At 36.9% G+C, this 72,089-nt stretch overlaps 1 protein-coding gene across 1 annotated transcript; it reads right to left on the reverse strand.

Annotated features, from left to right (window-relative positions):
* Positions 1–42,069: 42,069 nt before the first annotated feature.
* On the reverse strand, positions 42,070–42,705 carry LOC149199990 (uncharacterized). Its single transcript, XM_089400798.1, has one exon. It carries the CDS (start codon positions 42,703–42,705, stop codon positions 42,070–42,072), a length of 636 nt encoding a protein of 211 aa, XP_089256924.1.
* Between the last annotated feature and the right edge of the window lie 29,384 nt (positions 42,706–72,089).

Here is a 72,089-nt window from a genome sequence, read left to right on the forward strand (position 1 = left end):
TGCAGGAAAACAACAAAAGGGACAAATGCTGTTTCTTGTGAAGAAACAACGAACATCGACAAGCTAAAGAAGGAACGCGGCAGTTGCAAATACATCCAAAAGCAAATCAGCAAGATCAGCACAAGAAAAGAAATAATGTCTAAAGATGGAAAACTATTACGAATCGCTCAGGATCGAGAGATCCTGAGGGATTGCATTTATCACTTATCTTTGTACCCTTTCTGATTATAAAAGAGATGTTTTCATAAGAAGAAAGGGGGAAGAATTTCTGTATTATTGTAATTGTAATTGTATTCATAGACTCTCATTGTTGAAAAGAACATGAATATATTGTAATGCTCATTCTGTTTGATGATTAATATATAAATAAAGTTGTTGTTCCCTTCTGTTTCCTATAGTAACTTAGCAGTGTTTCGCTGCCGGCTAAGGGCCTGGCCACTAGTGGATTCAACTGCTCTTCTTGTGTCATACATTTCCAATTCTCGCAACTGTGATGGTTTGATAGTATTCTCGCTTTCTATGATTTTATGCTGCATTGTTTACTATTTTCCAGTATTGACAGAATCTGTTTATTTTATATAGATTGTAGAATTGTCATTGATTTAGATTGCTTTCATTTCAAATCAAGTTTCTTAGATCAATATTCTGCTTGAAATAATCAACTGTAAAGAGTATTAACTATTGTTGTTGAATATCTCAGATTGATATTCATTCATTGTTTAGATTAATTATTAAATATTGGGTTTGCTTTAGATTAAATCAGTTAAAGAGGGATGAGTTATTATTACTGTACTCTCAACTGATGTTGTTGTTACTTTGATGAATGTAAGATTTGCTTTAGTTAAAGGATTGAGTTTTCTTTAATTACATCCATTTACTCTTGTATTTAAGAAGATCTCTACTACAATTTAGAAACATTACTCTTTGAGTTAAATAGTAGCCACACACTATGTACACTCTTGAAATAAGAAGACTTTCTCGGATTGATAATTAATGTGAGGATAATTAGGAGTTCAAAAGGCACCTTTTATCAACCAACATTTTGGCGCCTTCGCTGGAGAGAGTGTAGTTATTTCTAAAGAGTAATGTAGATCTGATGATTGTTGTTGAAGAAGAACTGGGTATTGAAAACGCAAGGTAAGAACCCACGTAACGGCCAAGTAAAGTGCTTGCTCTTCCACCCACTTTTCAGTGCAATTACAGAAATCTAAAGTAGGGATTTGTTGCTTATCTGTTGAGAGAGAATTGGGTATTAAAAACAAAAGGTAAGAGCCTACGTATGGAGCATGTAAAATGCCTGCTACCCCACCCATTTTTCAGTAGAATTGTTATGAACTTAGGGTAGAGATAAACATTTGAATTGATTGCATGAATGATTAAGAAGAAAAAACCCGAAAACAATCCAAGTCCACTACCCAAACTCGACAGATCTAAGGGACCGATGACCCTTGGACGATCAATGTTCATAGATGACATCTTAAAGAAAGCAAAATCTCAGCCATCAGTAGGTCCCAGAAACATTGCTTCTAGACAACCTACTGTCTCCCTTCGGGCCACGGGCTCACCATCTATAGCCTACACTGAGGTCCACAGCAAAATGGGGGAACTGAGTAGAGTTTTCAAGAAATTGAAAACTCACATCCAATTTCCTCACAAGAAGGGAATTCTTGTAATATTCGGAAGGAGGAGGAGAAATAAGGGAAACAGAGGAACCAAGATCCCCTCAGGTAGCAATTCAACAAGGAACGCCCAGTATCCCAGATCGAGGGAGTGTTGTTAAGATCATTCCCACCCCTTCTAATCATCCTAGGAATAACTCTCTAGAGATCCCAGAAGGCTACTAGCATATATTTGATCAAATGGCCAACAACCCACAAGTACCTCAGAAACTACATTGCAATATCCCATCATTGACACAGCAATCAACGCACCCATGAAAGTTATCCCTCTCCAAAATATTCCGACCTTTCATGGATTAACGTTAGATGATCCAGATGCATTTCTGTTTGAATTTGATGTATTATGTTAGGGTTATGATTATACCACCGACCCCCAAAAACTAAAACTGTTTCCTTCCACACTGAAAGAATTAGCCTTGCTTTGGTTTATGGGATTAGGTGGTGGTATAATAAATGATTGGGATCAAATGAAAACTTCTTTCCTAAAAAAATAGCAAGACTATTGCAGATCTGGGGAATTGAAAGACAAAATATTCCAAATGGTAGCAAGACCCAGTGAAACATTAGAAGAATATGTGGAACGATTTCAATATAAACTCCAATGGTCTCCCTATATAACTCTGCCTTTACCTGATAATGTGCTAAAAACCACACTGATCAAAGGGATGAAAGAACAATGGATAGAAACATTGAATATTATGGGTAAAGGTGATATATATCAAAGAATGTGTTGACATTATTAAATTGTGTATCAGATCCTCAAGAGGTAGTACAAGATTGAAACTAGTAGAGCACGACATGACCTCCAGGGACAGAAAAATCTTTGGTGGAGGTATAACTCGTGCAAAAATTGGCAACTTGCTAAAGGATTTCAAAACAAATATTTTGGGAACTCTGACAACGCAATTGGACATTATGCAAGCCAAGCAAAAGCAGGATGAAGTAGAACAAAACTTGGTGATATTATGTCCTAGATGCAGGAAGAAGCATAGTCACAAAGAATGCCCACTGGATATGGTGCAAACCTGTGCCATATGTACTAAAGATCATATCACAAAAAGCTGCCCATCACTCCCAGGGTTAAAAGCAATCTATAAGGAGGTAGAGGAGGAAACAAAACTAGTCTACCTGCTAAATCAGCATTGCCAATGGCAACCACGACAAACAAGTACGCCTACTAATCCATCTTCTTTCTTTCAACCCTTGCAATATAATTCGCAACAATACCCAAGAGCTATGTGGCAGAACCAACCAACTTTTGCCAATTGGTCATAACAACCATTCTCTATGCCACCTTGGCCCAACCAAACAAATCAAAATAACAATTGGCCAAATTCCTCTTACTTCCCAATGTTCTGGCAGAATAATGCCTATCAATCTCAATGGTCACCCTCCACCTCACAGAACCAGAACTGGTAGTCAAACTGGCAAAGACCTATGAATCAGCCAGCAGGAACAACCCCCCTACCTCAATATACAAACTGAGTTGAGGGAGTGCAATGAGCTTCAATTAAGGTCTGTGCTGATAATAGAATCAGAGGGGGATAAAAATAAAAAAATTGAATCTCCATTACCTGTAGAACAAGCACCACAAGTGGAGAACATGGTTAAACAGAAAACTTACGATCAAATGATCACCTCTTCTCCACCATTCCCAGAAAGAATAATCATACCCCTCCCAATAAAATATCATGATTTTGATCTTCTGCGAGAATTGAAAAAATTGTGTGTAAAGATACCTCTTCTCCAGGCTATTCAGGACATTCCAATTTATGCAAAAACTATTAAGGAATTGTGTACAAAAAAGCCAAAGAGGAAAATAAAAACAACCCCAACTATCCATGTAGTCGGGAGCTTATCTGATTTACTATTAGGCAGAGAAACACTTGTAAAATATGAGGACCCAGGAAATCCTATAGTCACTATGCAAATAAATGGATGCTCCTTCCCCAATGCATTAGTCGATTTAGGAGCAGCAATCAATATTCTTACAAGAACAACTTGTCAAAAGCTTGGCATTACATCTTTGGACCCAACCATGACCTTGTTGGAATTGGCTGACTGATCGATAGTCAAACCAGAAGGCACATTATAGGATGTAATGGTGTCTGTAGACTCATGGGAATACTCTGCAGACTTTCTGATGATTAATCCTAGAAACTGACTCAATGGACATCCCCTAATTCTAGGCAGACCTTGGCTAGAAACCGCGGATTCTTACATAAGCTATCAAACAAGCAGCATGATGATAGCAAGAGGAATCAATGTAAAGAATTTATCCTTATATCCTCCAACTCAGCCAAGTTTAACAATAATCAAAACCAGAAAACAACCTGTATCATATCTAACTGAAAACATTAGATCACTGCTAATTCTAAAAGATGCTCTCGAATTCAATGATCAAACAGAAGATGACATCATTAACACTTACATTAACCAACCATATGTCGTATCCCATCTAAAATCTCACATGATCGAAGTAGCCCTCGATAACGAGATAGAAGAAGATCCCTTAAAAGATATTAACGACCAATCAATACCAACAACTTCTATTTACAACAGCGAAACCATAGAGATTGAATCAGGAAAAACTTTAAATATCAACAAAAACTTGACTGCTGAATAGGAATAGAAGCTTGTTCAACTTTTGAGAAAATATAAAGAGGCCTTTGCTTGGGATTACTCAGACATGAAAGGGTTTGATCTCCAATTATGCATGCACCACATCTATACAGAGAAAGATGCCAGGCCCATTCCATAACCTCAATGGAGGTTAAACCCTCATCTTAAAGACATTGTTAAAGCTGAACTACACAAATTGGTAGATGTAAATTTCATCTACCCTATATTTGATAGAAAATGGGTCTCTCCTTTAGTAGTGGTTCATAAATAGAATGGAAAATGGCATATATGTGTTGACTATAAAGAGCTTAATAAAGCAACCCAAAAAGACCATTTTCCCCTTTCGTTGATCGACCAGGTCTTGGACACATTGGCAGGGAAAAAATTCTTTTCTTTTTTAGATGGCTTTAGCGGCTACAATCAAATACAAATTGCCCCTGAAGACTAGGACAAGACTACCTTTACCTGCCCTTGGGGGACATTTTCTTATAGTGTCTTACCTTTTGGGCTATGCAATGCACTTGCCACATTCCAGAGGGCTATATCAGCATTTTTTCAGATCTGATAAATGAAGGGCTCGAGGTGTACATCAATGACTTTACACCTTATAGAGATGACTTCGAGCCGGCATTACAAACATTAGAAAAAGTTCTGCAAAGATGCATTGCTACCAGGCTCTGTTTAAGCAATGAAAAATGTCACATGATGATGACCGAGGGCCTCATCTTGGGTCACTATATCTCAGCAGCTAGAATCCAGGTAGATCTAGCAAAAATTCAGATAATTCTTTTAATACCTACCCCTTCCACATAGACTGAGGTACGTAGTTTCTTGGGATTTTCTGGCTGTTATAGAAGATTTATAAAGAATTTTTCTCAAATTGTTGCACCATTATATGCATTAATAGGAAATATCGACTTCATCTAGACTAACAAATGTGACATCACTTTTGAAGATTTAAAATGGTTTGTATCAACAGTCCCAATATTATGGGGTCCAAATTTGGATTTGCCATTCCAGATTTCATTTGGCGCTTCAGACACAGCCATTGGAGTAGTTCTTACCCTGGAGGAAGATAAAAGGCCATATGTAATATACTATATTAGAAAAAATCCATCTCCTGCTGAATTAAATTATACTGTTACTAAAAAATATTTTTTGGCTATAATCTATGCTATCAATAAATTCATACATTATATAATAGGATACCTTATGGCTTTATATATTGATCACTCTGCTATTAAATATCTAGCTAATAAACCTGTTACAAATGGAAGAGTGACAAGATGGTTGATCCTTTTGCAGGAATTCGATATCACATTCAAAGATTGACCAGGAAAAGAAAATCCAGTAGTAGACTTCCTGTCATGAATGCCAAAGACAGACGACTCGACAACTGTAGAGTTATAATTCCCTGATGAACACTTATTCGCTGTCACCATTAAAACACCATGGTATGCGGATGTCTCAAACTACCTTGCAGTGGGAGTATTTCTGAAGCACCTGATGCCTAATGAAAGAAAACAAATAGTATAACGTAGCACTTGTTTCTCCTGGATCGGAGGATATTTATTTCATATAGGGGCCGATATGCACATTCGAAGATGTGTCAGGCAAGATGAAGTCTTCAACATCCTAAAATCTTGCCATGATGGGCCTTACAGTGGTCATTTTGCAGACCGCAGGACTAGTCATAAAGTCTTGCAGACGGGCTATTATTGGCCTACCACTTTTAGGGATGCCAAGAAGTTCGTCTAGGCATGCGACAATTGCCAAAGAATGGGACACGCTGGGTAGTCTGATGAGATGCCCCTACACCCGCAATTGGTCATTGAACCTTTTGAACGATGGGCATTAGACTTCGTTGGTCCAATAAACCCATCATCTAATCAAAAGACATACATATTAGTTGCAACATAATATGTGACTAAATGGGAAGAGGCAGAAGCAATACCAAGGGTAACGGAGGACTCGGTAATCCACTTTCTTTTCCAACTATTTGTGTGATATGTCTTGCTTAGACAGGTAATTACAGATGGAGGGCCACAATTCATAGGCCATAAGATTGCTGCAACATTGAAGAATCATCATATCATGCACAAAACCATGACTCCATACCACCCGCAGGAAAATGGCCAGGTAGAAAGTACCAATAAGGTAATCAAGAAAGTACTCACAAAGATAGTTGCATCACATAGATGTGACTGGGCTACCCGATTGCCAGAAGCCCTATGGGCATACCGCATGACATGGAGAAATACCACGGGATATTCCCCATGTCAACTAATGTTTGGAAAAGAACCTATCTTCCCAATTGAATTTGAAATTCAGACATTGAGGATAGCTCAGGAGGTAGGCTTGGACTTAAATGAAGCATAGATTAATAGGCTACATCAAATCAATGAATTGGATGGAATCCGACTATCAACTCTTCAGCACACTACACTAATCCAACAAGAAAGAGCGAAATGGCATGATGCCCTCATCAAAAAAAAGATCTTCCACGAAGGAGATTGGGCACTCCTATATCATTATAGGTTCCAGGATTTCCCGAGAAAACTCCAGAAAAGATGGTTAGGACCTTATGAGATACAAAAGGTGAATGATAATGGCACCCTCACATTAGCCACCATTGATGGGTTTGGTTACTCTTCTAAAGAGAATGGACATCAAGTATGACTCTATCACAAACTGCTTACCAGGGAGTCCTTTTGCAAAAAGTTATGGAAACATTCCACTATACAAATTCTTGCTGAGGAGGGCAACCCATCATCAGCATTGGCCCAGTGAATAATTCATTTGTTTTTGAAATTTGTACACAAAGTTTTCTTTTTATTTTGATTGAATTTGCTTCTATAAATTGTATATAAGTCCTCTTGTTTTTCTACTTTTCCTCTGTTGTTCCCTCTAAGGAACAGCTTTTGTTCCCTTTAAGGAACAACTACTGTTCCCTCCAAAGAACAGCTATCATTCCCTCTGAGGAACAACAATTTTGTGTACAGATTTTTGTGTTGTTCCCCTTAAGGAACAATTGTTGTTCACTCTAAGGAACAATTGTCGTTCCCTCTAAGGAACATAAGTTCCCTGTATATTTGTTTTCGTACTATGCCCTTTAAGGAATAACAGCCCCCTATATATTTTCCTTTTGCTATTCCCTTTAAGGAATAGTTGTTGTTCCCTCTAAGGAACAACTGTCGTTCCTTCTAAGGAACAACAATTTCGTGTGTATTTGATTTTTTCTATTCCCTTTAAGGAATAGTTGTTGTTCCCTCTAAGGAACAGTTGTCGTTCCCTCTAAGGAACATCAATTTCATGTGTATTTGCTTTTTGTTGTTACCTTTAAGGAACAGTTTCTGTTCCCTCTAAGGAACAGTTTCCGTTCCCTCTAAGGAACAACAGTTTCATGTGTATTTTATTTTTGTTGTTCCCTTTAAGGAGCAGTTGTTGTTCCCTCTAAGGAACAGTTGTCACTCCCTCTAAGGAACAACAATTTTGTGTGCATTTTCTTTTTGTTGTTCCCTCTAAGGAACAGTTGTTGTTCCCTTTAAGGAACAATTGATGTTCCCTCTAAGGAACAATAGTTTCGTTTGGATTTGATTTCTTATTGTTCCCTCTAAGGAACAACTTATGTTCCCTCTAAGGAATAACAATTTTGTATGGATTTGTTTTCCCATTGTTCCCTTTAAGGAACAATTGTTGTTCCCTCTAAGGAATCGTTGTTGTTCCATTTAAGGAACAACTGTTGTTCCCTTTAAGGAACAACTATTGTTCCCTTTAAGGAACAACTATTGTTCCCTCTAAGGAACAACAATCCCGTATGTATTTGTTTTCTCACTGTTCCATCTAAGGAATAGTTGTTGTTCCCTTTAAGGAACAACAATTTCGTGTGTAATTTTTTCTTGTTGTTCCCTCTAAGGAACAACTGTTGTTCCCTTTAAGGAACAACTGTTGTTCCCTCTAAGGAACAACAATTTCACATCCAATTTTTTCTTTCTTTTTGTTGTTCCTTATAAGGAACAACTGTTGTTCCCTCTAAGGAACAACCCGTTGTTCCCTCTAAGGAACATCAATTTTTTTTGGCATGTATTTCCTTTGTTATTCCCTCTAAGGAACAAAACTTTAATCTATATATCCTTTTGTTGTTCTCTATAGGGGACAGCACCATCTGCGTGTATTTTTCATTTGTTGTTCCTTACAGGGAACAGCTACTATTCCCTCTAAGAAACAACACCTTTTTGTGTCTCTTTTCTTGTTGTTCCCTATAGGGAACAACACTCTTTGTGTGAGGTTTCTTTAGGAAATAAGCAATTTGTGAATATTATTTCACTCCTTATGATCCTCTATAGGACAAGTATACAAATATATATGGAAGGATACAAAATTTGAAGTTTACTGGAACAAGAAAATTGAATATTATCATCTTTAACGAGATTGCTTTGCGTTGATCAAAGAAGGAATAACACAATCATCTATATCACTTCACTGTCCTTATTTTCACTATAAATCAAATTGATTGATTATTTCTACCATGCTGGTTCTTCCCTAATCCCCATAATTCTCTCTGTTCATTATCATTAATAAGGTTAAGGTCATACTTTTTTTTCTATTGATATGTTCAAACTTCTTCCACCATTCCTACTCTTAAGGAGTGTTGAGCCACCCTCTATATATAAATAGGAAGTGTTGTCTAAAAAATAAAATAAAATAAAAATAATATATATATATATATACTAACAATTCTATGATTTTTCAGATGGAGGATAGGGGGTCTCATCATGAGCCAGCCTACCATGATCATAAGGAAGCAGTGATGTGGCATTCCCACTATGGCCACCACACCAGGGATATGATCCAATGGATGCATCAGAAAAATAAAGTCCTTGGAACAAGAGGTCTTATCACAAGCCAGCCTGCCCACCTTTCGCTCCTTCCCAGTGAATGGCAATGTATTCATCTGGTTACCAAGCTAGTACATTGGTCTCCACTCTAACATCATAATGAACTTTCTTAATTATAGATAGAGGATCATGGTTCCAAAAGGTGAAAAAGAAAATTTTTCGAGGTTATAAACACCTGCGGCCAATAGAAGCACTGCTGATGGTATTGGAGTCTTATTTTTAACATCAACAGTTATTATAACTCCCTTTTCTTATTTTTTTACCTTTACTACAGAGAGATTATGTTCCCAATCTATTTTTGAACCTTTATGCATGAGATATCTTTTAAAAATAAGTCATAGTAGTTTAAGTGGAATGATGACGGAAAAGTATCTTTCCTGCACCCAATGTCCTTTTTCCTTTTCAAATCATCTCACAACATCTCCACATTTATTGATAATTTTTGTTATATGCATTGATTTCAGAACTCTGATTTATTTTGCGATCTTATCATTAGTATGTGTACCTTGCCACGTTTATCAACCCTGTACTTCGCCGCTAGCACGTCATTCCTTCACTCATTGGGTCGAAGGTGACCTATCATTTTAAAGGGGTGAGACGAGCAACCTCCAATGTATTTACGTATGTGTGTCAGTCCTTTATTCGATTGTGCAAGGCAATACACCATTCCATAATTACAGAGTAAGTGGTACAATAGCAAGTTCTAGTTAACGGTATTCATGCTTGTAAAGTATCATCCGAAAATAACCATTATAACAACTTGTTGTTCCATAGCTCGGCTCTTTCTATTGCTGTGATATCTCTGCTACACTAACTGTTTGTACAATCCATGAAATATGGGAGGAAGAACAGTGCACAGGGAATCACTAATACTGGTTGCTTCTGATGCAACCAGAGAAATTCTTGCCAGAGCGGGGTGGATAACATATTTCACACAGCTTCAGCAACCCAACGAAGGAATTGCTATTGAATTCCTACATAATTTACAGAACAAGAAATCTATGATAAGAGGAAGGCAAATCATAGTAACAGATGCGGTGATAGCTAAAGTGTCCAGATTACTAGCAGAAGGATTCGTATGGGCTAATAAAAGATTAAAATTCTAGGACGCTATTGTAGTTTTCAAGGACGAGGGACAAGACCTGATCATCAAAGGCAAAGGAGTTCGGTCGTCATCCCTTCGAGAACCGTGGGTAGAACTAGCCAGAGTTGTCCAGAACTACATCACATGTGACAAGCGAAAAGACGAGGTAAGGCCACGTCAACTTAAGCTCCTAGCTATTTTAAAACAAAAATGTTCTTTGAATTTGCCTATGTATTTGAATTTTCTGTTGCATGACACCACTCGAAGCATAAAAAATCACAACATGTAGAAACAGTCATGAGCCACCACTACTTGTTTAGGTGCATAATGAGTTACAACCTCACCTAACAGCAATCAAGTTGGGAGGAATTAGTATTTTCCATTGAAGGGGCCTAATTCTGCCTGTGCCTAACCCTGTTCCAAAAAGGAAAAGGACTACCCTTATAGCAACCACTCCCCCAGGGTGAGGACAAACCTAGAAGCAGTTGAAAACCCCCAGGGCAATATCAGCCAGCCCATAGAATTGTCTAGCCCGGGAAGTGAACAACAATTACAGATAGAAGGCCAGGAGAACCTTGAGTCGGACCATGAGAAAGAATCAAGGCATTCTGAAGAAGAAGAAAGATATGAATTAGAAATCCCCTCAACATTAAGCCCCCTAGGTGATTTACTGCATGATATCAAATTGGCCCAAATTTTGGCCAATATCAATGACTTCATAAAACCCAAAAGCCCACTCAATTTGAACATTGGAGCAACCTAGTTTGCAAGGAACTTTGGCCATGATATAGTTATATTAGAAAAAATAAGCGGTGAAGTAGAAACAAGGGCAGAGACCACTTAGGAAGAGGTAAACCAACTTGGTGATATGCCTCTAGAAGAACCCAGTCAGGAAGGCCTAGATGCAGAGAATATAGGCCAAACAGGAGATATAGAAAAGAACCAGGGAGTGGACACAGTTCTTGAAGAGAAAAAGCAAGATGAGAAACCGAGCTCGTTAGCAGCAAAGACCATTAGAAAAACAATCATTCCTCCTAGAAAGTAGAAAAATAAAATTAAAAAGCTTAGGAAGGAACAACAGAGGTTGCGGAAATTAGTAAAAATGCTCAGGCGAAAAATAAGAAAGTTAGCAGCGGGGAAGGTTCCAAACAAAACCCCAGAAACAATAAATGTAGCCATCCAAACTAAATTACATAAAATAGAAGCTACGGGTACTCAAACTGAGCCCATACTCAATGAAATTGTTAGGGAACATCATGCAATTTTGGCAGAAGTAGCTACCCAAGTAGAGGCTATACTTTCTCATGACTTAGCCATTCAGACAGAGATGGTAGGCTCCTACAGCATGGATACACAAACAGAGGCTTGGGCCTCCCACAACAAAGAAACACAAACAATAGGCATCCATTTTCATAGTAGGAGTACACATACAAATACTCAAGCTAAAGATATCATAACGAGCGGCGACCCCAGTATAGTGAATATTCGAGAAGATTTAGCCAAGGCTTGGCTTACCATAGAATGGCTTGAGCCCAAAACTGTCTCCTAGCAAAAATACTGGGAATTATAGAAGCAAATTTGAGACATGAGTACATCAGAAAATGAGACCTTTGATAAATACCGAAAGGCAGAGGAAAAAATTGAGAAAATGAAGCTCATATTAGAGAAGTTCATCAGTCAAATGGATACTATTTGCTCACTGTACGTTGATGTCTTGACATGTAGATCCCCTGCCAGCAATTATGCCTTATTTTTCCTAGAAAGATACTTGCAGCTGAAAATCAAAGCCGTCGAGGCTGGAAAATCTATAGAATTAAAAAAAATTGAGGATTTCATAGACTGTTGCAAACATCATGGGGTAAAAGTTTAGAGATTGTTGTGTGAATTTTATTTACATAATTTTGTATTAGAGGAAGAAACTGAAAATAACCCTAGTCCTTTTGTGGGGCATGTGCAATTTCAAGCTTTTATTTCATTTTATGTTAATGAACTGAAATGGTTCAAGGCTCATAACACATTCCAGAGGCAGGAAAATGGATTGGACCTTTGGGTTAGAGGTGAACCAAAACACCTGTTACAAATGCTGGCCAATCACAAAAGTTTGATGAAGAGGGAAGGAGTAATCAAAATTCTGGGGCCTATTCAGAAAGAAATTGTACAAAAGGGAGTAGATTACATCCTCTCCATTCAAGAAAGCTCCTTCGTTGCAGCCAAGATCAGATGGACAGTTTCCAATAACAATGTAGATAATAGAGAGCCATTTAATTATAAAATTTCTAAATTGGCTGTAGAATGCTTTGTCACTTATAGTAATCTGATGTTAAGGGAAGGTCCTTATTGGCTAGGCTGCCGATTCTGTAGCCTTATTATTTGGTATCCTGATGAGGGGTACAAGGCTATATATGAACTACCTGAAGGATAGACAAGGCACATCTTTGAGCTCTTGGCCAAGAATCATGGTTTCAGACTGCCTTATGACATTCCTTCTCCAACTTATTCCTTGACTTCTCTGCATACAAACTACATGGTTTTCATGAGGACATGAGAAAGGGTAAGCAGGGGTGTATGTTGGGTCATGGAAAAGATATGCATTTACTATTAACTTATTATCCTTTTCCTTTATTCTTATCCTTTATATATCTCAATGCACTAATCTATTAAGGAATTATGGCAAGAAATATATAAATTATCTACAGTTATGCTTTGGCTAACTATTACCTTCCTTTCTGTAGGAAAACAACAAAAGGGACAAACATTGTTCCCTGCGAAGAAACAACAAACATCAACAAGATAAGGAAGGAACATGGCAGTTGCGGATACGTCCAAAAGAAAATCAGCAGGATCAACGCAAGAAAGGAAATAATTTCTAAAGATGGAAAACTATTGCGAATCCCTTAGAATCGAGAGATCCTGAGGGATCACGTTTATCACTTATCTTTGTACCCTTTCCAATTATAAAAGAGATGTTTGTGCAAGAAGAAAGGGGGAGGAATTTCTGTATTATTGTAATTGTAATTGTATTCATAGACTCTTGTTGTCGAGAAGAACACAAATATATTGTAATGCTCATTTAGTTTGATGATTAATATAAAAGTAAAGTTGTTGTTCCCTCGCGTTTCCTAAAGTAACTTAGCAGTGTTTCGCTGACGGCTAAGGGCTCGGCCACTAGTGGATTCAACTGCTCTCCATGTGTCATACATTTCCAATTCTCGCAAGTGTGATAGTTTGATAGTATTCTCGCTTTCTATGATTTTATCGCTGCACTATTTATTATTTTCCAGTATTGACAGAATCTCTTTATTTTATATAGATTGTGGGATTGTCATTGATTTAGTTTTCTTTCATTTCAGATCAAGTTTCTTAGATCAATATTATAATTGAAATAATCAACTGTAAAGAGTATTAACTATTGTTGTTGAAGCTCTCAGGATGATATTCATTCGTTGTTTAGATTAATCATTAAAGGTTGGGTTTTCTTTAGATAAAATTAGTTAAAGAGGGATGAGTTATTATTACTGTATTCTCAACTGATGTTGCTACTACTTTGATGAATGTAAGATTTGATTTAGTTAAAGGATAGTGTTTTCTTTAATTACATCTATTTACTCTTATATTTAAGAAGATATATACTGCAATTTAGAAACATTACTCTCTAAGTTAAATAGCAGACACACACTGTGTACACTCTTGAAATAAGAAGACTTCCCTGGATTGATAATTAATGTGGGGATAATTAGGAGTTTAAAAGGCGCCTTTTATCGACCAACACAGGGCATAAAAATTGATCAAGATGAAGATGAAACAGCAGAAGTTGCATAAGTTAGTGATTTAAAAGATTCAATAGCTAATCAATTTTTTTTTCAATTGAAAGAATATTTTGCCAAAGGGGCTTGTCCCTATTGAAAGGATTTTTAACCCCAATGATCTGGTTATTAACTCAGGTAAAATTTCACAGGATGAACACATTCAAGATCATAATATTGGAACTCAGGAGGAACCCAGGCTAGTCAAATTATTTAGTGGAGTTTCACCTAATTATCATAAGAGATATATTAAACTTTTCAAGGACTATTTTGATGTCTTTGCATGGTCGTATGAGGATCTCAAAACATATGATGTAAAGATTATTCAGCACAAGATGCCCTTGAAGGAGGGAATTAAACCCTTTAAACAAAAGCATAGACATATAAATCCTCTTCTTCTACCATCAATTGAAAAAGAGGTCAAAAAATTGCTTGATGCCAAAATAATGGTTCCACTCAGATACTCTGATTGGGTGGCTAATTTACTGCCTGTATGAAAGAAAAATGGAGAGATAAGGTTACGTGTGGACTTCAGAAATCTCAACTCGGTTTCCTTGAAAGACAAATATTCGTTGCCTAAGATGGATCATGTGCTGCAGAAGGTAACATGATCTTTTAGAATGCCAATGCTCGATGGATTCTCTGGGTATAACCAGGTGGATGGGGATAGAGAAGATCAGAAGAAGATAGCATTCACAACTCCCTTGGGGACCTTTATGTATGCCAAAATTCCTTTTGGATTGATGAACGCAGGTGCTACATTTCATAGGGCTATGGACATTTCTTTTGTGGGAGAAAAGTTTGTAGTAATATATTTGGATGATATTACTATTTTCTCAAAGTCTGATGAAGAACATCTGGACCATCTGAAAATGACTTTTTAAAAATGTAGAAGATTTGGGCTTTCCTTAAATCCCAAGAAATCCATCTTTTTTCTGGAAGAGGGAAAACTATTAGGGCATATTGTTTCTAGAGATGGAGTGAATATAGATCCAGCAAGAGTACAAGATATGCAAAAAATACCACTACCTAGGATTAAAAAGGATATTCAAACGTTTCTGGGAAAAATAAACTTCTTAAGGAGATTTGTGTCCAATTATGCATAGATTGTGAAACATATTACTAATATGCTAAAGAAGGAGAATGAAGTGTATTGGACCAGGGAAGCTAGAGAATCATTTTCCAGGATTAAAGAAGCATTACAGGCAGATCCAGTCATAATTAGCCCCGGTTATCAAAAGCCTTTCCAAGTTTTTTCATTTGCATCACCGACTTCAATAGCTGTTGTCTTACTGTAGAAGAATCATGAAGAGAAGGAGTAGCCTGTTGCATTCTTCAGCAAGATGCTTAGGGATACTGAGCTGAAGTATAATATTCTTGAAAAGTAGGTGTATGCTTTAGTAAAATCCCTAAAAGCCTTTAGGACTTATGTGCTGCAGTCACAAATCATTGCTTATGTGCCAAATGTTGTAGTTGAAGATGTATTAGACAAGGAGATGTAGAAGGAAAAAGAGGAAAATTGATAGCCAAGATCCAAGAGTATGAATTGGATATAAAATCGACAAAGTTGGTGAAAGGGCAAGGATTGGCAAAAATGATGACAGAGTCGAACTTTCAGGCATTGGGAATCAACTTGATGGCACTTGTGGATGAAGGAACAACTGAAGAAAATGAAGAATAGCCAGATCTACGTATGAAGATTAGGTATAAATTTTTATGTTCAGAATGGTACAAGCATATAATCCATTATTTGTGTTATCTCTCCTGTCCCCAATCCTTGGATAGAACAAAGTATAGAGCATTAAAGATCAAAGCACAACCATATGTGATTATGGAAGGCAGATTATATTGGAAGGATCGTGTAGGAATGTTGTTGCTATGATTTACAAAAGATGATTTTACAGAGGAAATCAAAGATCATCATGAAGGGTTATTTGGAGGACATTACAGTTGGAAAGTTACTACACATAAAATCCTTCATACAAGATTTTAATGGCATGCTTTATTTGGTGACACATTTAAGTTTTTCAAAAGCTGTCAGAAGTGTTAGCTTTTTGCTGAGAAGAAGATGTTAGCTACGTTGCCTTTGATCCCGGTTTTCATAGAGGAACCATTCAGACAATGGGAATTAGACTTTGTGGGAGAGATTAACCAACCTTCAAGTGGACATCATAAGTGGGTTCTCACAGCTACTAAGTACTTCACAAAGTGGTAGAAGCTATACCTACTAAGAGGGCAAATGATCAGGTGGTGATGAAGTTCTTAGAGGAGAATATTTTCAACAAATTTGGATGCCCCATCAAAATCATAACAGACAATGCTCAAGTCATTAATTCAAAGAACCAAAAAGACTAGGATTCTAAGTTAAATTTTGCTCTATGGGGTGCTAGAGTGACTATGAAAAGATCTACAGGAAAATCACCTTTTGAATTAGTATATGGAACTCAGGCTTTGTTTCCAAGTCAACTTGTGAAGCCTGTGATTGCAATGATTTAGGAGGCGAAAGAAGAACCCAATCCTTTGATAAGAAGAATGAATAATGTAGTGGAGCTAAGTGAGAATAAGGACAAGGTAAGAGACAACTTGATTATGTATCAATCTAAGAGGAAAAGTATTTTTGACAAAAAAGCCAAGGAGATTGACTTTAAAGTTGTAGATCTAGTATTAAGATGTGATACCAGAAGAGAAGATAAAGGTAAGCATGGGAAGTTTGATCCTATCTGGTATGGCTCTTTTAGAATTGTTGAAGCAAGGTCCAATAACACTTTCCTTCTTGAGAATCTTGATGGTGAAACTCTACATCTGCCTGTCAATCGGCAGTACCTCAAGCATTATTTCTAGTTCTGAAGGCACTGGTCCACGGTTCTTAGTGCTTCTATGGCAAAAACATTGTACCCAAGTGGAGCCAGATGTTGTAGCTTCCATTGTTATTTTAGCCTTATTTTTAGTTTTATCACAAAATGAAACAAAAATCAAAAGAAATGAAAAATCAAACTATTGTCTAAAGGTTGTGCAGGATCAAGAGGCGTGATCAAGTAATAGCTTGATGAGTACGATGAGCTGTGTTGCGGGGAAACAATAAGCATGAAGGTTAATTAAATCTCAACCCCCGCAGTTGACCGTGACGTGAGCATGGTTGACCACAATGTGTGGCCTAAAATCACTGTGGGGTTTCAACCTCAATGAAGCTCCCTTATATTCTTTACCCCCGCAAAGTTTAAAGGAAACAAATTATTTTATTTGATTGAAGGGATGGCTTTTGAATGTAAACCCATGAGAAGATCTAGGTCGTTTGATCAACAAGCCACAGATCCAACAGTAATCGCATAAGCTAACTAGAATGGGTTTATTTCAAAGATCTGATGCGATGGTGTACCTGCAAGAAGATCTAGGCCGTTCGATCAACAGGCCGCAAATCCAATGACAATTGGGTGGGTAACTAATTGGATGCGATGATATATCAAATACAGTTTAAATTTTTTGAAGTTTGGGCCAATCTCTGCCATCCATCCAAAGAGATAGGATCTGGGCTAATCGGCATTTAGTGTTAAAGTCGAACCCGATAGATTATTAACTGGCAATTTATATTTCCCATCGGATCCGTATGGGAGTCAACAGAGCGTTGAATAGGTGGAATCGATAAGGTTTAATTCAAACAGGTTTAAAGTCTCGTGAGTTGTGAAGGATTGAATCGTTGATTGAATAATTGATCAGACAGTTCACATATAGCAAAGGCAGACCCGACAGGTTTATGAATCGGATTGTTAATCCTTTTCAGTTCTGTGGTAAACTAATGTTCTGTGTAAATTAGTCGATTCTGTTGTTTAAGAAAAATAATCAAAATTAGAGGGAGATGATCACAATTCCAAAGAAAGGTGATTGGTCAAGTTTCCTTGTGTTTGGCCAATCAAAATGCGCCCAATACATACGTGAACCCAGGTCCACGCACGGGGTTTGAGTCAAATACAATTTATTATGATTAAAATAGTTTAAGCATTATTAAAGCATCTACAGAGAAACTCAGCAGCTAAAAACATAGCCGAAAATCTAATAGTCATCATTATTTTCTAACTTCCGTTACTTTGTGTTATTCTATGTTCTTTAGAAAGAGATGTCTTTTACCCTCTGTGTAATGTTCTGTAATAATTTTTACTCTAGAAAGTTAGGAAAATAGTTAAGTAGTTTGATAGTTTGGTGATTACCAACTGTCTTATAATGTATAAAAAGGGGAAATTTTAGAAAGAAGGGGTTCAAATTTTGGAGAACCTGGAGACTAAGCCACTGAATTATTGATACAATTGTTGATTAATGAAGAAGAAGAAATTTTCCATACGTTGTTTGGTATGATTTTGTGTCTTTTCTGTTATGTGTCATCTTATGTTATCTTCCTTTGAGTATAGTAATGAAGCTACGGGTCTTTATTTTCTTGTGTAAATAAAGTTAAAATCCCTTAAAAGAGCACTCTTATACTTGAATTTCCCAACTCTGCAATTCTTCTAAGTTACAGATAGTAGTTTTTGTCTAAGACAACATGTTATCTATAACTTCTCCAAGTGTCACAGATAGCAAACACCATGTGAAACAACATATTGTCTATGACTTATTCAAGAATCAAATGGAATTTTGATATTTTCTTGTCACCTAAGTATTGAGGCTTAAGAACTAGATTTCCCAGGTCCTTCATTTGAGAACACAACATATAATTAAGTGACAGACAAGTGACAATCATTATAATCATTAATTTCTTAAGTACAATTTCTACACAGCCAAGAAATTGGTTTCTTAAGGTACAACACCATCCATTCTCATTTTTGTCTAAATCTCAATAAACACTACCTTCGAATATAACCCCTTGATTCAACAAGGTTTTTTAATAGATTTAATGGCTCCACGAGTTGCAATTATAGTAAAATATTGTAATGGCAGACCTTGTTAAAAGGGTAGGGTAGTGTCTATTTCAAATTTATGAGAAACTAGTGGTCCAATCGTGGTGGGGAATATGAATGAAAGGAAATATATGATTAATGTAAACAACATGGAATTAGAAAACAATTCTTTGTTGGAAAGGAAGAGTGTTGGAAATATTAATCCCAATCACTACCTTGAACACACTGACAAACACCATGCTTGCCCAGTAAACTACTGAATGATTATGATTTTGTTTGTAGGCAAAAGGACTGAAGTCAGAGCACAAGTATGGCGTTGACCATTCTGCAATAGAGTAGAGAGTTTAAGGCATCTAATAAATTTTGGTAAATAGATATGGGCAATCATTCACTCTGGGATTGTTTCCCACACTCCACAACACTTGCAAGTTTAGAAAACCAATTACTAAGTAAAATTTCCCATGTTGTGTATTAATTATTTTCTCTGTCATGTATTAATGTCAAATTTGTATGTTGAGATAAATATGGATGTAAAAGTCAATTGTAATAGTTGGGAAAGTTAGAGAGCGAGAGTCTGTGAGGTAGTGTGGAGAAAATCAGGGAGGAAATATTGGTGGGCACATGAAAACCAATTTTACGTAGTTTTACAGACATTTACTCCACAACTGAGTGATGCGTAAATTGCAGTAACTCTTCTGTATTTTCACTTGGAGTTGCAGCCTCCATTTATCACGCAAATGTATTTTCCTATGTTTTATATTATAACCGAGAGTAAGTTATGTTGCGATGTGGTCTTAATCATTCATGAGTAAATTTACAGTGACCTTTTTTGCCTTACCTTGTTTTTCCATGAATGAGTACTGTGTTTTATTAAGCCTCTGTGTAGTTGCGATTTCCATGCCGCAAAATAAGACTTACCTCGACATAACTAAATTCTCATAAGACTTACCTGGCCAAAACTAAATTTTGAGCTAGACTCCTCTCCTCAGCCCCATAAATTTCTTCTAACATGGTATCAGAGTAGGTTAAATTATGTTAGAATAAAAAAAAGTGCTTTTACTAGCAGTTAAAATTTTTTTGTGGGCGGATTTTTTTTAGCGTATTTACCAACAGGTAGAATTTTTTTTGTTTTGAACACTCAGAATTAGAAACATAAAGCAAAAGCTTGACTAATCCTCAGATACCTCAATTTACCGACAATAATTATGATTATTGGGTTATTACAATGAAGGACCTATTTTCGTCTCAAGACATTTGGGATTTGGTGGAGAATGGTTTTCCAAAACCAGCAGATGTTGCAACATACAATGTCTTGTCTCAAGTAGAAAGGGATTTGTTGAGGGACAACAGGAAGAAGGATGTAAAATACCTCTTCTATATTTTTCAAGCTGTTCATGAAAGTGATTTCCCAAGGGTTGCAGCAGTAACAAAGTCCAAGCAAGCATGGGACACTCTCCAGACAACCTACCAAGTCATGGAAAAAGTCAAAACAACAAAACTGCAAATGTTCAGAAGAGATTTTGAAACACTTTGTATGAAAGATTGTGAGAATGTAGACTCTTTTTTTACACATGTAATTGGGTTGGTTAGTCAAATCAGCTCTCATGCCGAGACACTTGAGGAAAGGAGAATAGTTGAGAATGCTTTGAGAATTTTTCTAGTAAGGTTTGATGCCATTGTTGTGGCCATATAAGATACAAAGGATCTCTCATAGTTCTCAGTGGATGAGCTTCATGCATCATTGATTTCTCTTGAACATAGATGGAATAGAGCAACAAGCTACTCATTAGAGCATGCCTTCAAAGAACAAGTTTCATTTGGTTGAGATCGAGGCAAAGGAAGACCATATGCTAGAGGAAGAGGAAGAAGCCCTTCAAGCTCAAGTGGAATGGGTATCAATCAAAATCCAAGTCAATTCCTGGGGCAAAATCAAGCAGAAATTCAGAGGTATGGTAAATCTCAATTTCAATCTCATTACTATAAGAAGTATGGTCATTATGCAAATGAATGTAAGAAGAAGCAATATGGCATTAGTAACAAACCATGTGTAAATTTTAGAAAAGAAAATCATAACCATGATAACATCTTTTTAGCTTGTAATGTAGCACAACAAAAAAAGTGATATATGGTATCTAGATTTAGGGTGTAGCAACCACATGTCAGGGAACATAGAAATGTTTTCCAATCTAGATGAAATTGTGAATTATGAAGTGACATTAGGGACTGCTAGGAAAGTCTCTATCATGGGCAAAGAAAGAGTTAATATCCTACCAAAGAAGGGGGAGAATAAGTACATATCAGATGTTTACTTTATCCCCAGTCTGAAGCATAACCTCATAAGCAATGGACAGCTCATGCAAAAGGGCTACAATGTCTTCTTTAAAAATGATGTGTGCACAATTTTGGATAGGCCTCCAAGCAGACAACTGATTGCAAAGGTTTAGATGGCAAAAAATAGAATGTTTCCCCTAAATATAAGATGATATTTGAAGGAAGAAGGTGCACAAGCACAACTATCAATGAACTCACAAGAGGATGGAATAAAAGGGGCAGTTGTCACAGAAGTGAACTAACAAGCAGATGTCAAAGATGAAAACTGGTTAAGGCATTTGAGATTTGGACATATCAACTTTGGATGTTTGAATTTGCTACATAAGAAAGGCATGGTGAAGGTTTTTCCACTCATAGAAAAACCAAAAAACCTATGTGAAGGATGCATCTTGGGCAAGCAACATAGAGAGACATTTCCAGCAGGAAAGTCAGCAAGGGAAAAGGCACCTTTGGAGATTGTCCACTTAGATTTATGTGGACCAATGCAGACACCATCAATTAGTGGTAGCCACTATTTGTTGACATTCATAGATGACTACACAAGGAAGACATGGGTCTATCTTCTAAAACAGAAAAGTGAAGTGTTTGAGAACTTTCGCCAGTACAAGGCTATTGTTGAGAAGCAAAGTGGACACAACATCAAATTCCTCTGGACCGACATAGGTTATGAATACATCCAAATGACTTCCTTTGATTTTGCAGGGAGCATGGAATTGACAAGCAATTTACAACAAGATATACACCTCAGCTAAATGGTGTGGTGGAAAGGAATAATAGGATCGTTATGGAAATGGAAAGGAGTATGCTGAAGGCGAAGAATTTTCCAAATGATTATTGGGCTGAAGTTGTTGCTTGTGCAACATATATCTTGACTAGATGTCCAACCAAAATCATCCAGAACGTAGTCCCTGAAGATGAATGGAGTGGAGGAAAGCATGGTGTCACTCACATGAGAGTCTTCGGTTGTGTGGCATATGCACATGTCCTGGATTAGTTGAGGAAGAGATTGGACAAAAAGGGGGATAAATGCATATTTGTTGGATACAGTGATGAATCCAAGGCATACAAGATCTACAATCCATCAACCAAGAAGGTCATAATCAGTAGAGATATGCAGTTCATAGAAGAGGAAGCATGGGATGGAAGTTTAGAGAAGACAGTCAATTTCAAAGCATGTATACCACATGAGGACAAAGAGGAATTAACAATAATAAGTAATTCCTCAATGGTGACTCCCTCTATACATATTCAAGTGAAATAAAGCAGGCAACAAGGAACACCATCAACAAATAATAGGACAATGTCACACAGTCAATCAAGTGTTTCTCCAAGCACGCCGCAAAGCACAACACCAAGTGACATATCATGCCCATCTTTAGAAGCCAAAAGAAGACCAAAATTCAGAAATATAATGAACTTTATGAGCAAGATGAGGTTGATAGTAGTGCTAGTCTGAATTCCTTATCTACATTATTTTGTCATGTCGATGACCCAGTCCATTTTGAAGATGCAATTCAAGAAGAAAAATGGGTTGCTGCAACAGGAGAATAAATCGAAGCAATAGACAAGAATGACACATAGGAGTTAGTGAACCTTCCACAAGGAAAGGAAGTCATTGGAGTGAAGTGGGTCTATAAGAGCAAGAGCAACGTTGACGGTAAGATTGAAAGGCGCAAAGCAAGGCTAGTTGTCAAGGGATACAAGCAGCAGCATGGACGAGATTATGTAGATATGTTCATGCTAGTCACGAGGATGGAGATAGTTTATACAGTTGTGGCGATTGATGCGCAACATAAATGGAAAATGTATAAAATGACGTAAAATCAACATTCTTGAATGGAGTGCTGAAAGAGGAAGTGTGTGTTGCGCGACCCCTGGTTATGAGGTAGAAGGCCAAGAAGACAAGTTGTATCGGTCGAGGAAAGCTCTTTATGGACTTAACCAAGCACCGCATGCATGGTATAGCAGGATAGATGCCTACTTTTTGGACAATGATTTCGACAAATGTGACGGTGAGCCTACTCTCTACATCAAAGAGAGCAATGGTAAGATTATTATTGTCGTCTTATAGGTAGATGATTTGATTTTTACAGGCAGTGATGATTTCCTCATTGCTGATTTCAAATAAGTCATGAAGAGTGAATTTGAAATGACTGACTTGGGGTTGTTAAGATATTTTTTGGGCATATAAGTGAAGCAAACATAAAATAATTTTTTTATCTCTTAAGAAAAGTATGTAGCTAACATTTTGGAGAGGTTTAAGGTGCAGAACAACAAGCCCACACCAACTCCAATTGCCATGGGGTTTAAGTTGAGCAAAGAATATTGCAGCAGCAATGTGAATTCGACATTGTACAAAAGTATGATAGGAAATTTGATGTATTTGATTGCCACTAAGTTGGACATAATGTATGCAGTGAGTCTGGTGTCGAGGTTTGTGGAGACACCCAAGGAAACACATTAGAAAGCAGTGAAAATGATTCTAAGGTATGTCAATCGGACAAAATAGTATGAATTTTTGTACACCACAACAGAAGAATTTTAGGCTGGTTGGTTACACTGACATTGATTGGGCAGGAAGTGTCGACGACAGAAAGAGCACGTCCGGATATGTTTTTCATTTGGGTTCTAGAGTCATTTCATTGGCCTCCAAGAAGCAACCAATAGTGTCACTGTCAGCAAAAGAAGCTGAATATGTTGTCACAAGAATAGCAACATGTCACGCAGTTTGGATGAGAAGGATGTTGAGGGATCTTCGCCATGTCCATGAAGGAAAGACAACTATTTTCTTCAACAACACATCCACAATTGCACTATCAAAGAATCCTATATTTTACAAGAGGACCAAACATATTGATGCTAAATATAATTTTATTAGAAATTTGATTAACAATGATGAAATTCTATTGCAGCACTGTATGTCACAAGAACAATTTGCTGATATTTTCACAAAGCCATTGGCATGTGATTTTTTTTTTATCTCAAAGATTGTTTGGAAATTGTCAATGGCAGCAATTGTGATTAAGGGGGAGTTTTGGAAATATTAATCCCAACCACCACCTTAAAAACATTGACAAACACCATGCTTGCCCAATTAACTATTACACGGTTGTGATTTAGTTTGTAGGCGAAAGCACTGAAGTCAGAGCAGAAGTACGACACTGATCATTCCGCAACATAGTAGAGAGTTTAAGGCATTTAATAAATTTTGGTAGATATGTATGGGCAATCATTCACTCCGCAACTCTTTCCCACACTCCACAACACCTCCAAGTTCAGAAAACCAATTACTAAGTAAAATCGACCATGTTGTGTATTAATTATTTTCTCTGTCATGTATTAATCTCAAATTTGTATGTTGAGATAAATATGGATGTAAACATCATTTGTAATAGTTGGGCAAGTTAGAGAGTGTGACTCTGTGAGGTAGTGAGGAAAAAATCATGGAAGAGATATTGGTGGTGGTGAGCTCCAGTATTGTAGCAATAATGCTACAACTCCTGGGGCTTCTTGTCTCTTAATTTTATCAACCCGGTAGTTCGTACAAACTTGGAAGCGACGGTGTTGTATGCACAAGTACTAGCTCTTGTCGCAGCTGTCACTTAGTCAGCTGGCACAAGTCCGCTAGGGCTCAAGCCAACTTCTATAGGCTCTCAGAAGAAGCTTGTTAAATGATGGACGAAAGCTAGCTCAAAGAAGACTAATCTACTTGGCAAAAATGAACTGAAAGCAAATCAAAACATAGAAACCCTAGGAAACCCTAATTTAACTAGTCTAACCTCTATGATGCAAAGAATGTGAAGGAAACTTCTACCAATGATGCCATTACTTCTAATAAGTGAGAATGCATGAATCTAATCTACTTGCATCTTACAAGACATGTTTTTGTATTTTTTCTTTAAGTGGATGGAGTGATTGTGATTTTGTGCTTATTAGGGTTTGGTTGTGCAGATGTGATGCGGAAGGAAGGAAAGCTTGGGAAAGGTTGGGGAGGCTAGGAGAGGTCCCCAGAGATCCTTAGCATCAGTCCACAGAGGTTCCTCACGTTCAGAGGCTCAGCAACCGAGTGAGTGGCCTCCTACAGGATGTCTGCAGGGGATTCTACAGGAAACACAGGGATTTCTACAGGAAGGTCTGCAATTCTTCTACAGGATGTTCTGAAATGGGATGTTTGAGGATGGATGGTTGATGGAAGATGCATGGATGGTTATGGAGGTAGGATGGGGGTCTGAAGTGACCCAGGAACTGATGGATGGAGTGGTGAGGTGATGTGGAAAGCTGACTTGGCTTGAAGGTGGTTGAGACAACAATGGGGAAGAAGGTAAGGTTACTTGGCAAAGAGAAGATGGGAGATGAAGGAACAGACTTGGTGATGGAGGAGCTGATCTGAACGAGGCTCAAATGAATGAGGAGGTGATGAAGATGCCCTGCATAGTGGTTACTTGATCAAACCAACTACATCTTGCATGCAATCGAAATATCATGTGATCTATCTAACAAGTTAATGAAATCGGTGGATAGCAACCTTATTCATGAAAAGAATCACGTACAACCTGTGAACAAAACATTATCAAAGAGATATAAACGCATGAATAAATCCTACCAATCTATCTTAAACATAAGAAACTACTTTAACCATCAAAAGCAACCTAAGTAACACAGCATGAATTAAATCTAAAGAGCAGATTTTTTCTCAAGAACGCAGCAAACACACATAAAGAGAAACAAGGGAGGTACTGGGCGCTTGAGATGGGCCCAACCCCAAGAGCTACAGCCTCCCATGAAAGATTTAGAGCTGGTGCAGAGCTGGATCCATCTTTATTAATCAAGAAATGAAAAGTACATCAAAACTGTCCATAAGGAGAGCTTGAGAATGAGCTGAAAGCAAAGCTAATCCATGGCCTAAAAATCGAACTACAAGCTAGCTAACTAATGGCTAAAACAAAATGACTAACTAGCTACGAAAATGAATACCAACTAGCTAACCAAAATGAGGCCCCAAGCCTTCTTATTTATACAATTTGAGGACCCAACAGTCCTCCTAAAAGTTAGGGACTTGGCTGCCTAAGACTTGGAGTTAATCAGCAGTCCAACTTGACTTGCTTGGCTGCCCTTGAGTTGATTGATTCGATGGCCCTTGAACTCCAAGCTGATGGTGGAGAATTCGAGGTAAGGGCCCATAAATGAGGGGGACACCTTCCTACAAATCCTCTAGCTTGTTCTCCCACGAATTTGGCTGCCAAGTGCTCATTAAGACCTTCAAATTTGTCTCCAAGTTGACCAACAAGGCTACACAAAGCACCCATTAGACTTGTTGGCATAATGACTAACCAAATTCACTCTATTAACATAAAAATAATCAAAAACATGCAATAAACAAATGAGAATGGTGGATTAAGTTAAATTAGGAGGTTGGATGAGCCCAAATATTTGTCCATTTTTGGGGCTCATCATCACCCCCCTACGGAAAGTGTTGCTCATCCTCTAAGCAACCAAATCTCTCCCCTTGTCTTTGATGGCCCTGATGGCCTCCTTGTCATGCCAAGCTTCTGAAGTGATGTCCTCTTCCCGGTCATGAAACCATGCTTCTTTGCTTCTTCCCACTACTTGCTCCTTTTCCTAAAGAATTCTCAGCTTGGGTATGATTGTGCAAGTATATTCAATCTGATGGTGGAAACGGTGGCGAAAGGAGATGAACCCAGTGGAGGATGGAAGAAAAGAGTGGTTGCATGCCTCCTCAACAGCCTTCAAGCTTCAAATCCCTCTCCATAATTGATTCTGGCCCGCCAAAAGGCTTCTACAGGATGTTTTTGGTAAAAATACAGAACTTCCTGTAGAAAGTCCTGTAGCTTCCTGTAGAAGGTTAAACCGTGACTAAATTGTGCTCGAACCTTGAAAGAAATGAGTATTCATGGAGGGGATGGATGTGCTTAGGGTGGCCAACACAGGTGCTGCCTCCTTAGCTAAAATCTCGGCCGATTTCTCCTTTTGCTGCCCTTTTTCAAACTTCCTGTAGAAACTGTTCGCTGGCTTCCTGTAGAAACAGTCTCTGTCTTCCTGTAGAAATAGTCCTGAAGCTGAGTTTTGGCTTCCTGTAGAAACAAACAGCACCACTATATCCTACTCGGCTGTGGGTGATTTTCCTTTCGGCTTGGCTGTGGCTATCCTTCATCTTCTCCCCCTTTCTTCTCTTCTTCCTCACTGTTAGACGGACTGATATCATAGGTGAGGGCTGTTATGTCACTTTCTGCTATCATGTCCTTGAAGACTTCCCAATTTTCTTTCTAACTGCATGGTGTTCCCGTAACCTGCAAAAATTTCCAGGGATTAAACTTGTTTCTTCCAACACTTCTTTTTGGATGGACAGTTCAGTATCCTAGTTCCCGAGATGATGAGCAGTTTAGTGGCAGCATTCTTTCAATAACTTCATATACAGGGTGATATTGGGAAATGAAGTAGCAGTATTCCCTTGTAGCAGAAGGACACAATAAGATAAATCCAATGTTTTTATAAGTCCATATGTCTGAGACGTTTTGTGCAGCATAGGAAGGAACCTTGAAGATTCTGGGAGATATCTCAGATTTGAAAAAGTTCACATCAGATTTTGAACAGGGTGCAGAATTATACCAGCTTTCAGAGGAGCACTTCCATGAGACTTTTGACCCTTTTTTTCTTTTTTTCCCTTTTTTTTTTTTTTTTTTTTGAATCAAAGTCAGAGTCTAAACCAACGCATATATTTCAATATGTATGGTGCAAGCCCTGCAAACAAATCAACAGTCATGTAGAAAACACAAATATGAGCATTTTCTTTGATTGGTGTTATCCTTGTATGATTGGGCAGATTTGAAGTTGAAGAGACACTGTTTTGAGAGAAGTGGATGCTGTTTTCCCATCAGTTCCAGATCAAAAATGAAAGGCACTTTTATGTTGGTCTATGTAGCCCCTGATTTCTCATGTCTAGGTGCAGTTCTTTAACCAATTTATATGGTATTGGAGTGCTGGTTGAAGAGGAGCATATGAGACGCTTTTTGGAAGACCAAGCACAATATCTACACCAGGAGATGGGGCACATCTGAGAGGAGTTAGAACCAGCAGCCTGGGCACAATTTCCAGGGTTGTTACGTGCCTTAGTTACAGCATAAAAGGGAGCATTCTTAACCCTTGTTTCTGATGCCTGCTGACTGGGTAGAGGAAGCGCACTACTTCAGATCTGCTTTACCCATTTGCTGTGATGCCTCTTATTTCAAGCATTAAAACATATTCTATTAGCAAGTGTTTTTCAAGAAAATTCATGCATGGTCACCCTCCAATTCACAACAGCTCAATTCACCACTCTTTTGGAGTATATCATACATGGAAGAGTGTTTTCGATCCTACCACTTTTGGGATTCCCAATTTGTCGAAGAAAAATCCAAGCTTTTCTGCTCTAGAAGGCTCTGCTGTTCTTTCCTGTAGAACGTCATCCTGTAGAAATGCCTGTAGGATGTCTCTGCGCCTTTGAATGATCTTTGCATGCGGGAGAATTGTTAACAAGCCCAAAACTTGATGAAGGACGTGAGTTTAACATTTGCAAGTGTAAATGAACAGCAGTTAGCATGTGTACCTGAACAACAATTACGTGAGTCTTCAGCCGAGCGTTCCTTTATTCACTGCGTGATTTGTGGTGAGGTGGCAGAGACCTGCGCTTAGCCCATGCAAACTGTTCGTCCCCTGTAGTTCCATCTGCCTGTAATCCCTTACCATTTGTTTCACTAGAGTTTAAACTATCCATAACTGGCTGTGTTTTTTCAGTTTCACGTGAATGACCATGCTGCGTGACTGCCGGCTAAGTTCTTAGGGACGACAATCAGCTGAACCTTACTAATTCGTGGCTTAATCCCACCATTCCATTAATTCATGCAGTTTTTGAATTAAATTTATGTAATAGAGGAATGAGTTTGTCACATACCTCGAAGTTGAATGGCTGCCGTGAGCTTTTTGCTGCTGCCTGCTCTGATTTTGCTGCTGCATGCTTAGTTTTCCTGATTGCATATGGCTTGGCTGCTAATCCTTGATTGCTTTTTTCATGTGCAGGTGTCCTCTGGCCGGATTTGAGTGCATGCAATCATTTCCACGTTCAACTCTGCCCGTTCAAGCTGCTGCTGCTGCATGGTCACAAAACCAGACTTCTTTTTGCCATTTCTCCCAAACGGTAGATCGGTTTGATCTAAAACTTGGTGAGCATGTTACTACCATCATTATGCATCTCCCATATCAAATTCGTGATCAATGGATGCACGGATTTTGAGAAAAATGGAGAATGGCTGAAGATTTCAGAGGTCAATTTCTCGGAAACCGTGCATCAGAATCGGCTGAAACTGCTTGGGTAGGCTACTATCACCCATGTGCATCTCCCCATGAAACAGGTTTTGAAACGGATGCACGGTTATGGAGAAAATGCAAAAATGGCTGATGGTGATGGAGGCTGATTTCTTGGAAACCGTGCATCGGAATTGCATGAAACTGCTCAAGCATGTTGTCATCAACCTTGTACAATTCCCCATAAAATGGTTTGTCAAATGGATGCATGGTTTTCAAGTTATGGCAAAAACAAATTTGGTTCTATGGATTTTTGCCTCATGGCTTTTTGCATGTGCTTGCATGGGATGACAAAATGAATTTTGTTTGTGATGCAAGTATGGAGATGATGGAGGATGAGTTCGAAGACTGCAGGAGGACTCTTGAACCTTTGAGGAAGCTACCATGCTTGCCAAACCACTTTTTGAAATGCATGCCTAGTTTCCCACAATTTCTACAGGAAGTTCCTGTAGAAGCACAATGAGAAGCACAAGGAGGTGAAAAAATGATGGATGAAGGCAAGGGATGCACACACAAGTGCTTGCAGGCCTAACCAATAGACTCCCACCATCAGATTCACTTTTGAAATTGGATTTGGCTCGTCCAAAGGTTCTACAGGATGTTTCCTGTAGAAATACAGAGCTTTCCTCTAGAAGACACAGTTTTGAGGAAAGAAGCATAATGACATGAAAAAATGATGAAAAAGGGGGTGAGGAATGGAAACATGGATGTGGGTAGGCCTCATGGACATATTCCAAGCCTTCAGGTCCTCCTCGGAGATCAATTTGGCTTTTTTGTAAGCTTCATGTAGAAGATACGAAACTTCCTATAGAAGGCACAAAAACTCCTTTGTCTTTGATTTGAGTGCTCCTCCTGTCATGAAACGTCCTTCTTTAACCTGCAATGTCATTGCTGCAACATGAAATGGAGATTAGCTTTCATTTTTCTTTTTCTTTTTCTCTTTGTTTTTTTGTTTTTTTTTGAAAAACAACTAGGGCGCCTCATGGAGGTTTTCACCCTAATTGCCTGCCTTGGGCGCCTCCAAGGGAGGTTTTCACCCAAAGATCTTATTCTCTTTTCTCTTTTTTCCCAACCCATTGACCGCCTCATGGAGGTTTTCAATCAATGAGCCAATCTAAGGCGCCTCCGAGGAGGTTTTCACCTTAGATTTCTATTTTCCTCTTTTTTCATTTTTTTCTTTTTTTTTTTCTTTTTTTTTTTTTTTTTCTACCCTACCCTACTTGAAAAACAAAATTCCTTTCAAGTATAAGAATACTTCCAATGGAGCCATGTGCACATCGAGATTAGAGAAAAAATGATGTGAAGGCTCGAAATGCATGCTTGGACAAGTATCCAGATCTCAGAGACCAAATGATCTGGCGTTGAAGGGATCAAACAAAGCTAAGGAAGAAAGTACTGCTGCAACTTAGTGACCTTCTGAAACCATATCTCAATATAGCTTTGATATCCTTGGTTCTTTTGCTGATCTGGATCATTCTTCATGTCACCTTCTATCATGACCTTCTGATCTTCCTCTTTTTGTTGATCTTTCTCTTGAATACATGGAAGATTTGATGGTAACCATGAGGGATCTTTCTTTATCTCTGCCTCTGATGTCTTCTCTTCATCAAGTAAAGCCCATGGTTCTTTGATCTCCTCTTTTGAATCTTCTTTTGCTGGATGTGATCCTTCAATGCTTTCAAGATGATCTCTTTTTTGCAATGCTTTTCCTGAGCTTTGGTGAACATCATTGAGCTCAAGAGGAGTCATTTGCACATGTTGTGCCTCATCTTTGAAATTGGGTTGAGCTACTCCAATGTGTGGCTTTGGAAATGGTACGGGTAGCTCAGTGGAGGTGTGAAATTGAGATGGAGATGGATGGCATTGTGGTTGGGTAGGCATTTGGGGTTGCCTTGGTGGAGGAGGAGGCGATGGTTGTGGATGAGCAGGTGGTGGAGGAAAATGAGTGGGATGAGAGTTGTACTGGGGCCTCCACTCCTGATAAGGTGCATTCCACTGAGGCTATGGCTGAGCATAAGAGTGAAATGAATGAGCAACTGGTTGGGCATAATATGGATCTGTGAAGGAACAAGGACAATATGACCAAGGAGGAGGTGTAGACCAGGAAGGATGAGCAGGGGGATCCCAAGAAGGCATGAAAGTGACTTGATAAGGGTCATAATAGGTCTCGGGTATCCCTTGCAGTTCCTGCTGGTAAAATCTAGGTCCATGTGGCCTCCTTTGGTTCATATAATAGAGTGATTCAGTGGCTCCCTTGGCTCTTTGATATGCAACTTTGATTCTGGGCAAGGAAGGGCACTGATCTGTAGGATGGTATTCTTCACATACAAAACACACTTCTAGGGAGTGCATCGGACATCCGTTCCTAGGATGCTTTTTAAGGCACCTAGGACAAAAAATGACCAAAGCCCTCTTGGCTTCTTCTTGCTTCTTTTGGATCCGCAAGGTATCCAGTTGCATGGCAAGAAACTGCCTCATGTCACTCTTGAAATCTTTGATCTGATTTTCAAATTCATCTTTGGACAAGATGTTGCTCCCAACATCTCTGCTTGTAGCCATTTGCTTTAGAGGAATGTTTTCTTCTTCTTCTCCCCTAGAGGTTCTTCAGATATGTCTTGATGTCCACCCAGGGGTTCTTTCATCACAGCCATCGAAGAAGAACGTTGGCTGTGTGAAGCAGTGGGGGTGTTGTGCAATCATTTTTCTAACTTATCTCTACTCCTACAAAGCATGCAATGAAATCTTTTTGGTTGTTTTTTTCTTTTTTCTACTTCTACTTGCAAAACTGAAATAGATTGAACTGCTACTAACTATCTTGCGAAAATGAAAATGCGGAATTGAAATGAAAGCAGGAAAGGACTAATCTATTTTGCTCAAATGAAATTGCAGGAATGGAAAGGCTAGTCTACGCTTGCAAAATTGAAATACTAATCTACGCTTGCAAAATTGAAATTGCAGAATTGAAAGGCTAATCTAGGAAAGTAGGAAATGCTAATCCATGAAAGTAGGAAATACTAATCTATGAAAGCAGGAAATGTCTATGCTACTTTTGCAGAATGAAAATGAAATAAACTACTGAGCAGAAGGTTGTAGTAGAAAATAGAAGAATAGCAACAATCACCAATACTCTGCCGCTTCCCCGGCAACGGTGCCAAAAAGATGGTGAGCTCCAGTATTGTAGCAATAATGCTACAACTCCTGGGGCTTCCTGTCTCTTAATTTTATCAACCCGGTAGTTCGTACAAACTTGGAAGTGACGGTGCTGTATGCACAAGTACTAGCTCTTGTCGCAGCTGTCACTTGGTCAGCTGGCACAAGTCCGCTAGGGCTCAAGCCAACTTCTATAGGCTCTCAGAAGAAGCTTGTTAAATGATGGACGAAAGCTAGCTCAAAGAAGACTAATCTACTTGGCAAAAATGAACTGAAAGCAAATCAAAACATAGAAACCCTAGGAAACCCTAATTTAACTAGTCTAACCTCTATGATGCAAAGAATGTGAAGGAAACTTCTACCAATGATGCCATTACTTCTAATAAGTGAGAATGCATGAATCTAATCTACTTGCATCTTACAAGACATGTTTTTGTATTTTTTCTTTAAGTGGATGGAGTGATTGTGATTTTGTGCTTATTAGGGTTTGGTTGTGCAGATGTGATGCGGAAGGAAGGAAATCTTGGGAAAGGTTGGGGAGGCTAGGAGAGGTCCCCAGAGATCCTTAGCATCAGTCCACAGAGGTTCCTCACGTTCAGAGGCTCAGCAACCGAGTGAGTGGCCTCCTACAGGATGTCTGCAGGGGATTCTACAGGAAACGCAGGGATTTCTACAGGAAGGTCTGCAATTCTTCTACAGGATGTTCTGAAATGGGATGTTTGAGGATGGATGGTTGATGGAAGATGCATGGATGGTTATGGAGGTAGGATGGGGGTCTGAAGTGACCCAGGAACTGATGGATGGAGTGGTGAGGTGATGTGGAAAGCTGACTTGGCTTGAAGGTGGTTGAGACAACAATGGGGAAGAAGGTAAGGTTACTTGGCAAAGAGAAGATGGGAGATGAAGGAACAGACTTGGTGATGGAGGAGCTGATCTGAACGAGGCTCAAATGAACGAGGAGGTGATGAAGATGCCCTGCATAGTGGTTACTTGATCAAACCAACTACATCTTGCATGCAATCGAAATATCATGTGATCTATCTAACAAGTTAATGAAATCGGTGGATAGCAACCTTATTCATGAAAAGAATCACGTACAACCTGTGAACAAAACATTATCAAAGAGATATAAACGCATGAATAACTCCTACCAATCTATCTTAAACATAAGAAACTACTTTAACCATCAAAAGCAACCTAAGTAACACAGCATGAATTAAATCTAAAGAGCAGATTTTTTCTCAAGAACGCAGCAAACACACATAAAGAGAAACAAGGGAGGTATTGAGCGCTTGAGATGGGCCCAACCCCAAGAGCTACAGCCTCCCATGAAAGATTTAGAGCTGGTGCAAAGCTGGATCCATCTTTATTAATCAAGAAATGAAAAGTACATCAAAACTATCCATAAGGAGAGCTTGAGAATGAGCTGAAAGCAAAGCTAATCCATGGCCTAAAAATCGAACTACAAGCTAGCTAACTAATGGCTAAAACAAAATGACTAACTAGCTACGAAAATGACTACCAACTAGCTAACCAAAATGAGGCCCCAAGCCTTCTTATTTATACAATTTGAGGACCCAACAGTCCTCCTAAAAGTTAGGGACTTGGCTGCCCAAGACTTGGAGTTAATCAGCAGTCCAACTTGACTTGCTTGGCTGCCCTTGAGTTGATTGATTCGGTGGCCCTTGAACTCCGAGCTGATGGTGGAGAATTCGAGGTAAGGGCGCATAAATGAGGGGGACACCTTCCTACAAATCCTCTAGCTTGTTCTCCCACGAATTTCGCTGCCAAGTGCTCATTAAGACCTTCAAATTTGTCTCCAAGTTGACCAACAAGGCTACACAAAGCACCCATTAGACTTGTTGGCATAATGACTAACCAAATTCACTCTATTAACATAAAAATAATCAAAAACATGCAATAAACAAATGAGAATGGTGGATTAAGTCAAATTAGGAGGTTGGATGAGCCCAAATATTTGTCCATTTTTGGGGCTCATCAGGTGGGTGCGTGAAAACTAGTTTTACGGAGTTTTACAAACATTTACTCTGCAACCCCAGTGATGCGTAAATCACAGTAAGTATTTTGTATTTTCACTTAGAGTTGCAGCTTCCATTTATCACACGAATGCATTTTCCTATGTTTTATGTCATAATCAAGAGTATGTTATGTTGCAATGTGGTCTCAACCATTCATGAGTAAAATTTACCACAACCTTTTTTGTTTTACTCTGTTTTGCTGTGAATGAGTTCTGTGTTTTATTAAGCCTCTGTGTAGTTTTGATTTCCATGCCCCAACATAAGACTTACCTCTATGCAACTAAATTCTCATAAGACTTACCTTGCCGCAACAAAATTCTATGCTAGACTCCTCTCCTTTACCCCATAAAATTTTTCAAACACACAGGACCTTAAATACAAATTCACACACAAAATGCACGAGATGTGGCTCTTCTATTGATTACACAAAACTTGATTTATGACAATTTCTCACTAGGGCTTTGCTGAAAATTTGGGCTCTAATACCAATTTGTTGGAGAGATACATGAGCTTAAACAAAAATTAATAAAGAAAATATGCAAGTTGTTTCTCTTCTATTGATACACAAAACTTGATACTTACAATGAACCCGGTGAAGGGTATTTAACATTTTCCAACTAGCGACTCACCTAAAATATCTTAACATGCAACAACACAATTAATTTGACTATGGCTTAACTAGACTTGACTCAATGCTTCAACATTAAACACTCAGTTAAAGTTAACTAACTCTCTAATTCTAGGCAACTCCTCTTACAAAAATAATTAGCTTATTTTGATAGTACCCTTGTCAAGCATTTCCTGGTATCACCCAAATGACATCTAGTTCTCCAACCTCAATTGTCCATATATTTAGCTATAAATTCTTCGGCCTGCCTGCTGACTTGATGGTTTTTATTTTCTTCATAAGATGGGCTCAATCTCATTCGAGATAGAGGAGACAACAACTGATTCAGTTTCCCCAGGGAAGACATAGCACTATTGTCAAGGCCATCCTTTCTACACAATCAATTGCCATAGTCCAACATGGGAAGAACAAAAGTAATGAGCTCTTCCTTGTCATCTTCAACTTGTGTATTGGCTTGCAGCGTTTGCGAGGTATGAAACCTCGCAAACGAGGGTGATGAGAAAGACGTTTTGGAATGTCAATTTAGTTTCAATTTAATAGAGAAGGGATGAAAAGCATATTGATTGATGTTGAGAACAAGGAAAATTTTAAGGATGGAAAATTATCTTGAAGTTTAAAACATTCGCGATTCTCACTAGTCCCTAATATGCAAACTATAAAATTTTTATTGATGTATTTGTAAAATTATCCAAATTTATAATGATTTTATATATACTCTCTATATAATGTTGCCGATTTTTAGGGTTAACTAATTTTATATTGTAAAATTTGGGCAAATCATTTTTATAAAAAATGCAATTTGGCAATTTTTTTTTTAAATCATGGAAAATTATCCCACTTGCGACTCTTAGCCCCTAAAATTTTCCGTGGTTTAGAAACTCCCATGGAAAGCCATGGGCCAACTTCGTTGGTGGTTGGTGAGTAGAATACACAGTAAAGTGTCACACAAAAATTTAACTCGAAGTTTCATCCATAAAAATATGAAAGTTGCAGTTTTTTCCTGAAATCATGCATACTTAAAAATAAAAGAGTTGGAGATGTTTCTAGAAATCATGCACCCTCCGCAAAATGCGCGATGAGAGTTGTAGCCTTGATTGTCACCTTGTATGAAAGAATGTTTTTTAAATATCACGGAAAAATCAACACAAAGTCCAACCAACAAAACATCATTGCAATTCAAACAAAGTAATATTAAGTGTGAAATTTTGGAGTTTAGAGTGGATTAGCCTCAAAATTTGTGGTCAAATTTTGACCTGTGTTGTTTAAATTGGGTTTGTACTGCATATATAGATTTAACACTCTCAAAAACCTTGAGCCGATACATTTCGATTGTGAAAATTTCAGTTATCAAAATTATGATTTCAATGAATCTATGTCAAACTCTAAACAAAAAATAACCCAAAAAACAACCCAAGCAAAATCCAAAAAAATCACACTTAAAAAACAACTTGAATCAAAACATAGCCTTGTGATCGAAGTCATTTGAATCATAAAACATATCATGGAAGACATCATAATCCCACAATTAAATTGTGCACAATTCAAGGATTTAGTACGAATTTAAATGTTTCTCAAAACCTATACCAAAATCCACACAACCAGGGAAATATTAGGCTTCAAACATTGCCTACTTTTGTAAAATTATAATTTTAATCATAACACCAATAAAAATGGTTGAAATCACTCATATATTTCACACAAAGGTGTATGCACTCAACATACACACGATTTACATTCAAATTTTATTCTAATATATAGAGTTTCTCAGATCTAACTTATTCTTAACTTAGAAGGAGAGGTTGAGAGAATTTCTCAACCATCTCAAATATAGGATATAAGCATTAACTCCAACATCCTCTGTTAATGGTTACATTACATAAATTTATTGAAATCATCCACAAACAACAAAACAGACAGTCATTCTTTAACTGGTTTACAACTTATCAGTATGGACTCCATCAAGTTGCCTCATAACCCTTGTAAAGGTGTAGTCGGCAAGTTAGATTCACTCTTGAACTCCCAAATCAAGGACCTCCCGAAGTCAGTTACTGAACAACTTCGCAAGTCATCACATAATCTCATTAGAAGATCACTCCCATGTCTTCAACCAACAACTGATCCTTCCCTAGATCCACAAATACTGTACTATATAGACAACCATCCATGTTGAACCATTTTCCCTTATAAAAACACCATTTACCAGCACTTTTCAAGTTGAAACAGATCTCTCCAACATAGCCAACATTCTCACATTTGTCTTCATATGACTTGTAAAGAAGATTGACATCGCCAACATGAGATGCAACAACGTCTCATATGTATACGTAATTGATTATGTTGTAGAGACTATAAATAAATGGATCAGATTCCCAACCACAACTGTAAATAAAATTGGTGAGTGTTCCATATGGTACTATCAAGACACACGCCTTTACTATAACTCCATGCACAATGTTATGTTTTGTGCTTCACTTAGTACATAGCTTAACTCGCCGATCATCTTTGGTTCAAATCTCAATCAAACCACACCACGCTTCCGATGCGAAAACAAGAAGTACGGCAAGACTTGCTTCTAACACACCCATCTAACAACATGTTCGCGGTCAAGGACGCTAAAGGTGTGGGATTGGCATATTGAATTCACGTCTACCTTTCGAATCAACCGCTGAAAAAACAGCTCCAACGTGGCACAAACTTGTGTTTCAGATATTAGTGATCTCCACAGATTTGAATTAGACCTGTGTGGTAAGTCACGTCTTTGCTTCTTGAATATTTTCACTGTTGGTGAGCGAACGTATACCCCGCTCCCAATAAATAGGATCGTTCGCAGTTCTGAGCTAGCGGTTCTCAACTCACATCAATAGGCGTCCAATGGATTCGCGTCACATGTACACCTAAGTATGCACACTGCAAAAAGACACCAGCAAATTACAGTCTCCCTGCAAACTAATTACATTCTTCCTATGCCCATGGGCCCTCCAAGGAGGGCGTTAGCCTAAATAGGCTCTGATACTATGGCCAAAATCACTCATATATTTCACACAAAGGTATACACACTCAATACAGACATGATTTACATTCAGAGATTACTCTAATATATAGAGTTTTTCAGATCTAACTTATTCCTAACTTACAAGGAGAGGTTGAGAGAATTTCTGAACCATCTCAAACCAACATCTCAAATATAGGATGTAAGCATTAACTCCAACAAACATGTGGCGGACTACTTTGGTACCTTACAACTCTAGGTTGGAAGGGGCTGAGGTTTAGAGTCAAATCAATGATAGCTGAGTTTATAAATGGATTTTTTATATCCAAAATTTTTTAATGTAATCTTTTTCTAATTTGAAAAAAAAAAATTATAATTGAATTTAAGATGATAAAATTTCATTTTTTCGTGAACCTAAGAAGCAATAGTTCAGTGTAATAGAGATGTTGTAATGTAATGTTTTACATACATTTTAATTTAGTGAAAATAAAATATAAAATAAAAATGATTTTTTTTTTAATCTATGGTTTTTGAGTTTCACGTTTATGAGAAACCGTGGTATTGATATGGATTATATTTATTTAAGGGGGAAAATTAAACCAGCGTAGATCCATCTTAACTTACCAAAATGTGAGAGGGATTAAATCCCTTGAAACACATGTCAAAACTCTTTTAGAGTGAAAAGAAATACGATCCCTCTACATGGATCTAGGCTAGTTGTAAATTTAATAAAATTGTTGTAGATTTTAAGGTATAATTCGAATTTTGTTGGAGAATAATTTTATTTTTTAATTAAATTTATGAAATTAAGAATTATTGATATTTATATTTTTTTCTCATTTTATATTTTTTAAAATTGATTTAGTTATATAAGTTGGAGTTTGTTGGTTGTCGTTAGTTAGCCCCAAAAAAAAATCACACTAGTGGTAGAGAAATAAACATTTTACAAAAAAAATTGAGTCCAAAATTAAAGAAAAGTAAGAATAATTTTTAAGTCTCAACACTTAAAAATGTGACATGCTAAAGCTTGTCTATGCTAGATAACTAAAGAAAAAAGAAAAATAACTCAATATATGCCCATACATCTTAAAAGATTCAAAGGGATAGAGGGATCCACTTCAATGGGAGCAACATAATTTTTTTTGTTGATTGTTGGACTAGCATTTGATGCCAAGACCTCAATGTGCTCCAATTTGTTCTAGAGAGCTTTTATCTGTAGTTGGATTTTATCTAGCATCAACAATATCTCATTCTTAGCATCATTTCCCTCTAGGAGAACCTTGGCAAGGAGGGTATGCATTTTCCAATAAACGTTACAACATGTAGATATTGATTTTTGTGCCTCTTGGTGTGCCTAATGTTTGGATCCCAGGTCACTACTTCAGTAAATACATCATAATTTTAGTGACATTCTTACTCTTGGGCCACCTCCTCTTTGTCTTACTTGTCACTACTTCAGTAAATACATCATAATTTTAGTGACATTCTTACTCTTGGGCCACCTCCTCTTTGTCTTACTTAACCTCTTGTATCTCTAAAGAAGTTTGATTATGAAATAAACATGGTAAGGATTCGCCTCTATAGTGTGTGCACAAACCACCTTTAGAACGAAAGCCTCCTCTATGTCAATGTCTGTACACTTTGTACCTAGTCATAAGTGTAATAGGGTGGAGGGGATGTGGCAAAGGTGGTGGTGAGGGGGAGTGAGAACGATGATGATTAAGTTGAGGAAGAAACTAGTGGCCTATTAAACGTTGCTAATAACTAGCATTGGAGACAATCTAGTAAACCTAAGATGAGAATGAAACATCTATCCTCTCCTACTAAAAAATGAGTGAGGAAAGACAAAGGTGCAAAAAAAACCTTATAGCTCGAGGATAACAAATGGAGGAAGGAAAACTCCATCATGATTTAAAGCAAAAGAGAGCAAAGTGAGTAGGAGACAAAGGGAAAAGAACACATAGTTGGAATAGAGTGAGGGGTGGGAGGACATATTGAGCTCAATGGCCATGTCTACCCCCACTTTGCACTTCTCTTATTATAAGGATTTCACAATTTATAATATATTGATATTTTTCTTCTTAATGTTTTAAAATATTCTTAAGATTTTTTTTCATGAGTTACTTCAATTATTCATATATTTATGTTGAGTTGAGTGATTATGTCTTAGTTCTCTATACATAAGACAATATATCATCATATGCCCCACTTCTTCTGTTTGTGTTTGCTTGCTAATCAAATTTTTCTTCTCAATTTTTAATTTTGCATTGAGAACAATTTTTCCTACCATTTAATTATATGTGTAAAGACTTGGATTGAATTGAGTGAAGTTTAAATGTTTTGTTTTATTTTTATTTTTCCTTTTTCTTTTTTTAATTTATTTATTGAAATTTATTAAAAAATTTAAGTAAATTATTTGAATTACAAAATTTATACAATATAATTAAAAAAAATATATTATAAGTGTTAAATTTATCTGTACATTATAAAATTATATTTTAAATAAATAAAATAAAATTATAATTTGATGTAAAAAGTTATTATCAAATTAAAAAAAAAAAACAATAAAATTTATATTTTTAACCAAAATGACCGCATGATTTTGAAAATTAAACTCACTTCAATAAGATCACTATTATACTATTCTAAGCTAATACCTCACGACATATTTTGACAAAATTTTAAAACAAATTTTACATACATAAACATATATAATTCTACCACTGCTTAATTTAAAACACTAAAATTATTTAAAGACGGGCACATAAAATATAATTCCACTTCCAGCTAATTTAAAACACTAAGATGATACAAAAGCTTTAAAAATTGTTCAAAGAAAAATGATACAAAAGCCTTAAAAATTGTTCAAAAACATATTCACTTGAAACATTATAAAAATAAAAATTGTCATATAATTACATGTAATTATAATATGAAAATTGTAAAATATATAAAATGAAAATTGTAAAATGAATCACAGGCAGCAAAATTGATATATATATATATATATATATATATTGGCAAGAAAATGTAATATCAATAAAAAAAACATGTAATTGAATTAATTTATGAAATGACATTACATTTTTGTTAAATTTTAGGTGAGAAGAACTCCTTGCGAGAAAATCTCCCATAATCTTAATGAGGAGATTCTAGTAGATTTCCAATTAAAATTCTACATAAGTTTCATATAAGAAAAATAAAAATAACTTTAAAAAAATCTTGACTGGATTATTATATTTTTTTACGGCATTTTATTAACATAGTTATAAGTTTCACTTTCACTGGGTGCTCCTCTATCGTTCTAATTCCATGTATAGGAATAAACCTAAATAAATTGTAATACACTCTTAGGTTCCGTACTTCAAACAAAAAAAAAAAGCCCACTGTTTGCTTTGTAGTTTCATTCTTTTACTTAAATGCTTCTGTCACTCAAGTCTTCTTTGCAAATTGCTCCATTCCATTCCTCCAGTGAATTTGTTTAGAAGAACCTGCAGCATATTTCGACTTTGTTATTCCTCATGTAATGCTTTTTCTTGGAAAAAATTTCCCCTCAGACAACCTTTGCTTACCTGGTATTGTAGATTTTCATGTTGGACAGGCTAAGATGTACCCCGGTCAAGCATTTCCTGGTATCGCCGAAATGACATCTGGTTCTGCATCCTCAATTGTTCATAGAATGTAGATATGAATTCTTCGGCCTCCCTGTCCACCTCATTGTCCTTATTTTCTTCACCGGATGGATTCGACGTCCTTCGAGACAGAGGAGACAACAATGGGCTCAGTTTCTCGAGGGAAGGCATATCACCATGTTCAAAGCAATTCTGGCTGAAGGTTTCGTTGTCGTAGTCCAACAGGGGAAGGACAAAAGCACTGAGCTCTTCCTTGTCATCTTCAACTAGATGCGGACGAATGCATGAACAGTGCAGAATATTTGTGGGAAGGTGGTGACGTTTTCTCTTGCCTATCTGTAAGGGAACGGGATTTGCTGGGCTGTTGCTGCAGGAGAATTCATATTCTTGGAGCCCAAAACCTCCATCGATTTTGCCTCTGGAATGATGGAACACTAGATTCCTCAGGCTTCTTCCACAGACTTTCCCTCTCTTCATCAATGAATGCATGCCCATGAGCATCTTGCGTTTGGAAACGACCCCTTTTCTCATCACAAAAAAGGCAACCCGTAAAACGTTCCAAAGACGCTTTGCTGAAACGTGATCTACCCCAGAATGGACCTCCATTTCTTTTTAACCCTTTTCTGATCAAACGGCACAAGGTGTAGTAATAATATAAACACACGCACAAATTGAATTCGATCGATGCGGATGACAAACAACAATATCAAACATATAGAACCTGGGAGGGAGCTACATGAACAAATCTGACCACTTGTGGACTGACTTGCAGCGCCTGCGAGGCATGAAACCTCGCAGACCAGGCCGATGAGAGAGAGGGTTTTGAATGATAATCGTATTTAGTAGTGAGGGGATGAAATACTTGCAGAGCAAGTCATGGGTAAGTGGCGCGTAGAGTACCGAGCACGCAGGTGTTCCACGAAAACTTTTTTTTTTTTTTAACACTAGGATAATCGGTAAGTGTTCCACGAAAATTTAACTCGAAGTTTCATCCTAAAAAGTAGGAAAGTTGGGGCTGTTTCCTGAAATCATGCACCCTCCACAAAACGCGTCATGAGGGCTGTCTCTTGACAGGCACCTTTTCTGAAAGAACGTTTTTAAATTGCACCGGAAACACAGCTAAAAGTTCAACGAGCGAAACATTGAGTGCAATTGAAACATAGCCTCGTGATGCGAAATCATTCGAATCATAAAACATATCGTGGACGACATTGGCATCGCACAATTTGATCGTGCAAAATTCGAGGGTTTAGTACGACATTCAATTTTGCTCAAAAATAACCCCAGATTCCGCACAACAAAACATATATCAGGATTGAAACATCACACCTCCTTTTGCGAAATTGTTGTTGTAATCATAGCATATGTTGTGGAGTACCTCGGTATCTTACCTCTCGAGGCTGTAGGTGTCGGGATTTAGCATGCTATCGACCCACTATTTTTATATCCGAAATTCGTAATGGATTTTTTTAATTAATAAAAGGAATTATAGCTGAATTTTAAATGTTTAAAGGATTATTTTTTCCATTGTAAATTTAATAGGAATGGTAGATTTTAAGTTGTATGGGATAATATATCATTTGCGCCACATCTTCTATTTGTGTTTGCTTTCAGATCAAAAATAAATATTCTTCTCCATTTTTATTTGTCCATCTACCTATATCTATTATATAATTGCTCGATGAAAGAAAATTGACAAAGTTCTATAATGTTTTTAAGGTTTTACCCAATTATGAACTAACCAAAATTTTTAGATCAATGAGAATTATAACTTTCTCTATGACCATGTTGAAGATAATGGAGAATATCCTAGAATAGGTAGAGTCGGCTCACGTAACTTCCAGATAGGAATTAGTGTTTATTTCTTAGGATGTTGTTCTAACTACCCTAAAACCATGTTTTCTATTTAATGTGTAATGTGCATGAACAATGTAAAGCGTTCTGCAAAGCAAGATTCTCCTTGTTTAGACTCTTTTTCGTAGAGCTGACCAGTGGGTTTTATTTCATTTAATACAAACATTTCCATTTTTATCATGGTATCAGAGCGTCAGGGATGAGGAACCTGTACGCTATCTGGTGGGTGTGACTAAACCGAAATCGTCACAGGTTTTTAGTGTACATCTGCGACAGTCTCAAATATTAGGTGTATATCTGTGATAGTCTCAGATATTAGGTGTACATCTGCGACGACGTCTCGGATATTAGGTGTACATCTACGACAATCTCAGAAAATTGATGTACATCTGTGACGATCGTGTAAACAACAAAAAGGCTCTGAGAGAAGGCTGCATCTTGGAGAAGGCTGCAGAAGCTGACAACAGAAGGTTGTCTGGAGGCTGTGAAGGAAGCCATGGTGATCTGCGGGTGTGCTGTGAGATCAAACAACATTGAAGATCAATGATCTGTCTTTGTCACAGATCTAGGGTAAATTTAACATCTTCTTTTACCTGTCAAATTTCTTTGTCTAAATCGCCAAGATGAATAATATGTTTGAATAAATATTCTGCAGAAAGGAAATGCAGGTCATCTCGCGAATAAAAATCATGTGCAGAATTTGAGATTGTTCATGGCAGATCATGATGAGAATGTTGATGCTCACATCTGGTATGTAGATTCAGGAGCGCCAACACACATGACAGGAAACAAGCATTGGTTCGAAGATTTTAAAGAAATCAATGAAGGAGCACAGATTTACCTAGGTGATGATGGAAGTCATCAAATCAAAGGGTGTGGGGAAGTTTTTGTCATTCTACCTAATGGTAATGTAAAACAAATTCATAATGTCATGTAGTGCTAGGTGTAACAAAGAACTTGATTTCTGTATCTATGATTACACATAAAGATCTGAAAGTTGAATTCTTTAAATCTAATTGTTATACTAAAGATCTGCTAGATGGAATGAAGAAAATTGCTACAGGAATCCGAACAAGAGGACTGTACAAGTTGCATGTAAGTCCTGCACCAGTTCGAGCATTGACAGCAGCGAGCCTGACTATAGACGAGCTATGGCATCAGAGATTTTGCCACATCAACTACAATGATTTTTTATTACTACAAAAGAAGGAAATTGTAAGAGATCTTCCTATGCTAAAGGAGGTACATAATGATTGTGATGCGTGTAAATTAGGAAAAATGCATAGAGAAGAATTTCATATTCGAGTAGAAAAGAAACGGAGGGATATACTTGAATTAGTGCACACAGACCTTTGTGGACCCATGCAGACAAAATCATTAGGAGGTGCGCTGTATTTTCTATTGTTTATTGATGACTGTACGAAGTTTTCTTGGGTGTATTTCGTAACTAAGAAGAGTCATACATTCGAATACTTTAAGCAGTTTAAAAACATGATTGAAAGACAAATAGGGAAACAGATAAAAATTCTCCATTCTGATCAAGGGGGAGAATACAGGAAGGATGAGCTTATCAGGTATTGTAAAGATCATGGAATTTTGCAGCTATTCATGGTACCCCATGCTCCACAGTAGAATGGATTAACAAAAAGAAAGAACAGAAAACCGGTGGAATGTGCTAGAAGTATGTTGAAAGGTAAGAATTTTTCGAATGGTTTTTGGGCTGAAGGAGTGAATACTGCAATTTATTTGGAAAATAAGAGTCCTACAATGAGTCTTGAGTCTGAAACTCCTTATGAAGCATTATACGGATTTAAGCCTGTAGTAAAACACTTAAGAATATTTGGATCTAAAGCATTTGCCCACATTCCAAAGGAAGATAGAAAAAAACTAGATTCAAAAGCCATCAGATGTACCTTTATAGGGTATTGATCACAGTATAAAGCTTACAGATTATTTAATCCCTCTACTCACAAGATTTTTGTTAGTAGAGATGTCAAATTCCATGACCAGGATCCTAAAGAATCTATTAAGCACAATGAGGAATGGGACATTCCGTACTTGGTGGAAGAAGAAGCAGAGAACAATCAAGGTCAACAGTAGACAAAGGCAGAGGATGAACAACAACAACGACAACAACAACAACAACAACAACATGAAGAAAAAGAAAATGATGATCAAATAAGGTCTGAAGCCACCCCTCCACTCAGGAGATCAGGTAGGAAAACTCAAATGCATGCAAGATATAGGGAAAATGCTTTTATAACTAGTATGATGAATGTAGTTGAACCGTCTAGTTATAAAGAAGCAAATGAATGTAGTGAATGGAAATCTGCCATGGAATAGGAATATGATTCAATAATCAGAAATAACACTTGGGAATTGGTTGAACTTCCTAGAGGAAAACAAACCAGAGGTTGTAAATGGTTGTATAAAATGAAGATTAATGCATATGGAACCATAGAAAAACTAAAAGCTAGGTTCATAGCAAATGGGTACTCACAAAAAGACGGGATAGACTATGAAGAAACCTTCTCCTCTGTAGCTAAATTGAAAACTATCAGAATTCTAATTGCTTTAGCTACTAAGAAACATTGGATGATGCACCAACTAGATGTAAAGTCTACATTTTTGAATGGAGAACTAAAAGAAGAGGTTTATCTAGAGCAACCGAAAGGGTTTGTCCAGAAAGGAAAAGAACATTTAGTCTGTAGATTGAAGAAAGCACTTTATGGACTAAAACAAGCTCCCACATCTTGGTATGAAAAGATTGATTCATTTTTTCTACAAGCTGGCTATAATAGAAATAAAAATTACCCTAATCTTTACACCATGAATGATGAACAAGGTCGCGTAGTGTTGATTTCGTTGTATGTAAATGATCTGATCATTACAGGTGATGCTACATATCTAATCAATCAAAGCAAGCAACAAATGTCACGGGTGTTTGAAATGAAACACCTCGGTGAACTCAGATATTGTTTAGGTCTTGAGATTTGGAGAGATTCAGGTCAAATATTTTTTTCCCAAGAAAAGTATGTCAAAGGCCTGTCAGAAAAGTTTAGGATGAATTAGTGTAAGCCTGTAGCGGTACCATTGCAGTAGAACATCAAATTGCAGTGTGAGGATGGCTCAAAAGCGGCGGATGTAACACTTTGCAGATAGTTGGTTGGGAGTCTAATCTACCTAACCACCACCGAACCTGATTTGGATTATGTAGTTAGTGTGCTAAGTAAATTTATGTCTAAGACACATCAAATCCATTAGAATGCAGTGAAAATTGTTTTAAGGTATCTACAAGGTACTATAGATTATGATATTATTTACACTGACTCCTCTGATGTTAGATTGGCAGGATTTGCAGATTCATATTGGGCTGGAAATGTAGATGATCATAGATCTATAACAGGTTATGTGTTCAGCATTAGATCCGGGGTGATCACATGGAGCAGCAAGAAGCAGAATGCAGTCTTCTTGTCCTCAGCAGAAGCAGAGTATCAAGCCATCTGTGTAGCAATGTGTGAGGTAGTTTGGTTGCGGAGACTTCTCTAGGATGTTGGGGAAGAATAGATAGATGCAACAATAATCAGATGCGACAATCAGATTTCAATCAAACTTGTTAATAATCTGGTTTTTCACAAAAACACTAAACATATTGATACACAATTCCACTTTGTGAGGGAGAAAGTGCAATCCAAAGAAATCCATTTGGAATATTGTAATACATGTGATAATGTTGCAGACGTTTTCACTAGGCCTCTTGGAAGAATTAACTTTCAAATGTTTAGAGAGATGATAGGCATATTTGTGAACCCATTCTCCATTAAGGGGGAGTGTTGAAGATAATGGAGAATATCCTAGAATAGGTAGAGTTGGTTCACATAACCTCAAGATAGGAATTAGTTTCTATTTCTTAGGATGTTGTTCTAACTTCCCTAAAACCATGTTTTCTATTTAATGTGTAATGTGCATGAACAATGTAGAGCATTCTACAGAGCCAGACTCTCCTAGTTCAGGCTCTCTTTCATAGAGCTGACCAGTGGGTTTTATTTCATTTAATACAAACATTGCCACTTTTATTAGACCAAAATTAATAACTAAGAATTTTTTCTACAAGATCATCTATAAGATTACTCCATCATCTATCCCTTAGCATCTCAAGATGCTCTTATCTCTTATAAATGGTACAAATGACTTATCAATTCAAGTGTCATGATACTATTTTATTATTCTACATGACAAGCTACTTATACATTCTATGTGAAAGGGACTTACAAAATAAGGCAAAAAAAAATTCTTTAATGGGATGGAAAAGGTAGGCCCAATGATGAACCTTCCAAATTTTTTATTTTTCAAAGAGATCTTTCATGAATTTGATGAGTGAAAAAATGAAAATGTGTTATTCTAAAATGCACTCCTGGGGAGAATACACATCAATTCCTTAATCTCCAAACTGTGAATAAGGTTACTTGTTGTTTACCAAATAGGCATTTAAAAGAATGTGTGTGTGCTTTAGAAACTTATGTGATAATAAAGTGTTAAGATAGTAATAATATTTTAGTAATTTTACCATTTTTTTTTGTCACTCACCTTTTTTTGACATTGTTTACTTTGATGGAAAGATCCTGAATCTCTATAATGGTCAAGGAATGATTTTTTTATGTTTCTCATAAACATTTTCTTATTAAAAAAGATGAAAGTGAATCCCTAGGCCATGATTGATATTCAAGCCATCACATTGCCCCTCTAGAATGGATATTTGGCCTTTGGTAATAATATTTTTATTCTTACAAGGTTTTTTATGCGAGAGATGGGTTTTGGAGACTTGATAATTGTAAGAGGAAAACAAGGGACTGGGCTCTATATAATGCTTCTTGGGCTTATGGACCTTATAATGGAAATATTCGTTATTGAAGGGAAATATAGTTAATATTGTAATTCATTGGACAATGGATATAGACCTTTAGGCCTCCGTAAAGGGAAAGGGAGGAAAATAAGGCCCTTAGGCACCTAGTAAGGTTGTTAGGGACCAAGGACCATGACCAATGCCATAAAGCATGAAAGGTAGCTTGTATAAAATATGATTATCCTTGGAGGGATATGAGTGTCATTGGGAGGTTTTGTGTACTGGTGATTTTCTTAATAATGAATATGGGTGAATTGTAGGAATTAGGATTTAAATTGTGATTTCTAAGATAATGGCCACGATTGAATCATTTAACACAAATGATCCCTTTAAAGTGGATATTTGGCATACAAGTGGATATGGGAATGTTTATAAGTTTTTTTGCAATTAGATTGAATCATTATATTATTTTTCCTCCATCTTGATGCTTTTAGAGTGGAAAAAGTGCGTGAATCAACTCACAGGAACATTATTACTAATGGGTCTGAGTTTACTGAATTGTTGTTTGAAACCTTCTAGAAGTAGTTTGAGATATAAAATGGCATATTTTGGGGGTAAAAGCATTTCTCTAAATAATATCACATTTTAATACTATTCTACACACAAATACCTTTCTAATAATGCAATAATTACCTCAATCCGAGTCTGTATGCAAAATTTATCTGACTCTAAATTTGACCTTCCTTTTTTGACCACCATAATTTGGGAGGATGTGATGTCAACCCCAATTATACATGGAAATTTTGATATCTCCATGATCATGATGAAGATGACTCTAGAAGAGTCCATATTGTAACTCTAGTTAAAATTTGAACGTCATACTTAACTCCTAGTAAGATATTGGGTTGCATTATAGCCCATCCACTAAGAGGAAAGGGGTTTCATTCCATTCCTTATGTTCCATATATGTCCACAATATATGAGGGTACATCGGGAGAAAGAAAATAGACATGGTTTTTTCACTATAGAAAACAATGGGCTACAAGTATCACTTATTTGTACTTGCATCATATTTTCTATTATGAGAAAGAGAACATAGTAGCCTCACCTTCTAGATGGGTTTCCCAAGATATATCCCATGTCAGTTGTGTTTTGTGAATTTTATTTTGTTATTTTATATTATCTTGATATTTTATCTATTGCATGAATAAGCATAATGCAATAATTAATGAATCTATAAATCTAAGGAAAAATTAAACGTCATATTATATATTTTGAATTTTAAGAATAATTTCATTAGATCTATTACGATGAACTATTTAGTCAAATATACATGGAATATTATAGATCATATTAGTAATAGAAACGGTTTCTTCAGATATATTGTAGGGATTTCTAGGGGATCCTTATTGGGTAAGATGGGAGTCATAAAACCCCAACCATGGTGAACAAATCTATCAATAATCCACAAGGCCCCGCAGAGGAGAGCTTTACATAGCTAGAAGCACCCTCCACATGGTGGCCTTAACCAATAATTTTAGGTCATTTGAAGAGGTTCTAATGTTTATGCCAGACTAGAGGTGAAATCAAAAAATTAGGAAGAACTAGAGAGGGATTTTAAGAAAGAACATAAAAAGGATCAACCTAGTTCAAGTACCATGAACCATTCATAGTACTTATTCAAAATGGTAGAGAGTGTCAAAATCAAGTCATATAATGGTGAGATTTATGGTTCAAACCTATATAATTGGTTGCGATAATTACAAGTTTATTATAGTGTTAACCATATAAGGTAAGCGCAAAATATTTTGTTTGATCGACTGAAATTAGAAGGCCATGTGAGAACTAGTTGGAAACAAACATAAATACCTTGAGGTTGGAGGGATATCCTCTAGTGACTAAGTGGGCAGATTTCAAATCCCTCAAAAATTCACAATTTTACTCTATCAAGTATGTACAGGACTAGTGGATCAAGCGGCATTACTTCAGGCACATGCTGGGAAGAGCATACATGACTACACCACAAAATTTAGAAGGATGGCCGTAATGTTGGATATATCCCAGAATAATGCATACATAATCGTCAAATATATAGGTGGTACACATAGCCATGTATAAAATAAGATGATGTTTTTCAAGCCTAGATCAATAGATGAGACTCGTGTATAGGCATAATAGTTAGAGAACATAACCTAGAAGGAAGGGAAATCAAAGGAGTGAAAGAAAAAAGAGCACCAAGAAGCTTCCAAGGAGGGGAAGAAGGAGTAGAAAGGGGAAAAGGACAAAAGGAAAAAAACTACAACATACCAATGCAAGGATCCTAGTAATCACCACAACCACTGTAACATTGATGGTCATACAAGGGAGAAATGTTGGAAGTTGCATCCATAGCTAGACCCATAGAAAAAAGGAAATGTACTGGAAATAAAAATATCATGGGCATAAATTCAATTAATCTGGTGGAAGCAATATCATAAATGGAAAAGGATATTGTATACACATTAGTGCAAAAGTGATTGAATCTAACTAGACTTCGGCAATAGGAGAAATAAAATACGAGGCTCTTCCATGTAAAGATACATGTCAAGTAGACAAATATTGATGCTATGTTCGACCCATTATCATAGGAGAATCTCATTATGACATACTGGAAGTTCGTTATCATCAAATCCCATATGGGTTGGGAGCGTTAAATGAGGATGAAAAGATAAAGATAAAAAATAGTGGAAAATTTGATTCGCTACAAGTGTATTTTATTAATGAAGTACAACTAGATGTAGTTCCCCTTGATGTATGTGGATTGCTATTTGGGAGTCCCTATATGTACATGTGGGATGCAATCTTCATGGAGAGATCCAACCAATACTACCTCATGAAGGATAAAAAATCCTTCATCATCAACCTAGTTAGGCGCAAGTCCAAAATTTCCCTGGTAAGTGCCAACCAAGACAAGAAACTAATTAGTTCATGAAAGAAAAATAGTCTATAGAAGAGTCCATGAGAGAATAGTCATCCGTGGAGGCATGTAGTAAGGAAAAAGTGTTTGGAAGAATTGCTACAGGAGTATACTTATGTGTTCAAGGATCCTAATGGGATACCGCCTAAGAGGTAAGTGAAGCATGAGATCCAACTGTTTCTAGAATGTTGTTGTAGAATGTTGGGTTGTACAGGTAGTCTATTATAGAAGAAAGTGCGGTGAAGAAGAGTTGCAATAGGTAATAGAACATGGTGTTATTCAAAAAAATACCACATCATGTGGGCTTCCCATCATCATTGTAATAAGTAAGCATGGGACTTCTAGATATGCATTTTTCACATGGAATTAAGAAAAAATAGGTTCCCGAATAGGTACCTTGTTCCTAGGATGGATGATCTATTGGATCAATTACAACAAGCTAAATATTTCACCAAGTTGGAAACAAAGTCTAGATATGACTACATCCGAGTTATAGAAGAAGATACCTAGAATACCATATTTAAAACTAGGAAACATTTCTATGAGAGGCTATTCATGATGTTTGTCCCATCCAATGCACCATCTATGTTTATGAGGTTACCAAATGATATATTGTGCCATTTTATAGATTAATTTTTTATTGTTTAGTTGGATGATATAATGATATATAGTTCTACTTGGGAGGAACACATATCATAATTGATGCAGGTGCTAGAGAAATTAAAGAAGCACCAACTACCTCAAAATATCAAGAAGTTTGAGTTTTCAAAATAATGTTTGGTGTATATGGGGTATGTGATAGGTGGAGGGTTGATGAAGATAGATCATGTCAAGATGGAGGCCATAATGAAGTGATTAGTGTCCACTAATGCTTTTTATTTGAGGAGTTTCATTGGGGAATAACAATACCTAAGGAAATTCATAGTCTCACTTTTAGTAGTAGCAGCACCACTCGATGTCATAACAACAAGTGGCAATAGATTCTAGTGGCAAATGGGTCAGTGGGGGTCATTTAAGGTGTTAAAGAAGAAGACCAGTCAAGCACCATTTCTCACATTACCAAACTCATAAAAACTGCTTGAAATGGATATAAGTGAGTGGATATGATATGAGAGTGATATTGTTGTAGAAAAGAAGGTTTGTATGCTACCATTATAAAAGTTTTCATGGGGCAGTTCTCAACTTCCCTACATATGACAAGGAACTCTATGTCTTGGTGCAAGCTATCAAGAAGAAGAAACACTACATAATGCGAGAGGAGACAATAATCCACAAATATAACCAACCACTATAGCACATATAGGCCTAGAGCAAGTTGCAACAAACTAGGCATTATAAGTGGATGGGGTTTCTTGTTATGAAACCAGCTCAAGAAAAGATAGAAAAGATAGATCAACGCCTTAGAATTTAGCCTCTTCAAGGGGGAAACCTCCTTTACATTACATAAATGGACAATTCTTGGATGATTCAAATGACAAAACCTCCTTTCTATATATAGGAGTCTAAGGAGTCATAATATAATGCAGCCGACCTCACAATAATAATATAAAGCCACAAAAATAACAATAGACGGATTCTATGGGGCACATTAATAACAATATGGGGGCAATAGGGGCACAACAATATTAATAAGGGGTATAACTACAATAATAATGGGGTAATCACTAGTATTATAGGGACCCAACATGCCCCTCTCCTTCAAAAAAGTGTTGTCCTCAACGCTTGAGTAGTTCTGGATACTTTTGCATAAAATTTTCATCCTCCCATGTGGAATCATCAGCGGATAACTTCTTCCACTTGATAAGATTCTCTGAAATTGATTGATTTCGTAGCTGTCGAGTTCTTGTTTCTGTGACTACTTCCGGTTCCAATATAATTTTTCCTTCCTCATCAAGTTCTGGAAATATTGTTTGAAGTGGGAGCTTGTCGCCTATAACCTTCTTTAAACATGAAACATGGAAAACTAGGTGCAATCGAGAAGCTGCAGGAAGCTCCAATTTGTATGCCATAGTACCAATCTTTTGCAACACCTTGTACGAACCATAATACATTGGTGATAATTTATTATCCTTCTTAGCTTGCTTGAGGGACATTTTCTTATATGGTTGTAGCCGTAGGAATACCCAATCACCTACATCAAAACTTCTTTCACTACGATGTTGATGTACCTATTGTTTCATTCTATTATGTGCCAACATGAGGTTATCCTTTAAGAGTTGGAGGACTTGTTGTTGATGTTCAATGTGATGTTCCACTGCCTGAACCTTAGAATTTTCTCTTAAATATGATGTGATGGATGGTGGTTGATACCCATAAAGTGCCATAAATGGGGTCATTTTTGTTGTTGTATGGAAGGAAGTGTTATACCACCATTTAGCCAGAGGCAACCATTTGACTCATTGTGACTGTTTATCAGATACAAAGCAACGAAGATATCCTTCCAAACATTTGTTTACTATCTCAGTTTTCCCATCAAATTGAGGATGATAAGATGAGCTATGAGCTAACTCAGTACCAAGACAAGAAAATAATTCTGTCCAAAAATTTCCAGTGAAAATGGGATCTTTGTCACTTACAATAATCTTTGGGTTTCCATGTAGCTTTTGAATTGTTTCCATAAATGTAGTAGAAACTGTACTGGCTTTAAATGGATGTGATAATGCACAAAAGTGTGCATACTTGGTAAGTTTGTCAACTACCACCATGATGACACTCTTTCCCTCAGACTTGGGTAAACCTGTGATAAAATCCATTGAAACCTCCTCCCAACGTTGGCTTGGAATGGATAAAGGTTGTAATAGACCCAGTGTCTTAATTGTTTCAACTTTATTTTGTTGGCAAACCAAACATTCCGCCACAAACTTTTGAATATCTGATTTAAGGCCATCCCAAAAAAATTCCTTCTTAACCCTGTGGTAAGTTTTTAAAAATCCTGAGTGCCCTCCTAAGGGAGAAGTGTGCAATTCCATAAGAATCTTTTGTTTTAGTGGGAATTCTTACAGAGGTATAAGCGATCTTTGTACCATAACGAATCATTTTGCCAGCTAAATGTATCAGACGTACTGGAATCTTGTTGTAACTTTCGAATAAGTGCCCACACTTCTTTGTCATTCTTCCATTCCTCCCTTGCTTCATTTATTCAATCTGGTTGGATAATAGAAATGGCACACAACAATGCTTCCACATCCTCATCCTTTCTTGAGAGTGCATCTGCCACCACATTTTGCTTCCCTTTTTTGTAGATGATTTCAAAGTCATAACCCAACATCTTTGTGACCCACTTTTGTTGCTCTTCAGAGGATAATCTTTGTTCTAAAATGTATTTAAGGCTATCATGATCCGTTTTTACCTTGAAGTGTCTTCCCATTAGGTAGGGTCACCATTTCTTAAGTGCATGGAGTATTGCCAACATTTCCTTCTCATAAATAGCTTTGCTTAAAAACTTTCCCTTGATTGGACGACTTTCAAAAGCAATGGGTCTTTCATCTTGCATTAGAACAGCACCAATTCCATTTCCTGAAGCATCACATTCCACAATAAAGGTTTTTGTGAAGTCCGGTGTAGCTAAGACCGGTGCTTGGCACATTGCCTCTTTAAGATGTTCAAAGGCCTTTGTTGCTTCCGGAGTCCATGAAAATGTATCTTTCTTCAATAATGTTGTTAGAGGTGTTGCTATTCTCCCATAATTCTTAACAAACTTGCGAAAATACCCTGTCAACCCGAGAAATCCTCGCAGATGCTTTATGGATGTGGGGATTTTCCATTCCTTAATGGCTTTAATTTTGCTAGGGTCTACCTTAACTCCTTCATGAGATACAATATGACCCAGATATTCCACCTCCTGGACTCCAAAGAAACATTTGGATCTTTTTGCATATAATTGTTTCTCCTCCAATAGTTGTAGCACCCTGTCAACATGTTCAACATGATCCTTCCAAGACTTGCTGTAGATTAGTATATCATCAAAAAATACTAACACAAATTTTCTAAGGAATGGTTTGAAAATTGAATTCATCAAACCTTGAAATGTTGAAGGTGCATTGGTAAGGCCAAAAGGCATGACCAAAAATTCATAATGACCCTCATGAGTTCTAAATGCTTTTTTTGGAATGTCTTCAGTCTTCATTCTAATTTGATGATATCCTGAACGAAGATCCAACTTGGTGAAGTAAATTGATCCATGCAATTCATCAAGTAATTCATCAATGACAGGAATGGGGAACTTATCTTTAATAGTGAGCTTGTTGAGCTCCCTATAATCCGGACACATGCGCCATGATCCATCCTTCTTGTGCACCAATACTACTGGAGCAGAGAAAGAACTTTGACTCGGTTGAATTATACCAGCCTCTAGCATTTCTGCAACCATACGTTCAATTTCACTCTTTTGGACATAGGGATATTTGTACGGCCTGATGTTTGGAGGAACACTTCCTGGAATCAGATGAATAGCATGATCATGATCACGCATAGGTGGGAGACCTTTGGGAGTCTCAAATACCTTGGAATGATTGTCCAAGACTTTTTGGAGATCTGGAGAAATAGATGATTCCGATGTGGAAACATCTAGCGAACATAATTGTGCAATTACACCTCTTTGCTCCATTTTTAGAAGCTTTGTCATACCATTAGAGCTGATTATCTTTCCTGGTTTCCCTGCAATACCCCTTAATTCAACTTCCTTTCCTTCCGTAGAAAATTTGATGAAAAGTTCTTGAAAATTAAAAGCTATTGTACCCAAGGATTGTAGCCATTGGACTCCTAGTACAACATCAGCACCTCCCATTGGAATGGAAAGCATTGGCTAGTCAATACATATTCTCCCATGGATAGCTTGATATTATGGCACTTTCCAGAGAAATTTATTGTTCCTCCATTTGCAATCATCACTTGACACTCTGGTGCTGGATATAGGAAGCAATTCAATTCTTTTGCTACCTTACAATGAATAAAATTGTGGGTGCTTCCTGAATCAATCAACACTATTACCTTTTTCTTCTTGATTTGTCCTTCTATCTTGATGGTTTGAGGAGTGGTAATTCTCGCCAATGCATTACAAGATATGGTCGGATTTATTTGTTCTTCATCTAGGCTTTGTTCCTGGAGTATATCCTCTTCTTTTGACCTTTCTTGCTCCTTTTCTTCTTCCTCTTCACAATCTATGTAGAATAATTTCTTCTCAGCACACTTATGACCTTTAGTGTATTTTCTATCACAACTGTAACAAAGTCCTTTTGCTCTTTTTTCTTCCAATTTTTCGGTGTCAACCTTATAGGTTGTGGAAGACTAGGGGCAACAACACTTCCGTCTTTATAGTTGTGAGTGGTATGCTTCCTGGTTGCCATAATTTTGCTTTCCATTTTTCTTGCTAACCTGAATGCCTTCTCTAATGAATCAGGTTCCCAAAGGCGAACATCATGTTGGATATTATCCTTTAAAGACCCTATGAACACATCAATCCTATGCTCCTCTGGAATATCTTTTACCCTTATGTTCAATTTTTGGAACTCCTCAATGTGCTCCATTATTGAACCCTTTTGTTTGAGACTTATCAATTTGCTAAAAAAAGTGTTGCTTTTTGTATTCTCATAATGTGCTATCAATTCTTCTGTAAAAATTGCCCAAGTGATAAATTGTTTACGAGAGCAAAGCCATTGATACCATACAAACTGATTTGGTTCCAAATATAAAGTTGCCATACGTACCTTTTGTGTGTTTTGCACATTATTGAGATCGAAGAATTGCTCCATCTGTAATATCCATGTTGCGGGATCCTTGCCATCAAACTTCCTCATATTGATTTTTGGAATATGGTGGGTCTTCGATCCAACATTAGAGTCTATGGAATCATTATTAACATTTTTTTTGTTCTCATCATGAGTTTCCTTTACTATCCTTTCACCATTAGTGACCCTTTCTTGTAGCAACTTCTTCAAATCTTCCATGTCTGTCTTCAAATCTATCTTCAAATCATCCATCTTAGCTTCTACGCCTTTGTTTAAAAATTCCATCTTAGATTCTGTTCCTTTTTGTGCAAGTGACACTTGTTGCACTTGGTCTCGTAATTTTGCTATATCATGTTGCATTTCTTCCTCTTCTTCATAAGTCATGCTAGAGATTTCAGGTTGCTTACTAGGTGTTTGCATTTTCTTTCCTTGGGGCATCAATTACTGATAATAATGCTTTACTATGCCCTTTGAATTCCTTCAAACCAAGCTTACACAAAAATTTAAAAAAAAACTACACACCTTTTTTCACTTTGTAGAAGCCTGATATTGAATCTGATGTATCTTTGTAAATTTGAATCATCTAGTTCTGAAACTGTGACCTGTAGTAGCCCTCTGTGTCCTCTTTCCAATGCCACTAGTCTGATCCAAATTTGATTCTCCAAGAAAGAGTTATGCACAATCTCCCATAGTGACCTGATTATAGACAAGTTCAGTAGAGCGAACTCGTATGAAGTGCCACGTGTCACTGTTTCAACCGTTGACTTTGAAAAATATATACAAGAAAACTACAGTCCGTCCGCTTTCTGTACCTTCTTACGAAATTTCAATCCGATTCTCAAAAAGAAGGATATGACGATTTTCCGCAGGTCACCTGTTTGGAATGTAATTCAGGTGTCTGCAAAAAGACCAACTTCCTCAGATCATATCTCCGCAAATAGAGCGCGAAAAGAGCTGAAATTTTGACCTGACATTTGGCGCAATTTCTTCTCAAATGGGTTTTCTTTACAACTTCTAAAACATCGCAAAAAAAAAGTTAGAGCAAAAAGTCCACGATGACCTGTTTGGAGCAGCGAAACCGTAGAATCCAAAGCTCTGATACCAAATGTTATGAAACCAGCTCAAGAAAAGATAGAAAAGATAGATCAACGCCTTAGAATTCAGCCTCTTCGAGGGGGAAACCTCCTTTACATTACATAAATGAACAATTCTTTGATGATTCAAATGACAAAATCTCCTTTCTATATATAGGAGTCTAAGGAGTCACAATATAATCCAGCCGACCTAACAATAATAGTATAAAGCCACAAAAATAACAATAGAGAGATTCTATGGGGCACAGTAATAACAATATGGGGGCAATAGGGGCACAACAATATTAATAAGGGGTATAACTACAATAGTAATGGGGTAATCACTAGTATTATAGGGACCCAACATTTCTACAAAAGTTTCATTTATTGATCAAGTCCAAGAAGGGAAGCACAAATAAGTTTAAAAACATGCTTTAAATTCCAACCATATTAAATATCACAACTTTGGGAAAAGTTATGCACATGGAGCAATTCACCCATGATGTATAATGATAGGCATACTCAGGGGATGAGGATTTCAAGGAGGTGTTAAAATAGTTATAGAAATAGAGTGATTTCGATGATGGTGACAACAAAATTAGCTACCATCTATAGGATGGTGTTGATATGTGAAATACCACTTTTGTTGAAATGTCTTCAACAAAGGGAGAAAACATTATTGCACGTCCCAATATGACTTGGTTTTGTTTTGTATAGCAACCTCAGACTAGTATGTGGGATGTGTTTCCACTTAGAGGATAAATAATCATTTCCTTCTATTTCTTTTAATTGTATATTATCTATATTGTTAGTGGTTTTTTTGTTATTTTGATTCAATTTTGTTTTTTTTATAATGATGCTTAGGGGGTTTACGGAGATTTATTATTAGTTAAGATATAATGGAGACAACATAAACTAAATTATTTTCTTAATTATAAGTAGAGCATAAGATGATTGCAAACTTCTCAAAATTATGATTAATCAACCATAGGAAAATGAGTTATTGATCAATAAATTTTATAAGATCTCTAAAATTCACTTAAATATATGCTAATATACAAGACTCAAGAAATTTAATAAGCATAATTTATCAAAATAGGAATGATGCATATATCTCCTAGATCATTAGGATGTTTGAACGTGAGCCTATGACTTATCAAGGTTACAAAAATGAAAGATATCAATCTTGACAAAAATATATTAAAAATATCATAATATATATAAACAACTGCAGGTAACATAAAAGAACACAAACAAGATTGAGAACGAAGTTCACCCAATGGGGGTTAGTCTCTCTGTCCACCTCCAATGGAGTTGCATCTTCAATTATGATGCAAAAACAACTCCAATCACATCATTTCACAATCTCTATAGCTTTCTCCTTATTTTGCAGCTTTAGAAAAATACTCTAAGAACCCCACGCATAAACTTACATTTCAAAAATATCCAAAAGGGAAAAAAATCTATGATTTGTCATGAAAACAATTATAATCAAACTACAAAAATAACAAGCCTCGGCCTTTTACTTCACAAACACACTTTTTTAATGCAATGGAATTTTTTTTACATATATAATTTCTAGGGTTTGCACTCTAGGGTCAAACCCATAGAGGTTTTATGCCTTATAATACAAAAACATCACATGAACATTTTTTGTTATAATAACCATATCCTATGGTTAAACCTTCAAGGGTATAAGTTATAAAAGACCCAATATATGGTGCATATGAAACCTTGATTATAAAAATCATACCATATATATATCGACACATTCATATAATTTTTGGTCATGCTAACCATACCATATAAATAACATATGTTAAAAACTATTGTTATAACCATTGAACCATGTTTTGACTATGACCAATCACCATACGACTATGTGATTTGTTATGGTCGTGCGCAATTTGTTATGTCCAATCCCATGGCTTGGTAGAAGTATATTTAGTGGAGTTTTTGTATTTTTTATTGTACATAATAAATACGTAAACTTACCCAGATATGGTTATAACCAACATTCAACCAACATATTTTCCAGATCATATAACCAACATATTTAACATACTTACCAGCCATACTTTGTAATATAATATTACACCACATGCTTGTTATCAACCAATCATTTTTGGAGACTATACAGAGTTTGTGGCCTATGACCTCCCCATTTTCGTCTACAGTAACAACCAAAGTTCAAATATAACTACTATTGATAATGATTCAAAACACATGTGTGGCTCATTGGTAGTAGTATTGACTAGCATAATGGTGGTTACAAGTTCAATCCATACCAATTATAGTATATTGGGCTAATCCATACTTTGGAATTCGGTGGTGCCACATGGTGCCCTCTAGTTGGCCCACATGCCACCATTGTATTAGTCCACCTCTTTCCCTACTAGCCATCTAATCAGCCAAACAAACAATGGTATGTGTTGACACTAGGTGATTTCAAATGTTGTTATTAGGTCATTTCCACATCACCTTTAATAATTTCCACATGTCATATGTAGGTCTTGCAAAATGTCACCCTAAGAGGCTACCACATGTCATGGCAGGGTTTATGTTTTTACTAGTGGTCAAAATATTCAAACTTCCGTATCTTCCTCATACATACTTGGTTTGATGGAATTCTAATTGTGTTGGAATCGTCCTGTAGAGATCTTCAACTTGAAACTATTTCAATAGAAATTTGTCAATTTTGAATTTCAATCCATCCTCGATCCTCTTAGATCAATCCTCCCCACTGGGAAGCTTTAGGCCCACCAAAAGGTAAACTACTCAACAAATAGGTGAGGTTATTGGTAACTCACTTTTCCTATCTTGATCCACCATGTCATGCCCAGATTGATTCCCTTAATACCCACTTGAAGATATTTGACATTTCCTAAACCTGAAGTTCTCATCTTCTTGTTTAGAATAACATATTCCTACAACTTATCTAGGTAATTAGGAGAAAAATCATCAATGGAAGGAAATTTAACACTCTCATCCAAATCTATGATCATTGGTGGCTCATTGATTTACAAATTCGCCACATTCACAACTGAATAAATCTGCATATATAGTGTTAGATCTAATCAGAAATAATTACTATGAGTCTTCTTCTGATTAGTAAATGGGACATACCGAATAGGCTTGAGCTTCATACCTTCCCTTGTTAACCTATACTTGCTGATGTTTAACCAAACTTGATCACCAACTTGGAAATGCTGATCCATCCTATTTTTATCTTGCCTAGCCCTATACTATGCTTAGATCTTCTCCAACTATTCTTGCACTACCTGATGCACCATCTAGATCTTCTATATGAATTTTTGGGCCTTATCTTCATCTTTGTGTTCATAAAAATCAACATCTTTCCAAAAAACCAAATCCAATGGTGAATTTGATGGGTACACAAAACAAACTTCAAATGGAGATATTTGTGTAGACAAATGCAATGCTTGGTTGTAAGCATGGTGCACTTAATGTAGCTACTCATCCCAAAGCTTAGAATTCTTGTTGCAGTATCCTCCAAGAAAATGTACCTCAGTCTTGTTCACAACCTATGTATTTTCATTAGTCTGTGGGTCAAAAGTACTCATTTTCATGTTGGTGTCCATCATTCTCCACAAGATACTTAAAATCTCTCTTATAAAATGAGAATCTTGAATTAAACTACTAAAAGTGGGAAATCCAAAGTGAAACCAAACACGCTGAAAGAATATCTATGTAGTATGTTTAGTTGTCACTTGCTTCTTACAAGGCATCAAAACACACATATTTCTAAACCTATCCAAAACTAAAAACAAATAATCATGACCTCTTTCGGACATAGGAAATTCCATGTTAGATTAGGAAGATGAATAGGTCCTACCTTTTGTAGATGATTTGGAACTAGATATTCAAGTAGAGTTGAAAAAGGATGTATATTTTCAGAAGAGGTCCAAAACTACAAGGAAAGGGTAGTGTTAGCTTCGACATATTAGGCTGAAGATATAACTTGTGGGCAAAGCTAAATGAGACACCAAAGAGAAGGTGGAGGAAAAATTTCCTTAACTCATCAATGGAATATTTTCGGCACCAAAAGCCTCCAAAAATGGGGAGATGTGATTTATATTGGAGCTTTATATTATTTTTAATCCATATTAATGGATTTGGAGTGGAAAAAATGGAAGAATAAACTCACAAAACCATTTTTATTGGTGGGTCCTAGTTTGGCGAATTGGAGTCTAAAACCTTCTGAAAGTAGTTTGAAGCATCAAATGGAATTTTATGTGGATATAATTTTTGTTTCATAAGTGGTGTGCCTTATCACTATTTTACACATATATTCCATTCTAATGACGCGCGAATCACCTCAATTGAATTCTGTATCCAAGTGTTATGCCACTTAGAAGTTGACCTTCATGCTTTGACCACCATAATTTTAGAAGATGCCATATTAGCTTCCATTATTAATGGAAAAGGGGATATCCACCTGATAATGATGAAGTATACTATAGAAGATTCCAAATAAAAACTATGGTTAAGAGTTAAAGGAATAACACTCAACCACTAGTAGGTCATCAAGCTATGTTATAACCAAGCCATTAGGAGAAAAATGGGTTTCATCCTACTCGATGACATTTTTGTTTCATAGATGACTATAATAGCCAAAAGTGGATAGGGAGCTATAAAACAAAGAATAGTTGTGAGATGTAATAAACTATGGGCTCCAAGTCTCACATCTTTGTACTTTCATCCATTTTTCCATTCAGATAACAAGAGAAGGGTAGCATCAACTTCTAGTCGAGTTTTTCCTTGAAAGAGTTTCCTAGGTTATATCTTGTGTCAAATGTGGTTTGTTATTTTTATTTCACGATTCTCTATATTCTACATATTTTGTCGATTACATGTGAAAACATTAATTAATGAATCCAAAAAGATAAGGACAAATTCACCCTCATATTTTATATTTTGGATTCTAAGTATAATTTCATCAGATTTGTTGTGACAAACTATCTAGTGGAATATCTGAAGTAGTTTACCAACCATTGGGCTTGTTGTATCTCCCAGAGACAGCCTTGGATTGCATCACAACTAGTTCCTGGGCACATCTAAAATGGTGTGTCTCAAATGATTTACAAGAAACTTGAGAAAACAATTATGATATATATATACACATGTGCATAGGAAATAGGTTGGTTCATTAATCCAAATAAATGAAACATAGATTTCTCATACTTCTTCACTAGCTCAGATCTCAGAAATAAGCATAAAAGTAGTGGAGGCCAAGAGCTTCAATGTCTTACAGCTTAATAATATTTTGCAGAGTGGGTGAGAGAGGATAAGAGAGAAGAGTAACCCATCACATAGAGCATAAGGCTTCAAGACTTCTATATTCAACACACAGAGCTTGGGGTAGTAAAGATTTCTATGCTTATTTGGGTTACATGGATGAATAATGAATGAAGGACGAACTGAAAGCTATGATTCATGTGATGTGGATTTTAACATCTAATCTATATAGTCCTCGCATGCATATACATAAACAATCTTCATACAAAATGATCTATGAAACAGTTACAGGCATTTGCATTAACATAAAATGAGTTGGACAAAGGGGAACACATAATGTAGTCCTTTGAAGAAGGAATCACCACCATTTCCCTGATATTATGAAAATATCTGTATTGCAAAGGAAATATAGTCTGAAATTATAACATGCAGTCTTTTCTCTAGAATTTATGAACTTGAACTAAGTCTTGCTTTCCGTTATTTATTTCGAGAGGGGATAAAGAAGATACATTAAAATAAATATATATATATATATATCTATATATATATATATATATATATATATATATATATATATATATATATATATATATATATGTATGTATATATATCTTCCCACTCAGCTATCTGGTCAACTAGTTGTATTAGTCGTGAATGGCTTTGTGGCCCAAAAAGATATTACATAAATAAATGCCCCATTTGAAGGAAGGCATGTTACAAGAAAAAACTAAGTAAATAATCAGACATAATAGTAAATGAAAGTCCTTGTGCCCATCCTGTGATCGCATCGGCCTCAGGTTGTAATTTATTCACAGTATGGCCCCTTGTGCTACTCAGTCGACTCCCATCACTTCTGCTTTTACTGCGGGGGTGCCTTGTTCTATGAAATGGGGGATTGGGTCACCTGTATGTGCTTGATTTTATAGTCATGTGTTGTGTATAGGGAAACGACTCCATACTGAGCCATTAACGCTCCTAAGTCTTAGGTACCTCTCTATTGCTTCACCATGCTCCATTAAAGTCCTTAGCTACCGATTCATCTGCCAATTAAAACTATGTACTGCGCTTTCAGTGCATTGATGTGGTAAGTGAGATGCATTCCACGGAAATGACACATTGACACAGGTGTGGGGTTTTTTATCTGAAAGAGGTGGAAGCAGGCATATTTTTAAATTCCCCTTTAGACCCCCTTATCATAGCCATTCATGTGACCTTCGCCATATGACTAAGAGTTGGGACCAGGGGTTGAGTCCTCAGGCACAAAGGCCTTTTGACCCGTGTCTAGAGGTCTTTTCCTTTTTTATTGATTTCTCCCAGATATTAGCGCTTAATGCCCTTTTTGTTAAGCTTTCCCCTTGGACAACTACAATCGTCGATACGCGGGATTGGGCCCACCAAAAGATATCACAATCGCAATTGTGAAGAGGGGGGGAACTCTTTGCCTTTTTCTTTGTAGAGGGTTGACAGTCTGGACACAAGGTATTTATAGACCTTGACATAATAATTTAGCGCATCAAGAGAGGAGTCCCACACATAGCAATCACATTGTTCTAATGTCTTATGATTTTTCTTTCTCCATAGCATGGGTCGATATTCCAAAGGCGACATCCTTATAGACCATGACGTAATATTTTATCATGTCTAGGGGGTTCTTTCATATCGCAGTCGATGACTCCATCATCGTTAGATTTTCCCCTCAACTACTACGGTCACCAATCACCAGGATGATGTCATTGTTATGGTATGTCACACTATGAGTGGTGACACGTGGCACCTAGAAATCGTCCCATGTCGCCCCCAAAAACAATGAAACTGTGTGACACGTGTCCTCTGCCATGTCGTCAACTGTACTGCCATGTCACTGCTAATGACAGCTACCATGTCAGCCCTAAAGACAAATCACATGCCGCCACACGGCCCCGTGGAGGAGAGAGAAAAAGGCCTACCCGGTCTTGTTTTGTAATCCATTCCTTTGTTAATAAATTTCGGCCTTCCCCAGCGATGCAACACTTTATCAAAAATTGGTCCGCCCGCGGTCCTTGAAGTTCAGAACACTACCAATCCACCGATCGCTGAACATCGATATCACCGTATTGCTATACTACCATGTGAAGGAGAGAGAATGGGGTGGCATGCTCCTTATTTTCTTCGCTTTCCTTTGTATTTGGTTTTCTTGACCCCTCGATGATGCACCAATTTATGACACTATCGACGGTTTGAAGATATTTTTTTTAAATTGAAACCCCACTGATTGTCGATGCCACAGAGAGGAGAGAGAAGGAGGGTGATCCACATTGGTTTTTTAGGCATTTCCTTCATTAAAGTGTTTTACCCCTCGCCCGATGATACATCGTCATATCACAGATAGGACCCCACAAAAACATGTGAATCGTAGATAATATTTAATCATGTGCCCTGGGACCCTGCCGATAGGCAATCATTGATACAGTGTGCCCTAACACGTCGACCATCGATTTGCAATATTGGATATTGGTGGATCATTGTTTCACACTCCATCAGTGCTTCATACCTATGTGCACACCGATATGTGATATGCGATGAGCCGCCCAAGTCCCGATTTGAATTTTTCTCCATACTTAGCCATTTTCCTTATTTTCTAAGTCTTTCAAAGGAATTCTTCAATAGGGTTTAACTTTTGATCCAGGAACCCTTTTTGGACTTTTATATACTACCAGAAAGCTTATTATGATCATTACGCAATGGATAGGGTACCCTCAAGCTCTCATAGCTTTTGTGCCTCAGAAGTTGGCATCAAGCATCACTGTTATTTGGCTCTTGAAGCATCTAGTGACTGAAAGAGTAGTGGGTGACAGTAGGGCTATTGGACTAAGATCAAGGCCTTGAACTAGAACATGGTCCGTGCAAATGGCATATTTTGTATATAGATGGGACATGGGTCCTACTAGGAGTTTTGGTGCCATAGGGATTGTCCTTGGAAATTTGAAAATGAGTGGGGGAAAAAGGTCCTTAATCATGACATGTATCTTACAAATCCTCTAGGAAATCACGACAAAAAATCTCTAAAATGGAAAGTTATACTTGAGTGTGATATGAGTACCATTAAGAGGTATAACAAATGAGGAAATAGTCTCAATATTTGGCCAAAAATGAAGCTTATAGAGCTCTACTTCCTAAAGTAGGCGTAAAATCACCATAGATACCCAATTTTTTGGCCTCTTGGTGGGATATCAACATCAATGGGGGATTCTGTAAATTGGGCATGGGACTCAACACCATACCCATTGTTGAAAAGGAAAATAGGAGCCAAAATATATAAATTATTTTTTGGGGGATCATAATCCATTTATGACACTTTAAGCCACCATAAAAATATTCAATATGAAATATTGAGCCCTTAAATAACATATGGGTTCCACTAGAAAAATTTTGGCACAAGGGATCCATCTTGGAAGCTTGACCATGGCCATGGGAAGAATCAAAAGACATTGGACCTAAGTGAAAATTTTAAGGCTCACGAACCATGAATGAGTTCTTAAAATCACTACGTAGCTGTTTCGAAGTGGATGTTTGACTTACAATTAGGATATGGGTGCTAGTATGAGGATTTGTATAACAAGGATTCGGGTGAATGCATGAAGATGGGTTTCACTTTTAGGCCAAATGTGGTGTTGAAATTTCAAAATTTTACTTTTTTATCAAATTGAAGCCCTCAAATTTCATATAAGCATTGTGAATTTGATTTGGAGTAAAAATATAATTTGTGGAGAATTATGTTGTTGTCCTAATGATATATTTTGCAAAAAAAGTTAGTGTCATATAAACTGTCAATTTTCCATTAAATAATTTATTTATTTTTGCAATTTTTTTTTCAAAGTTGGCATATAAATATCTGAATTGCATATTTCAGACACATGTGTTCATGTAAGAATTCTTTCTACTATTTAAATAAATTCAAAAGCCAAGAGTACTCTTTGAAGATTGCTCATAAATGAAGATAGTGGTATTTTTTTTTTCATTTTTTCATTTTGTATAATTTATGTTATTGATTTTTTATTGAACCCATTTGAAACTATCCAAAAACATTTCAAGGATTATGTTTAAAAGAAATTCGATGAAAAATATCATATGAATTAGAAAATGTCAAACAAATATGCCATTGGATAGAGTATTCCTTCACGAATCCAACATTATCAACTCTTCCACTTAAGGACAAATTCCTCCTTAAGTTTGCTAGGGTACAAAATGGTGTTGTAGATAAATTTTCCCAATGGGAGCTAAAAATGTGTTTTTCAGGCCCTCTGTAGCTCCTTCAAGTGCTCAAAATGCTCTATTGGGTGCTTGAGATATAATTTCAAATAGCTTGATGGAGGGTTTAATACACCCTCAATCAGTACCTTAATGTTCTTAAATAGAGGCTCGGTCAAGCTTTAAGGCTCGATTGAGCCCATAACTCAATTTAGATTTAAATATTGATCAAGACTCCTTATTCAATTTCGTGCCCAAGTTGTATTAGCGGTAAATTTACAAAATATGGCAAGATCGAGCGAGCCACTAGCTCGATCCAGCTCCTAGATAACCTTGGGTTGCATAGGAGCTCGATCGAGGGTTTGTTTTAATGATTGATCAAGATATATTTAAGCCCTAAAACAAATTTATAAAGGGCTTACACATTTCTCAATAAAGTGCTTAAAAATGCTCAATTGAGTTGCTTTTTTTCACCTAAAATGCGCCCTTTCTTTCCAAAAAGTGTAACAAAAATTCATGCATAGACCCATAAGTCTCAGTGTCTTAACTATGATCAAAGGAAGAAATAAAGGGCCTTGCATCAGATAAAACTATTTTATGGATCTATATCATGAAAATGGCCTTAAAGGATCACACATACAATCTAAAATGGATCTTTTCCCTCTGTATATGGTATCAAGCCAATTGGACGTTTTGGCATACTATGGATGGATCTTCGGGTCTTGAATATGGTAAAACAAGTAAAATGAGGGACATGTGAACTAAATGAAGCTTCCAAGATCCATGGGATACAATGAAGCCATGAAGCACTACACATGCCATTTAGAGGGGATATTTAGTGACCAAGTGGGTGTAAGCATCATTAACAAACTTTTCCTTTAGTGATGGTTCTCAGAGCCTTAACTATGGTCATATGCTAACTACTAATGGTTTCTATATGCTAAATGGTTCTCAATAGACTTCATATTTCTAATGGTAAAATCCAATGTCTTAGGCAGTAAACAATGTTTTTATGGTTAATGGACAATTCATAAGATTTGAAAGCACCACACAATCCCCATAAAATGAATCTTTAGCCAAAACAAAATATAATATGTATGTCATCATAAGCCTTGATAGACTAAGGATTGGTATCAAATACTTCATCATGTTTTAAGGACAACAAATATAATCTTAGGCCTTAAAATGTACTTTTAAAGTTAATGTGCCATTCATAGTTTCCCCATGTAATGTACCATACAAGGAGTGAGGTTTAAGAGTTTGAGAACCTATTGTTCATGCTCGATGTGATCTTCCACTACTTGAACCTTAAAATTTTCTCTGAAATGTGATGTGATGGGTCATGGATGATATCATTAAAGTGCGATAAATAGGGTCATTTGTTCTACAGTATGGAAGGAAGTGTTATACCACCATTCAGCTAGAGGTAAGCACTTGATCCATTGTGTTTGTTTATGAGATACAAAGAAATGAAGATATACTTCCAAATATTTGTTCACTATCTCAGTTTTCCCATTAGATGGAGGATGATAAGATGAGTTATGAGTTAATTGAGTAACAAGACAGGTAAATTATTTCATCCAAAAAATTCCTATGAAAATGGGATATCTGTCACTTACAATTATTTTTGTGTTTTTGTGTATCTTTTGAATTGTTTCCATAAATGTAGTAGCAACTACACTAGATTTAAAAGGACCAGATAATGCAAAAAACTTTGCATATTTAGTAAGTCTATCAACTACCAGAATGATGACACTCTTTCCTTCAGACTTGGGTAAGCCTGTGATAAAATCGATTGGGACCTCCTCCCAACGCCGACTTGGTATCACTAAAGGTTGTAATAGACCAAAGGTCTTAATTGTCTCAAATTTATTTTGCTGAACACCAAACATTCTATCACAATCATTTGAATATGAGATTTAAGCCATCCAAAACAATTCCTTCTTAACCATGTTATAAGTTTTTAAAAATCCTGAGTTCCCTCCTAAGCGGGAGGTGTTCAATTCCAATAGAATATTTTTCTTGAATTTGAAATTATTATAAATGTATAAGCGATCTTTGTATAATAATGAATCATTTTTCCACCAAAACATATCAGATGTACTGGGATATTGCTGCAATTTTCGAATGAGTGCCCACACCACTTTTTTATTATTTCATTCATCCATTGCTTTGGTTATCTAATCAGGTTGGATAATAAAAATGGTACAAAGAAATGCTTCCACGTCCCTATCCTTTATTGAGAATGCATCTGCAACAACATTTTTATTCCCTTTTTTGTAGATGATTTGAAGGTCATAACCCAACATATTTGTGACCCATTTCTTTTGCTCTTCTGGAGAATATTTATTCCAAAATGTACTTAAGACTATCATGATCTGTTTTTACCTTTAAGTGTCTTCCCATTAGGTAAGTTTTCCATTGCCTTAGTGCATGTAGTATTTCCAACATGTCGTTCTCATAAATAGGTTTGTGTAAATACTTTCCTTTGATTGGATGACTTTCAAAAGAAATGGGTCTTCCTTCTTGCATTAAAACGACACTAATTCCATTTCTTGATGCATCACATTCCACAATAAAGGTTTTTGTGAACTCTTGTATAGGTAATACCGGTTCTTGGCACATTTCCTCTTTCAAATCTTCAAAGGCATTAGTTGCCTCTTGAGTCCAATAAAATGCATCGTTCTTCAGTAATGTTGTTGTTTTTTCTAAGTTAGGCTAATTCTATTACTGAAAAAATATTTACACTGAGGCCTTAGCCTATGCCTATCCATGCCTGAGTTATGGAAAAATCCAATAGAGATAAAGTTTGAACTGCCCATGAAAGGAAACTAGTTCGAATAAAAAAACGATTTCAAAATTTAACTTGCTGCCGACACAGGGGAAACTAGCAAATGCGCACAGCTTTTTATAAGTTTTCATGGTGAAATATATACCAACCAAGGAACCTAAAACCAACAGTTTTTTCTGGAATTCCATAAAAAAACTAGAAAGAAAACTTCCAAAAACCTAAGAAAAATATACACGTGGCAGGGTGTGTGGCAAACACGTGACGAGTTGTATGGCGGACACGCGGCAAGCAAAGTGGTTGACTAGGAGCGAGGCAAAGAAAACGAGTGTTCCTCCATGATGAAGCTCCTGTAATCCTCCATGTCGCCACCTACATGTTGCAAGGCCTCCGTGTTGCCTTCTTGCTGCACCAGATGTTCCTCCTCGATGAAACAATGATAAGGGTCCATAGCTTCGTCTGCGTGCTAGTCCTTGTCTGCCTCCTTCCCCGCTTGTCCCGTCTCCTTCTTAGTTTACCTCTTCATTACCCGATGGGTGCTCGTCTAAGCCATGTCTAGTTCTACTTTGGTGTGGCCACCACCTTTAGTGGCCTGCTCCTCAAATGCTTCAGTGCGACCTCCACCTGTAGTGGCCTGTCCCTTAATTTCTTGCTCCGTCTCATGAAAGAAAATAAAGATAGTGGCAGTGATGATGGGCCTGTTTAGGGATGAATGAAATGTGAATTGGGCATTCTGGAGATGCAGCTGTGGATTGGATGGAGTGCCTCTCGGAGGCAAGGCAGAAATGGAAGGACTGCCTCTAGGAGGCGAGGCAGGGGGCATTGAATGAAGACAGAAATATTGAGAGCGGCCTCCTCCACTACGGGTGTTTGGGTAGCACTGAGTAGTTTGCTCAGCTAGAGAGGAAGTGGAATAAAAAATTGGAGAATGATGGGGATGAGTCAGGCTTCCTCTACTTTCACCCTGGTGACTGTGCATACGATGATGCTTTCTCTGCATATTGGCTTCAGAATTTTGAGAATTCCTTTTGGGATTAGGCTCAGAGTGGTACAGAGGCTCAGATGAATTTGTGGGCTACTCAGTGGAGGGACTACCAGTAGAGGTCGAGTATAAGACAAAATGGCAATCCAAGCTCTGGGTGAAGTGAATTCTCGGGCCGAAATCAATGCATCATAGGGGGGGGCAGCATCTCCCGGTAGTTGTGCGGGAGCTGGGTAATACAGTGGCTTGACGGAAAAGTCATTGCAGTGGGAGAGGATTATC

This window comes from Pinus tabuliformis, chromosome 2_1 (genome assembly GCF_031772625.1).
Source record: "Pinus tabuliformis cultivar Carrire ecotype Pingquan chromosome 2_1, CPIR1, whole genome shotgun sequence".
Taxonomy (NCBI): Eukaryota; Viridiplantae; Streptophyta; class Pinopsida; order Pinales; family Pinaceae; genus Pinus; species Pinus tabuliformis.

What these genes read in the sequence shown, in the direction of transcription:
- LOC149199990 (XM_089400798.1), bottom strand. Translation starts at nt 42,705, where the DNA reads ATGGAGGTCCATTCTGGGGTAGATCACGTTTCAGCAAAGCGTCTTTGG.